General features: G+C 36.8%; 2 protein-coding genes and 1 long non-coding RNA gene across 6 annotated transcripts; 2 read left to right on the forward strand and 1 right to left on the reverse strand.

The window, feature by feature from the left end:
• The first annotated feature begins 3,379 nt into the window (after positions 1-3,379).
• LOC132145484 (hippocalcin-like protein 1) lies at positions 3,380-32,345 on the forward strand. 2 transcript variants are annotated; one of them, XM_059556562.1, is made up of 5 exons: positions 3,380-3,553; positions 24,966-25,113; positions 27,123-27,404; positions 29,910-30,015; positions 30,663-32,345. In XM_059556562.1, exons 2-5 carry the CDS (start codon positions 25,018-25,020, stop codon positions 30,758-30,760), a joined length of 582 nt encoding a protein of 193 aa, XP_059412545.1. In that variant the 5' UTR covers positions 3,380-3,553; positions 24,966-25,017; the 3' UTR covers positions 30,761-32,345. The 2 variants fall into 2 exon arrangements, with proteins under 2 accessions (XP_059412545.1, XP_059412546.1); XM_059556563.1 differs by lacking the exon at positions 3,380-3,553 and adding an exon at positions 6,723-6,857.
• A 2,116-nt stretch (positions 32,346-34,461) lies between these two features.
• On the reverse strand, positions 34,462-45,006 carry LOC132144746 (uncharacterized). The gene is made up of 3 exons (XR_009434396.1): positions 44,897-45,006; positions 44,002-44,195; positions 34,462-34,612 (listed from the first exon to the last, which is right to left on the reverse strand). It is a non-coding gene; the product is annotated as an uncharacterized LOC132144746 (long non-coding RNA).
• Positions 45,007-47,889: 2,883 nt separating this feature from the next.
• On the forward strand, positions 47,890-64,686 carry LOC132145485 (homeobox-containing protein 1-like). 3 transcript variants are annotated; one of them, XM_059556564.1, is made up of 11 exons: positions 47,890-48,113; positions 48,608-48,719; positions 55,989-56,400; positions 57,321-57,406; positions 58,559-58,669; positions 59,473-59,598; positions 60,511-60,661; positions 61,204-61,286; positions 61,439-61,534; positions 63,163-63,284; positions 63,370-64,686. In XM_059556564.1, the coding sequence occupies exons 2-11, from the start codon at positions 48,641-48,643 to the stop codon at positions 63,511-63,513; spliced, it is 1,410 nt and encodes a 469-aa protein (XP_059412547.1). In that variant the 5' UTR covers positions 47,890-48,113; positions 48,608-48,640; the 3' UTR covers positions 63,514-64,686. The 3 variants fall into 3 exon arrangements, with proteins under 3 accessions (XP_059412547.1, XP_059412550.1, XP_059412549.1); XM_059556567.1 differs by lacking the exon at positions 59,473-59,598; XM_059556566.1 differs by lacking the exon at positions 48,608-48,719.
• The last annotated feature ends 261 nt before the right edge of the window (positions 64,687-64,947 follow it).

The following is a 64,947-nucleotide window of genomic DNA, read 5'->3' on the forward strand; positions in this document are numbered from 1 at the left end:
ATTTTCCCCTTAAAATCAGGACAGAACGTGCAAAATATCTAGGTTTTATTCAGGCCCTAAGACTCCTGTGAATGTGCTGTGTTCTTTTGTGGATAGAATGTTGTGATATGCCCTAGGCTTTTGAGTCCAGTGTATTTCAAAGCCAAAAATGAGAGGCAAAAAAGAGGCAATGCATGTAACATTAAGAGTGAGAAAAAGCAAGTCTGTCTCTAGAGCTTGGCTAAGAAAAAGAATAATGCTTGACACAGCTAATAAACCAAGAGGTGCAATCGGATGAGGAGCAATGGAGAAATTCAATCACACAGTTTCTTATTCACAAAGAGAGAGCTATAGAGGAGAGAGGAGGGAGCTGAAGATATAGCAACACTAATGCAATCAACATCAGCTGAGTCAGATCTTTGGCCTGGGATAAGACTCCACACCAACCGTCTCCATCTACCAGTAAAATGGCCACACACACACACACACACACACACACACACACACACACACACACGTCACCAGTGTTGGGGGTAATGCATTACAAGTGAAAGTGACATGACATTCAGCCAAGTATGGTGACCCATACTCAGAATTTGTGCTCTGCGTTTAACCCATCTGAAATGCACACACACAGAGCAGTGAACACACACACACACTGTGAGCACACACCCGGAGCAGTGGGCAGCCATTTATGCTGCGGCGCCCGGGGAGCAGTTGGGGGTTCGATGCCTTGCTCAAGGGCACCTAAGTCGTGGTATTGAAGGTGGAGAGAGAACTGTACATGCACTCCCCCCACCCACAATTCCTGCCGGCCCGGGACTCAAACTCACAACCTTTCAATTGGGAGTCCGACTCTCTAACCATTAGGCCACGACTTCCGTAAGTCCCTAAGTAACCAAGTTATGTAATCAGATTACTTTTTTCAAGTAACTAGTAAAGTAACGCATTACTTTTTAATTTACAAGAAAATATCTGAGTTACTTTTTCAAAAAAGTAACGCCAGTTACTTTGTATTCCCATTTTTTGACTGACTAGCCTCCTGTTCCCATATTGGGAGAAATCGGAAGTATGGAGGCGTTGTGTGTGCTGTGTGAACATGTTACTGTAGTTCTAGACTAAATGTGAATGTGCATTAATTCATCCCGCTCACAAAAAAAACAAAAAACAAAACAGATTTAGTATTCATCAAAATTAAACAAAACAGTGAAATGCAAACTCAGAATATGACGCAAACCTGAGATAACTAAATATATTAAATAACACAAATGTATCTATTCCCATTTTTTTAACAGTGTCTTTGCTGCTGACCTTTAATGATCCAGTTCAACCATACTAATAATTAAAAAATTACTTTAGATAAACTATCCATTGTGCTTCATTGTTTTTTTTTTTATTGCTGAAGAGTGTTGAACCTTCTTCTCCTGTGTTCTACTGTACAGACGTGAATTTACTTTTCCTTCAGCCTGAGGTTTATTCATTACACTTTTTGGTGTGAAAGGGCTTTTACATTTGCTATAAATAGAACTTCTTATATTAAAAACAATCAAGCCCTGCTCATATTTAAAAAGTAACGTGAAAGTAACGCATTACTTTCCATAAAAAGTAACTAAGTAACGTATTTAGTTACTTTTTTAGGGAGTAACGCAATATTGTAAGGCATTACTTTTAAAAGTAACTTTCCCCAACACTGGAAGTCACACACACAAACACCTGCTCTCATAGATCATAACATGATCATCATCAAGATTTATTCCCCCAGGATTTGATTAATGTTATTTCAAGCTCTTTACCCATCTTCCATGAGACACTTGAATCATGATTCTTGAGACTAGACTTAATAATGACCAGCAGCATGATATTTAAAGCAGACCATTCAGCTTCCTATTCATTTCAGTGAACAATGATATTTTAATTTGTTAGAGCTGGAATGTAAAACTTTACTGTTAAAAATTGAGCCCTTGAATTTGTTCTTTAAAATGACATATTTGAACCTAAAGTGTATTAGCCCCAGTGACAGTTTTGTACCTTTTCTCTGAGAGTGTATATGTATGGGTCATTTTGGAATGAAATACAAAATGCATTATTATAGCCTTTTCAGATTTTGTCTAATAATGGGAGATAATAATAATAATATTCAGTATATAAATATATATTCAGTATTATAAAGTCAGTATAATAATATTGACATTCTAAAACTATTATTTTTTTAATTTGTTTGTTTGTTTGTTTGTTTTTTTGCAAAATTCGTCAAGTAGTTTCAAGCTTTATTTTGTCAGAAAAAAAATTCACAATTTTTGTCTCGATGTTTGCCTTCCTGGTGGGTCATCATGCATCTTGGGCAGATCATGCTGGGTCGCTGTTAATTAGCCGGATCTATGTCAAAGCTCTGCCTGCCCGGTAGCGTTTAAGATCATGCATTAAGAGGTTTTAAAGCCACTTAGTCTCACACCAGAGAGATGTCATGGTTTAGATCCACCTCGCTTTCTTGTATTTCATACTCATTTGTTTAGTAAAAGGAAAATGTGTTTTCTACATACTGTAGTGTCTAATGAGACTTTTAGCGCCACAGCTTCACATTATCTTGTCCATATGTAATTATTTTCTCAGTGGGGATACTCCTCATAGCCAGGGCAGGATTACACACCCCAGGGCCCCGGGCTCTCAGGGGCCACATGCAGCGAGATCACATATAAATTGAAGAGAGGCATCCCTGTTAAAAGTAGGACTCAATCCACTCTGCCAAAGCCACCCTTCTGGAATGGCATGGTGGAAACACCCCCTGTTTGTTTCACGTATTTGTAAGGGCCCTATAGACATAGACATTTTTGTAGGTAAAATGTTCATATGTATACATGGAAGTCAACATCTATCTATCTATCTATCTATCTATCTATCTATCTATCTATCTATCTATCTATCTATCTGTCTGTCTGTCTGTCTGTCTGTCTGTCTGTCTATCTATCTATCTATCTATCTATCTATCTATCTATCTATCGCTAATTCATATGAATTTGTAAGATCTCATTTGTTAATTTTTGCATGATCTGCTGAGTAATGTTTAGGAGTAATTTTTCTATCTATCTATCTATCTATCTATCTATCTATCTATCTATCTATCTATCTATCTATCTATCTATCTATCTATCTATCTATCTATCTATCTATCTATCTATCTATCTATCTATCTATCTCAATGTACTATGTACTCATAGACCCCAACATAAATATGGTTCCAGTCAGCTTTCATTCGTGACTCCTATATGGGAATGTTTATTTTTTATTTTTTAGGTGCTGCTGTACCTTCTAAAAGTAGCGGTCCCATTCGGCGTAGTGACATCTTATTAAAGCGGCACCACGTAATCCTCCCAACACCCTCCCCTGCTTTAAATCGGATGGTCCGGTGCGGTTCAGTAGACGCACAGCCTCCTCCTCCAGCAGAGCAGCGCCGCGTCTCGTGTTCCTCCGGTAACATGGTGTGCAGCGCGCGGCAGTAGACAGTATCGCTGGACCGTCTGCTCTCCTTATACAACATATCAACACATCGAGGGAAACTTCGCCTTTCTTGGATACGGTAAGCCCGATATGATGACCAGTCAATGCGCCTTTCTTACTTACTGTAAAATATTCATATTTTTTAATTCTTAATGACGGAACGTTGGCTCTCCTCTTGCAGTGAGTCTGTATTGTTAAATAGCATCCCATCATATGCACGCGGAAAATAACGAGCTGTTTGGGATATGGGAAACGTTTGAAAGTAAAGGCTGCAGTTGCAAAACAAATATAAAAAAAACAAATATAATTATAAAGAAATACATAAATTACGCGGATGTAAAATAACGTAGGCTATGATTCTGCTCCACTGATGGATAGTTCACAACACGGTATTGGGGTCATTGTGCAGCCTCCATGTCGTGTGAACAGTACTTTATGAATGGACTGATAGTTTTGTGATTATGACGGATGTAAGGAATGTTTAGATGGGTGAGGGCTCGCGCTCGACGGATGTGCGCGCTTCCAGTAATTCTATTTGGACAGTCAGGCAATGCTATTGTTCAAACTGCGCTTCTGAAGAGCTCGAGGAAGCGGGACACGGATCCTGCGCAGGCAACCCTCGATTGCTGGGATCAGTCAATAGCTCGAAAGTGGTCAGTGCAAAAATATTCTGAAGCAGCTCTCTACAATGTAAATGGAATTATTATGAAGAGTACCATAGCCCTACTTGTACTGTTCGGCAACGTGCATTACGTTGCAGCAGACTCCAAAAGCAGTATGTTAACAATAATCAACAATAATCTCGAAAAAAGTGACATATGATATTTACCCTTGTGCTGTAGCACAAGTGAGTGAGTGTACGCTGTAGCCTATTTTATGACGCAATTTTACGACGATTTAAAAAATAACCAGCTAATTATTTAATAGAGAACCGTACCGTATACTATATATTATAGGCTAATAATAGCCAGTGTACCATTGGCTACTGTATGATATTTATGAAACAGACAGCATTAAATTTCTTATTGCTTCACAGTTATGAAATGAATTAAAATAAATAAATAAATGAAATATTATTGGATAGTTCTGGTCCAATTTATGTCAATAAAATATCATCTCTCTCTCTCTCTCTCTCTCTCTCTCTCTCTCTCTATATATATATATATATACGATGAAATTTTGTTGACATTTTTATGTGCATATTTTCTGTATGGTTCTAGGGGCCCACAGGCCCATAGGGGTCTCAAATTTTCCTTTCAAAAAAATCATCCTTTTATAAATTTGAGTGACCAAGACTTGCATATGAATGGGTTTTCTCCTTGCCATTGATATTTGTGAAGGCTATGGTTATGTAAGAAGATAAGAGTGGGAAAGGCGGGCTCACAGTCTGTTTGTAATCAGTCTGCTGGTCCCACTGAATCCCTTCAGGACATACTTTAATCAAAGTCGCACACTGATCAATGGAAGGGTTATGACATGAGGTCAGGGTGGGGTCAGGGATTTCTTTTGCGTAAGATGTGCTGATAAGTAGTGAAGATTAATATGTGTATGGGCTCATATGATATATTTGGTTGGGGGTTGAGCTGTCAGAATTTAGTTTAAAATGACACTGAACACAAACTTATGTTTTGTGTGCATTGTGCTGTTATGTTTTTTTTATATATATAAGTAACCAGAGTAGAGGTGTTACACTATTTTTTTTTTTCAAATATAATGAATGTTTATATTGATTAAACGGTGCTTTGAAGACAAAGAACAACATAAATATATTATAAAATTAGTCCAAACAACTTTTGCACTTTATTCCAACTCATATGATGGCTTTGAATGATGAACAGTTTAAATTTGACCACTGTTGCCTGAAGAGCAGCACAATCATTTTTCAAAAATGTTCTAATTTTTATGTTCAGTGGAAAAAGTAAAATCATATGGGTTTGGAACAGTGAGTGAATAATGACATAATTTAGTTTTTGGATGAACCATTTCTTTGAAGAAAGTGTTTTAAAAGTTACTTTGCATACAGTAAGTGTAGGCTGAGAATATAGAAGATGCCAGTGACTCGAGGGCTCTGTATATCTCACATGCCATTAACAGCACCATTTAAAGTAGCCTATGTGATCAGTGCTTGAGACACATGATGCATTGCCTCTTTGAGGCTAGAATCTCCCATCAGGGCTTTTCCTTGGATTTCTCTTAGATATCTCGTGGTCTAATTAGCTGTCTCATTAGTTCTCACTCTGCTGTTTTATTTAGTGGCTCGAAGCACATGGTCGTCTTTGGCATTGGTGAAAGGCTGAATGAAAGGTGGATCTCATCCACTTTGTTCATTTTCAACAATAAGTGATGGCTCTCACTTTAAAGAAGCTGTGGTTTGCTGCACATAAAATGTAACCTTATGACATACGTTATAGTGGAAACACTGGTCCATAAAAAACCACATTACTGGCTTGTGAGTTAATGGACATTAGTGATAATATTAGTCATGGCACTTAATCTGAGATAAAGATGACGTTTATGCTAGTTGTTAGAATAAATTACAGTGCCCTTTGTAATTAAGATATGGAAATAAGATCGGAGGCGCCATTACTTTCAATGCAGCAGGGACACTGCAATCAAAAGAAATCTACAGAAATTTTTAGAATTATTAAAAATATAGAGAATTTCAGATTTCACTTTTTAGCTTTAGTGTGACTCAGCATTATACTGTTCATTTTAATACTGTGAGTAACCAAGCCCTGCGTGCTCCTTTCACCTGACCACTGCGTTCCACTCAGCCCGATTGTGGCTTCGCTGTGGGATGTGATTGTGAGTTGGAGAACCTTTTCAAGGGAGGATGTGGCTTTTGCCCCCCACTGAGAACTTCTTGCTTCCTTTTTCCATAGTATCCCCAGATCTAGCCTTGCCCCGTGCCTTCCATTAGGCTGCTGAAAGGAAGGCCAATTACTCCCAGTAGCCGTGCTGTGGTTGATTCTAAGGAGCTCTCTCAGAAATGCTATGTTGTTCAACAGAAAACGTGTGTGTGGCAGGATGTGTGTTTTTGTGTGCTCAAGTGTTTCTTGGTGAGCCTCTGTCTGTGAGTAAATGCAATCAATGTCATGCTGTTTTTTTAAGCTCACTGGCTGCATAACAACTTAAGAGCACATAAAGTCTGTGGCTAGTGCTAAAAAGCATGAGTGCCCTTCTTAAGTATGGTAACCTCCAGAACTCTGATGTTAAGGGGACCAAAATGTGAAGTTGTCTCAAGTACTTCTGTCTCCTTTTCTGTGAGGTCGTGCTGACTGGCAGTGCTTCTGTATGTCCAGTCTGACGTAGTTTGAGCTCTTTCAGTGGATCTTCCCACTGTTCAGATGGACTGGCTTGTTTTCAGCATGAACCGGGCCTTGGTGAGTCAGTTCCTTTTACTGTCATGTCTTGGACGACCTTTCATTGACACTGGGGAGTTAGGAGGAACTCTTGAACTTGATGAGAGTCATACTTGGTGTTTTGGGATGATTTAGCTGCAGACAGAGATATGAAGAGGAAAAGAAAATACAGAAAAGTCACATAGGGGTTTCCTCATTTGAGAAATTTAGATACCCACACAGAAGTTTACAGAAGAAAATGAGAAAAAGAAAGCAGTGTAGTGGATTTAAGTAGGAATTTCAAATAAAATTAGCATCAACTTAAAACGATTAAAGTCATTAATTTTTTTTTGCCAATGATCAACATGTCTTCATAGTGAAATATTAATGAAGATGTATATTATATTGTATTATACTGACTGAGTCAAAATATTAACTGTTTAACTGTTGCAATGTCATACATCATGCAAAACCTTATATTGTTATGTGTTTTGTCTTCCATGCCACTAGGTGTCAGTATAAAGTTCAAGACTACTGTAATATTAGTTGTTTAGGAAGATGAATGAAAACCAGGGAAGCTTAAAAAAGAGAGAGAGAACTGAAATGCTGATAAAACTTTTTGAACATTACGTGAATATTTTTTCCAATACAGCTGGAAGTTTTTTTATCTCTGAAAAGCTTGAGTATCTGGCAGAGGTGTATTTAATTCAAGCTGGAGATAAACTCTGCAGGACTTTGGCCCTCCAGGAGAAGCATAGGGCACCCCTGTTCTAAAGTAAACCACAAAGACTCTTATAACTTTGAAATCTTTTCAGCCCCCAACTCTCATTATATAATGAACACATATTGTCAGTATTCCCAAAGGATCTTTGTATACTAATATACAAAATGAGAGCAACCGATGAATGTCAATGCACACAATTAGTTTTCACACACTCTTGGTCTTATACACTGCTGGTGAATCATGCCAAGATAGTGTTCTTGTAGACTAGTGAGGTCAACACCGTTTACACGGACTCAACCCATTACAGGATCAAAGTAAACCAACCGTGTGGCACATTTGATCCCAGACATGGGGATTGTGGGGGTTTGCTTCCTGCTTAGAGACTGTGTGCTGTGCTACATGATAGCAGTTGAAGGAGAAATTCGTGCTGAGGGGGCAATTTGCGTTCTGACGAAAGGGGATGTGTATTTTTAGTCTTGGCCTCATCACGACAGGAAATGGGATAGTGGGCTCCATGATGTCTCAAATAACATACTTTTTGAGACATTTCTATTTCCCTTTCTCCTAACCCCTAACACAGTTTCCCAAGCCCTCCCACTAAACAATAGGTGGAACAGTTCGTCCTTTTCTGGGAATACCATGGCAGTGGTTTGAAAACCTCATATAGGCTAGTTTTAGCATATTGGTTTGTTTATTATCAATTCCAGATCTGTCATTGTCTGGCCACTTTGAAGCCTGTTGTGTTCACTGTCAGAGACCTCTGAATAGAGAGATCAGTTCTCCTTGACCTGAATACTATGATGCCCTGGGCAATTAAGGTGTGGTGAGAATAATTGCGATGTGGGATGGAGGATGTCCTCTGAGTCTGGCACATTTCAGTGTGTAGTGTTAAAAATGGGAATGTGCTGTGCTACATTCGGCTACCTTTAATGGAAACTTCCACAAAATCTATTATACATTCTGGTGTGACAAAATAAAAATAAAAAATCACAGAATAAATTGGGACCAGACATCTCCTGAAGAGGCTTTACTTTTTATTTTGCTTGTAATCTACTAATATAGGTTATTTAATGTTTGATTGTAGGATATTAGTGGTTGTCTGCGTTTTTGTCCAACACCAGTATCTCTGATATACGTAAGTAATTTGGATAAATGATAGCATTTAAATGCAATATTACATATTTTAGTAACACTTTAGTATAGGGACCAATTCTCACTATTAACTGTTGGTTAGCATGACTATTATTAACATATTGGCTGTTTCTTAGTATTTATAAAGCACATATTCTGCATAACCATAATCTATATCCATAATCCCAATACATAAATTTAACAACTACCTTACTAACTATTAATAAACAGCAAATGAGTAGTCTATTGAGGCAAAAGTCATAGATCATGGTTTGTTAATTACACCTTAGAATAAAAAAGAATTACAGTTTAAATAAAAAAGTGTGACCCATATTTCCAATTATAAATAACTATAAATATTTGAAAATTCACTATACTATAAAAGCTGTCAATTGATCATTCTTGGTCCAGTAATCTCAAATCATCCAGGCCCTTATATAATATAAATAATAAACAAAACAGTTAAATGATAACAAAAAAAAAAGAAATTTCACACAACAATTTAACCCGAAAAAAATTATTTCTTGTTAAAAATGTTTATTATCTGTTGTCAAGGCTGTTTGTAGATTTGTATGAAGCCCCTAAAGGACATAGTGATATTAAAAAATGAGATGGGTGGAAAAATTATATTTCATTGCATTCTCCTGAGAAACTTTGTGTTTGATCACAAAACCTTTGGAAATAATATGAGGAGGATAACAATATTTCAGTGCTTTTTTGCAAGCAAATACAAAGATTCTTAGGGGAATGCAATAGTTTTGAGAGAGAATGTAAAGTTTCCCAGGTGGATTTAACACAAGTGGATATTTAGAAAATCTGTTAAAATATACAAATATTGTCTGCTCAATTGGTTTGAAAGATGATATTAATATATCACTAATTTCTATCAAAATATTCTTCACATTATATTCTTGTTCAACAGGACCACAACCTTTTCTTTTGTGTTGGTTTTATTGTTAAGTAATGAAAGTAAGACAGAGGCAAGAAAAAAAACTTACGAGCTAGCATTGTTTACACTCTTTCATCATCTTGAGTTGAAGTTAATGCAGTATGACACTTGATTAAGGGCCTTTATAAATTCTATCCAAAAGGAACATCCTCAAAACCAAGCTAAATAAAGCTATATAAAGATCACCCACAAGCTTTTTGAGGTTGTTTGCATTCATTTAAACACGTCAGCTTGAGGATGTGGACTCCTCAGCTGAGTCTTGGTTCCTCCCAAGGTTTCTAACGAGTCTTACTAAACATCTTAGGGAGATTTTCCTTGCTACTGTTGATGCCGTGGAAGTTCTCCTGGGTAATTCAAAGCACTATTCTATGTACATATGCTTTGGAATGATTTGTATTGTCAGATTGGTTCAAATCTGGTTCAATTTGAATTGAAAGAATGGCATACAATCCCTGATGTGATTTAACTGTAGTCACAGAGACTACAGCTGGTGCTCTTCTGCTAATGCTCTCTCCACGGTTCGCTTTCTCATTCCTCATTAGTGGATTTTGAAATGTTGGTAATGGAGGCTTAGGGAACATGTCCGTAGTCTGGCTCAATATGGCAATTGGAACAAGCATCTGTCACAACGGAAGAACAGATGTGATTTTGTATGTCTAGCAGTTGTTAAGTGCCTGAAGACCACCAGAAGCCAGGTTAGCAGAATTCAAAAACTCAGACAAGTGACTGCAGGCTGAGCCTTATAGCGCAGAGATGTTCCAATCAATCATGGTGTTTTTATACCACTGTCAGCAGGATAACCTGCTTTTCTTGCCTTAAGGAAACCTCACCAACTTCTGGCCTTACTAAAGCAGTGCAAGAATGAGATCAAAAATTATTATTTGAAACTGTAATAATAACTGTAATAAATCCCTAACTGTAATAAAAACTTTATTGTTGATCAAATAATTGCAGCCTTGGTGACAATAAGAGACTCTTCAAAACTTTCAAATTGTAATTATTCCAGACTTATGACCAGTGGTGTATGTGGCTCTTAGAATTATATTTTGAGACAAACTTATTCGTTATTCCTTTGTTAAAGGGATAGTTCACCCATATATTTCTGTTCAATATTACCTTTTTTTTATTAAATCTTAGAGCTTTCTGACCCAGACAGCAATGTAACTACCATGTTCAAAGCCCAGAAAAGTAGTTAAGGACATTAATAAAATAGTCCATGTGACATCAGTGGTTCAATCATAATTTTATGAAGCTTCAAGAATACTTCTTGTGTGCAATGAAAACAAAAATAACAACTCTATTATACAGATTCTTCTCTTCCGTGTCAGTCAGCAATTAATGACAGAATTTTAATTCTTGGGTGAACTATCCCTTAAAGGTGATCAGCACTACTGCAGTGGATTTTATTATTTTTTTATGACAGCGCTCTCAAGTACTTAATGCTGATTGCTCAATCTATTTATAAATATTTTTTGTGTAACGGCTGCTTAACTCTTAGACATGTAAATAACTTGATTATAATTTTATCTTCAGTGTGTCATTCGATATTGCATTTAAAGTTTATATATTCTATATGTACTAATTTACAATTTTGGCATTTCAAAAGTCAGTACATTTGGCTGCACACTTTAACCATGTTTCAAAAACAACTGAAGTATTTATAAAATGACATAAAAATATGTACTTAAGTATTACTAATGTGTAATACTAAAGCACTCTAAAGTTCATATAATTGCATATATATTTAAACTTTAGTACATTTTCATTTAATTGTACTTAACATGCAATTAAGTGTCCGAAAACATTACATTCAGTTCACACTTGTGTGTTTGTATCATTCTTAACATCGTTTGTAGGAGATTTGACTTGTCCTCTGATATTGACAGGATGATGTCTTTGAAAACTGAATTGCTCACAACCTTGTTCACCTCCTTCACTAATAAGATCAGACTCTCTGCGAAAAGCTCTTTGTGTTCCTCGAGCTAGTACACTGAGAGCTGATGCCCAAATCCCAGTCAGTGGGATTTACAGCTACAGAAGGACTCACGCAACAGGTAACTCCAGAGGGATGAATGATACGCTGCCTTCACTTCACTCCACTGCATTGCATGTCCCAGAGGAAAAATGGGAATCCAAAGCAGAAGTTACATTCTAATTATGTCTCCTCCATAATTCAGGTTCTCCAGATCTAATATGCAGACCGCGGTGCAGGGAATTTCCATAAACCAAACCCTTAAAAATGGGGCTACTGAAACCATGCCCTGTCTGTTGCCCTTCAGGCCCAGTTTGAGGAGATACAGTAGATCTCAGGAATGGGCAGCAGCAGGCATCTCCATAGCCCTGCGAATTGATTTATGTGTTTGTGTCTTCTCGCGGCTGAACAGTCAGCCAGTGTGAGACTGGTTGGCAGGAGACTGCCACCAAATCTGGCAGCAGGAACTCACAAACTGATCCCTCAGCAACTTCAAGCAGGTGGACGTTTGAGGAAGAAATTAATGGATTTGTTAAACATCAGTTGTTTTGGAGAGGTTTTGAAAAAAATGCTTTGGGGTGAATCCAAATCATGCTAATTGCAATATTTTGAAAAGCACTGCCGTACAGTATATTTTTAATCCATCACCCATCACAGAATAGCAGACCTTCTGTGTGCATTTGTGTCAGCAGGCTGTGCAGCGTTAGGTGTTATCTGAATTAATCTGTGCTTAAAGCTGGGAGTTTCCCTGGAGTTTCATATTAATATTAGGTGCAACATGCAAAACCAGACATGAACAAATTATTCTTATGAGCAAGTTATTTTAATTAATTATTCAAAAAGACGTACAAACTTATGAGTTCAGTCTGATTAATCCTTCTCTGAATTAACTTATAGATACAGATCTCTAACTGATTCAACATCTAAATTGTAATGCCAAGGAGGATAACTATAACTATGAATGATAACTATAACTAGAACTAGAGGTGTGCGATATACCAGTAGACACGGTTGACCAGTAGAAATTTGTCACTTTTATGTGTCAGAATACCATCTTTGAAAGTAACCTCATAAACACAGTAATTTAGTTCTTAAGTGAAAGCAAACAGCTGAGAAAGGAAACGTGTGTGCCAGTATATTGGATCTGGGGTAGCTCTTAAAGTGACAGCAGTGTAATATTCCTGCTGTCTATCATTTATTCATGTTAATCAAACAACACAAGAGGGTAAATCTCTCTATGCTCTTGACTTTTTTAACTTTAATAAGAATAAGTATAATTTACACTGAAGAATATGCAGTGTTTTTATACACTTTTATATATTGATAACTTTATACAGTACAATGTACAGTATATAGCTTTTTCTTATTTGTTCTACTCTAGTTTTGTTGTCCTATTGCTTGTAATTGCTTCTTATACTTATTCAATAATAAACTATTTTTTTAGGCTACTAGTATTACTTTATTGTGATATTGAAACTGATGACAAGAATTATGAAATTTCTGCGGTATTTAAATTTTTTATATCATAAAGATGTTATTTAAAGCAAAAATAACTGTGAATTAAAATTACTGTTATTGTGATTTAAGATTTCGCTTTCCCTAACTATAACCATAAAATATATAGTTATAAAGTCACTATGATATAACAATATCATCACTTTCACAATGTTTTTTTTCAGCTGATGAATGATAAAACATTGTCAGCCAATTAAATCCACCCTATCTTTATAGTCTCTTTATCGTTATTGGTTAGAGTTATTACTCTTACTGATGTCCGTTTTTAAATGAAACACATTTCAGTACATGTGCATCAAAAGACGTATCAGTCTTTTTCATTGCAGTATTTATCCTTTCACACTGCCTGTAACATCTCTGTAGCTTAAATAAGTCCTTAGGTTTCTTTCAGTGCCTGTTTCTGTATCATTCATTTTATCATCATTTCATCTTTTCCATCTTTATTTGACCCTCTAACTTTAACACTCACTATTCTAATTCTATTCTTTAAAAAAATCTACCTTTCTAATCTTTTTATATTATATTTTCTTTTCATTAATTATGCAATTGTATGTGTGTGTGTGTATGTGTAAAGACCTCTAACACTAGCTTGCTCTATTCTTTTTTTATTCTATCTGTTTTCTTTATATTATATTATTTAAAATCCCATGCTCGGTGTACTGTGTTAACCTAACTGAGACTTGTTATAGCACTTATATATCATTGCTCTTTTTGTTGTTTTTGATTGCTTCCACTGTCCTCATCTGTAAGTCGCTTTGGATAAAAGCGTCTGCTAAATGAATAAATGTAAATGTAAATTCATTTGTTGCTTTTGGGTACTCTTTACCACTTTATACCCTTTGGGAAAAACAATGGCACGAAACCTAATACATACTCATTCAATTTAAGCTACTGCCTGAGGGGTCATTAGACAAATACTAAACCTTTTTGTTGCTTCCCACTCCCTTGCACACTATTTCAACATTGGGAAGATCCTGAGGGGCTGAGAGTCAAACTCATAGTCCAGCTGCTCTATAGGTGTGTTTCTCTCGCAGCTCCAGTGGCTTTTGTCAAAGAGCATGTCTTGCAGTTGAACGTGATCAATGTTTATTTCCAGCAGAGAGCTAATGAACATCTTATCTGAATTTTAATACACATTTAGAGAGATTCAGGTCAAGGGGTTGCTCATCTGTGAAGTATTTCAGAACAGTGTTTCAGCCGAAGTAGATAAGCTGACTTTTATGAGTCCCATTGTAGTGTTGCAGTATTTGTTTGTGCATTCACTATCTTTACAGACTGCACGAGAAAGTTTGGGAGCAGACATAACGAGATGAATTATGTTTTGGCCTGAGTATGATGCAGATGAATAGAGGATTGGATTGGCACTTGCAGGCTCCATATAAAGTGCTATATAAAGTCCATATAAAAGCTCCTGCCAAAAACGCATCAATAAGGTGATAGCTAATAAATCTACAGACTTAGGTCAACAAGCTGTTAAGAGGTCCTATTGTTATCTATTGAATTCCACATCTATAAAGAGCAACTCTAAAGAGGCGAACCTCGATTAGTCCCTGAGAATTACTGTTTCATGAATGTGAACATCCCAGTGCTCTTGAATTCTTTGAAACGGAATGCTGTACACAGCCTTTAAACACTGCTTTTCCATCTGGGCTATTCCATTTGGTTGCAGCATAAAAGGTATTTCAGAGACTCTTAAAAAAGGTTGATGTCTGTTTTGAGATATGTTTTATTTTTAGTTTACATTTAGAGAGGAACTGATATAAAAATTCTGGCCGATAAAGATACTGTAAGTCCATAATAACTCTAATGATAACTTTTGCTTTTGTTTTTATTTAATTATTTTAACTTTTAAAGTTTAAGGATCTATAATTATGCAATTTCTATCTAAATTTTGTATTTAATTTAAATAAATTAAATTACACACAGATGCTAAACTGAATTTATGCATCACATCATAATTTATGATAAAAATCAATATTAATTTTGCGATTTGCTTAAGAAACAATTATGTAATGTTGAATGATTGAAAATACAATACTGAACAGTATCAGTATTAAAAAATCAAATATCGACTGATAATTGATATCGTACCATAGTTCAAATCTATTAACATATTTACTGAAATATTGCTCGAGACTGAAATAAAAATGACAATTAAACTTAATTTGGAGTACTACTTGTGCACAATGCACATTTCTTAATATTAAGCCTAAAATGTGTTTTAATGTCACTATCGATGGGGATTGTATGATCTTTGAATAATATCGGCCTTTAAATGTGAGATATTTGTACCTAAAGTATACTTGCAATAGTTCAACTTTAGCACAATCAAATAGTTCAGTAAATCATTAGTTGGACTTTAGACTCTGTACAATTAAAGAACACGAAGCACAAAATTAGTTATTCCTATTTAGCAGACTTTAAATATACCAGTTTAGTATAAGTACAATTGCAGGGTATATTTATTAGCATGAAATAAATGTATTTCAAATACATTTTAGTATATTTATTTTTCACTTTCATTTCCCTGAAGTGTATGCCGTTTGATGCCAGTACCAGTGTAATAAATTAGACTGTAGTGAGCATAAGTGCACGGCTCAATATAAACAGCATTTCATTCCAATAGGTGGCTGTCTATTTTCTTTCAACATCATGATCTGTTCCTGGTGTGTGAAATGCTTGTTTTATAAGATCTTGATTTCATCTGTCAGCTCTCAGTTACATTGGTATGTTATGCTGCTAACTATATTCAAAGAAGCACTTAGCTCATTCAGAGTGGAGTGTGCAATAGTTTTGCATGCTTTTGTGTGTGTGTCCTTCTCTTATGTCTCTATTCTTTCCTCTTGTGCTCTGATGCTGTGCCAATGTGGATGAAGGCCGTTGGTCTCTTTCTGTGTGACCCACATAATCATAAGTGCTTCTAAAAGCCTGATTTCCTCTAAGGAGATGTGCTCAGGGTTGACCTCGATGTACAACTTTTTTCAAACACTCATCTCTTTGTCATCTGACTCCGGCCAGTGACTTGATAACTGTAGGTGTTTACAACTGTGAGGGGTTTTTCTTCATGGTTTAGCAATGCTTACTAATGCAAGCATCACTATTACTCCTATTTAGATATTATTTTTTTCCATATACTGTAGGCCTAAATGAGAGTTCTGTCATCATTTACTCATCTTCATGTCATTCTAAACTTTCATAGATCTTCATCATAGATACTCTTTTAACTTGGACCTGTAACAAATCACATAGCAAACACACCAAACAGACTTGGAATAACCTATTAGGATTGTATGATTAATCAGAATAAAACCAAATTTGCTATATGGCTTTGTGTAAATTATTATATTTGTAAAGAGAAGTACTTAGAAACTGACTGCATTAGACTGCATTTTCCACTAAAATAAAAGCTTGATGGTTTAACGATTGTAGAATAAAGAAATTAAGACAGGCATGTTTTTATTTTTTTATTTTACAATATTACAAAAAAAAGATTATTATTTTTATTTTTATTTTTTTTAAACATTTCAAGTGAAATATTACACTTTACTAATATAACATATTTCAATAATATTATTTACATATTATTTTACAGTAATATTGATTGTAATACCAATTATTATAATATTTTATATAAATACTAATTTATACATTTTAATTTACGGAAACATATTAATAAAATAATTTTGCATAATAATAATAATAAAGATGATGATGATTATTATGAATCTATTTTTATATATATATAACTGTAAAATAAAATAAAAATATTTGGAAAAATATAATAATAATTGTTATTACAATCAATATGACTCTAAATGAATATACATTTTATTATGTAAAATAATATTAATAATAATAATTATTATTATGAATATCATTTTATACATATTTAGCTATAAAATAAAAAAATATATTTAGGACACATATTATAATAATTGATCTTATAATCAGTATGACTATGAAATTATGTTAATTTTATATTGTAAATTAATAATAATAATAATAATTATATTATTATAATAATTATGTCAAATTGATATGTAATAAAAAAATTTGACCAAATTGTGCACCCCTACTAACAGCACTTTCTAAAATCACATTTTAAATTGCATTTGCAATTTTAATCAGAAAAAAAATCATAATTTCTATTCTTTTCCCCCAAATCAGACAGGACCACCTCCTATCACACAAAATACCTTAGAAACCGCATAGAAATGTGCTAAAAAACTTAAGCGTGGTGGTGGGCATTTTTGCGCTGACAGCCTAGTTTGTATTCACTTTTCTTGAAATTGAGATGCTTGTATTCTACAGCACCATAGTCATATACAGCTTACTCATTGAGTCACTGCAAGAAACCATTTAATTAAAGGCTAGTCTATATTGTCTTTTGTTGAACAGAATAACCCTCCATCATTGCATGTAATGGACTGCATTTCTTCTGCAGCCACAGTGAAACCAAATTATTGTTCCTGAAACAATAAACGACAGATGAGCATTTATACTCTTTCAGCACCATCTGCAACTCTATCCAGCTTATGATGCGAGTTGCAACACACACACATACTGTATATATGCACGTGTGGACACACACACATGCGCTCACGCACGGGTCACAGAGGTCATCACGTCTCCAGTGATTATCAGGCTTACACGCTCAGAGCGGGTCCTGTTCGCTTTTGTTTATTATGATCAAGCGATCTGCCTACAGTACGCTGGCAGGGATGCCAGGAATTTCTCTATGCATCTCTCGGGAGGGTGGAGGAGGGATGGTGTAATAACGGCACACTACAGCCGACGTGTCAGAAAGCTTGTTAATGGTGGTGTAGGTCATACGCTAGGGGAGAAAACGCATGTGTCCATCTTTCTGCTTATGCCATATTTTTCCTGCATATATTCTTCTCTCTCTCTCTCTCTCACACACACACACACACACAATAATAATATCTCCAATGCTCATTTTTTCTTTCTCTTCAATTTGCTACATTTAATGCTAAGTTTAAAAGAAGTTAGATAAAATCGAATCGAAAAAATAGTCAGAATACATTACCTTAAATGAGTAACCTAGACCTAGATTATTTCATCTTGTAATCTGTAATCAATAATGGACTACAATTTGTTAATAATCCACCCAGCACTGAGAAAACAGATATTAAACCAAAAATGTATTGATATGTAACTTTTTTGAAGTAAATTTATTAAATGCTATCCTTCTGTTAAAAATTTCCTGACATATCTCCTCGTAAACAATACATTTTACTGAAATACTAATTTCAAAGTTGGGTGAAGTGGTCATAGCAGTGGTTTATTGTGAATAAAATAGTATATATATATATATATATATATATATATATATATATATATATATATATATATATATATATATATATATATATTCTTTCAGTCAGTGGAATCTTCCACTCAGTGAGGCTGGGGTTATGACAGACTTGGATATGGTATTTGCATCATTTCCCAATGCCACTCTCCCCTCTTCTCCTCATCATTTCCTGTCCTCTCTATTGTCCCATCAGTAAAAATGGTAAAAAGGCCAAACACCTCTCCATACATACCCAGTCAGTGCTCTTCCATCTCTCGGATGGGCAGCCCTGCAACGTCTATAATGTGAGCTGACTGAAGGGACCTCACTCACCGAGGACACGGCCTCATTCTTATTTTTACCTCCTTCATTAGCATCCTTTCTCCATCTTCCTCTCATTTTTTCTCAGTCTATTCTCGTTATTATGTCCTCTAGCCCCTCCCTCTCTCTTGAGTAATGTGAAGCAGATTCATTGATTCAGGTCAGGGCTCGACCCCTGCTGTCTTTATTAAAAGCCATACCTGACAGCTGGATGAAACAAATCCTGCTGTGTAATGCTACGCTCAAATGTTAAACCAAATCTAGAAACATCTAGAAATGGCTTTAGAGTCTTTTCAGACACTGAAGTCATGTCAGGAACGTTTAGCAGCTAAACCGTGATTTGAAATCTGCATTTAGAGTTACTGTGTTGTACTACACTTGTGGAATGAGATTGGCAGGCAGCCTTTAGCCTCTGTAAGCTCCGAAATTTGATGGATTGGGGATTTCAGTGAGTTTTTTTTTTTTAAAGAGAAGGTCTGTCCTTTGGCTCATGGGAGATGTTCTTGTATATTGTCAAAATGTCAGTGCAAGGATTCATTTTGTGAAGTGTGTGTGTGTGTGTGTGTGTGTGTGTGTGTGTGTGTGAGTGTGAAAAAACAGGTTGTAATTTCTTCCCTCACTACCACACAGAAGGGGAAAAAGCATTCCAAACCATAGTGAACATCTGTTCAAAAACATGGTGAGCTGCCTTATTGTGTCTGCCTACATTTTAAAATATAATTTTATATAATTATAAAAATATAATTCCTATTTTAAATGCTTTTTTTTTACTTTTTAGAATAAAATATATTTATAATATACATTTCTCTCAATTCATCTGTCAGTTTATTTTCTTTGTCTGTTATTTAACATATTATTTAGTGTGATTGTTTATATCGAAGTCCCCTTCAAACATAGTGACAAACTAAGGGCTATATTTACTAAACAGGGCAAATGAACGTTAGTGCGCAGTTCCGTAAAAGCACTGATGTGAGAGGAAAATCTGCAGGTGATTTACTAACAGTGCACACATTAAAAACACAGACGCAGCCAGATCATTTCCATAACGACCAGAAAAATCTACCATGAGCAGCGCAAATTATTGCCTGCTTTAAATAATGCTGCAAGTACCAGTAATTTGAAGGGTGCAAACGTTAGTAAATTGCATTGCGCCTGAAAGGGAAACTTCTATAAATGCATATTCAACAATGTCAGGTGCAAAATTAACTGTCTACGTCTTTTTAAATCTAGCCCTAAATTGTAAAATGGAGTAATGTGCAATGAAATGAAAATAAAATAAATAATAATATAATAAACTTCTAAAGCTACTTTATAATATCTATTCATCGATTTGATCCATCTTTATAATGTATTGTCTATTGATCACTATAAGGGGTTTTCTTTAATTTGATTAAAACTGTTAATCAGTTGACGGCCTTGAATATTTTTAAAGCATTATGGGATTGCCTTCTCCACAAGGGATACATCCTGAAATGGTGGTGTATTAACAGCTGGTGTAATTATGCTATCTTCTTTTTGGAACGGCTGGCTTAAAATGCTGCCTACAGAGATAACTCAATAGGTTTTGGAACAGGACATTTGGGAAAAAAAGAGAGAAGAGAATTTAAAAAGGGAGATGGTTCATGCAAAGGTTGCGCAATTATAATTAAACTTTAGAGGAATTAAAAGGGTCTTAAGCAAATATAATGAAGGAAGGGATAGAGCTGGCGGATTATAAAGGAAGAGGCAGAGAAAGAGATGGCGGCTGATTTAGAAAGATCAGAAGTCGCTTGTCGGGTCAGATTGATTCTCTGATTGCCTCTGTTTCTCATAAATGGATGAGAGATAGAAACACAGGAGCGGGGAGTGAAATCAATTCTGGCATCCTCTTTCCTCTGCCTTTTTATAGATGCAGGAATAAGATACTCTTGTTGTGAGATTCATCTTTTGGCTCTTTCTCCCCTCCTCTGATGCACTCTAACTCCCTCCTTTCATTTCTCTGTTCTCCTCTCGGCCTTGCACTTTTATTTCACTGGTGTGCAGTGGCTCATTCACTCTCCGCTCTCTTGCTGGCAGGGATTTTAATGAGGCTCTTGTGTTTCAGATATACAGCCTCCTCAGTCCTCAGGCTTTCCCACACAACAAAAACAACTCGGGGGTGAATTCACTGGACAGTTGCGGCACTTTTTAACTTCGGTACACTAAGTGTTCGCAATCCTGCACTAAATGCGCTGATTATTTTAAATGAAGCGTTTTTGCCAAGGCAAACATGGCTACTTATAGCTGTGCTTGAAGATTTTTTTGTTTATGTTGTGCTGACCGATACTTCAGGTGTCACTATACTGTTACCTGATGGCGCAGATGCAGCATAGAGCAGACGTAAAGCAAACAGTGGAGTCATTGTGAATCTACACCTCTGTCTTTTTCCCAGAGAGCACAGCATTCCTCTCCTTTTCATCCATCCCTCCACAGTTGGATTAGCAGTCCAGATGTTGCTGACCCACATAGAGTAGAGGAACAGCTGTCTACAGGATGGGATGGGAAGGCTGTCCTGGATTTTAACAGTCAGAACAACCACTGACACATGTGGGATACTGTGGAGAGACAGAGGATTACCCCTTAAGCCCAAACATCCAGAGGGAGGAACAAGAGAAACTGCAAAGAACAAGAAAAGGAGAAATTCTGTTTGAGATTGCGAGGGGGTGTGTGTGCCGGCGTGCTTCAGCATAGCCGACTCTCTTGTATCTGCTGTCATCAGGGGTTTTCAAGAGCACTTGTCCCACTTCTATGTCATAAATAAGCTCCGTTTGTAATTTGTTTTTTTTGTGTACTTTTGTGTTTGCAGGCTTTTCCAGATGAAGATTTTATTGCTCAGAGGTTGCTTGTTCATAACACAGGAGGCTTAAAGTCAACATGAAATCAGTTATGATCCTATTTACTTTTTTCATGCTCTTGCCTGGTAATACAGTGAATTAATTATTAGTGTAATAATTAGGTAAAAACTTATATAATATATATTTTTTCTACATTAATAAATGCTGTCTTTTGAAAGGATTAATCAAAGAAACCTGAAAAAAGTATCAGAATTTCCATAAAAATGTTAAGCAGCACAACATTGATAGTAATAAGAAATGTTTCTTGAGCAGCAAATCAGCACATCAGAATGATTTATGTAGGATCATTTGACACTGATTGCCATGGGAGACTTTGCAAAAACAGGGATTAATTCAATTGTAAAACATATAAATGGATTATTTAGAAAAACGATAAATTGATTTGAACAGATATGTTGAACTTCACAATATTGATGTTTTTACTGTAGTTTTGAGCAAATAAATGCAGCCTTGGTGACTATAAGAGACTTCTAAAAACATAGCAAAATCTTACCGACCCCAAACCTTTAAATGGTAATAATTGAATTGAGAATAGCATAAAAGACAGTTCTTGCTAAAACCTCTGACTTCTGAGAGCAGACTTGCTAAGTGCGATCTTGGCTAATCTAAGCGTAGTTTGAGAGCTTGCTGGAAACCCAAGGGAAGACTATTAGGGTGTTTTTTGCAAGAGAAAATGATAAGAAGCAGGATATTTGATCTCCTTTCTAATGAGAAACACAATATTTAAAAGATCTCACTGGTGATTTTCCCTTTGGGATTGGCCAAGGGACAGTTATGTGAGAAAATGTGAGTGGATGAAGTCATTTCATTCTTTAAACATTGCCCTCATCTTCCTCCAGATGTTTTTTGTTCCAGTCTTCTTGGCTGGAGCTAAGGGACATTTTTAAAGGCAGGCTCGGTTCAGCCTTCTTTTATAAAGTCTAATGAGTGTAGAGTGCTAGAACTAGTGAGACATGTCCCAGTGTGAGTGATGACATTCAAGCCCTGGGGAAAGGCACTCCTTTCAGTATATCAGCAAGGTATCTGCTATGCAGAGAGAGAGAGAAATGTCGCTTGACATTGCACTGATAGCCAGTTGGAATTTTTCAGGCACAGATGCAGACACAGTTACTTCGTGTAGTTTCAGTTTTATATCACCTCTCCATTTTCTGGTTCCTGTAGAAGGTAACATAGAACAGAATTGCTATAGATATCCAGCAATTATCCAAAGGGCTGGTTAAGACACAAAATTAGACGGCATAATGGAAACAACATGCACAGAGCCATTTGCGTGTCTGCTGGCCAGTCCAACACCAACACTTGGCAGTGATGCTCTTTCATCACCACTGGGCCCGCTGCCAGTGTAAGCTGCTCCTGCTCTGCATTCTTGCCATTGTTGTTATTTTTTCTTTCCCATCAGCCCTCCCCACACACACTCCCTCGTTGGCCTCGTTGTGATCCCTGTGCTAAATCATTTGCTGTAGCTTCAACCCTAAATGGCTAAGTCTGTAGATCAGCCTCAAGCTATGAGTATAAAGTGTTTGGGACATATAATCACAGGACTCAGCTGAGGTTAAAGACTTTGAACCTTGGAGCATGATGAAGTGGGGACAAAACCAATGACAGTATTCGGAAAATATCCTGTGGTGGCTTTTTGATTTTGCAAATAAAAGCATGCATGAACTTGTAAATGTAGGATCACTATAAGTGCAATTAAGGCCATGCAACTCTGGGAAAATGTTTTGATTTTTCAGATAAAATTGCAATGGCAATTTCTTTCAAACACTGAACATAAACCTTTTTGGTGGAAAACTGCAGGGAGCCATTATAGCTTCTCTTTTGTCGACAACAGCCGGTTTGTAAGTGCTTCTCATTACAAGTTTGGAAAGATAAATAGTGCATGTTGCATTCCCAAATGCATGTAATAGGAATCCCAAATACAGAGCAGATGGAGTTTGTGTGGAACAGCATTTACTGTGACTTGAGCTGCTTCGAGAAACTGAAGACACTCATTAGCTGCTCACGTGTAAATGAACACAGTGCTATGCTTCACTCTAAAATAAATTTAATTATATTTCAGTCTTTGCGTCATATTGTCATTTCAGATTTATTGTGATTAATTGTGCAGCACTCATCTCAATGCAAAATAGTTAAGTTTAATACATTTAGACTGATCTACAGGGATAATTCTTTTATCAAAATTCACATGCCGTTTCCAACCTGCTGACTTTCTTCTGTGAAACGTAATACAAGATATTTTGAAGAACTGCTTTTTGGGGCTTTTTTTATTGCAGACCTACTTCTAAATACAACCCTGAACTGAAATATAAACTTTATCACTGTTGTTTCACAAAACAATGACTTCTCCCTCAGATCATGCATCTGGAGAGCAAAAAAATTGTTTTAAATTAGGTTTTCCTCATCTGATCCCTCTCCGCTGGGGTTTATTTCTCCCTAAAGACTACATGCACTCAGCATGGGGTAGGAAAATGAAATCAGACAAGACTGCTATCATCCGTAATCGTGCAAAAATTAGCGTCCCTGAAAGTGATACAGTTTGGAGGATATTCTTTTTCTCAATGCTTATGTAAGGTTATTTAGCTTAAGCTGAAACCAGGCTTTTGCCTCTGTCACATACTTTCAGATAATCTTTCTTCATTGAGCTCATACTGCTCCCTGTGCATTTGAGATAAATGTGCCTAATGCTCAGAGCTGGATGCTTTCATATATCTTGGAGAGTCTTGTTTGTGTGTACTGATCCTCCTCCAGTGTTTTTACCACGGTGCACTGAGCGGTCTCGGATCACTGCCCATCTTGCAGTTGTTGTGGGCGGCTCTGTTATTAATTAGCGCAGGTAGCTAACTGTGTTCTCAAAACATCATCAGAGAACGGCTGTTTTTCTGCCTCACATTTGGACCAATTAATTTGTACATTTCCTTTTGCAGCGTTACAGACGTTTATGTATTTTTATCAGAGCACTTTTTGTGCCCAGAAAGTGAGAATGAGTCAGCTCAGAAGGGTACTAATTCACTAATGGACATGTTCATACGCACACATATACGAGCACACGTTCGCACACAAACACACTGTCTCTAATTATCCATGTAATGTCAGGGGAGATATTAGAGTTCACTGAGCCCTGATGGGTGTCACACCAGAACAAGAGAGTTCAAACACATGTTGTTATGATTTGGAAAATGCCTGTGGTTTATAATTATCTGAAATTTCATGTTCATGATGCCGTGACGGCGTCTAATCACTTGACCCCTGGCCTCATAACTAAAACTCCTTCTTACCACTTGAACTTATACACTAGTCAAAAATGTTTTCAGGTCTCACCTCATTGGGCCTTGTATAATTTTTTGCCGACAGGTCTGATCCAGGGGCCTCGGTGTTGTCACTGCGCACATAGATACGTATCATCATGGGAAAACAGAACAGCAAACTCAGGCCCGAGATGCTACAGGACCTGAGGGAGAACACGGAGTTCACTGACCACGAGCTGCAGGAGTGGTACAAGGTGGGAACATCTTGAGACACAAGTGCCCCTACAAAGTATCTGGGTACTTAAGCCACACAAAATGTATTAATTTCATTGCATTAGCAAACAAAATATCAAACCAAGCATCAACAAATTATGCTAGATTTTTTTCTCAGAGCTAATTATACTAGTGAGACAGTAGTATTTACTTTTGCATTTACTTTTTTGGTTTTCATTGTGAACATTTAAAGGTATTTTATGTATTTATTTATTTATGCTTGAAAATCTGCACTTGGTTTAATAGTGTGTTATCTAATGCAGTGACATTCATACATTTTAAAGTACCCATATACTAATCTTCCAATAAAAATATCTAAATTTAACAACTGACAAAGATGTTAGGTCTTGTTTTCTGAAAAACATATCAAAATTAATTGCGTTTCTAGATAAAACAAGAAAAAAACATTTGCCAGTGTGGTAAGAATATTAAACTGATCTTTTTTTTTATTTTTTTACCCCACTGGCACATATTATTTCTTGTTTTACTCATAATCTCACTTAATTTTCTTACATTTTTTCTGATATTTCATATATCCCAAGTCATTTTGCTTTACAAGTATATTATAAGCGTCTTAATTAAAGGATATTTAGCTATAAACTGGAAGCAATACAAAAATACTAATTAGGAAAACCATATTTGCCTCTGGTCCAAACACTTCTTGGGGACCCTTACATGGAGGGTAAATTATTTGACTTTTAAAGCTACAGAATAAAGATACATTCATGCCCTCCTCAATACTTTCACAAAAATTTTAATTTTAGGTGGAAAAAACAGTTTGTCACTGGGACAGTAGCCTTAAAGGGGCAACTTTGAACCTTCTACCCCCAAAAATGTGCATATTGACACATTTGAGTGGTATTATGTACCCTAAAGGTACTACAAAAAACATTTCATAGGTACATAAGATGCAAAGTTGTCCCTTTATGGGTACTTTAAGGGTATTGTCCTGGTGACAAACTACAGTATGTATCGGTAGCACTTTATTTTACTGTCCTGTTACTCATGTACAGTTTATACTATGTACCTATTATAGTAATTACAATAACTAGTTAATAACTAGGTACTAATCCCTAAACCTAGTTACCTTATATTACCAGTACTTTCTTAGGTAGGTATAAGTACACTGTAAGTGCATGTTCACATACTGTAAAATAAAGTACAACTATTGTTTCTCTAAGATACCATTTTGTGCACTCTTTTTTTTGAGAATATAGGGCTATGTGTGATTATACATAGACTATATGCATATTTGAACACAAACTCCCCCTCCCAAACATATGGTAAAATATAGCATTTCATGAATGTCTCTATAAGTGGTGGTCATGGGAAATGACTTACTTATCCTACCCTGGAGGGTGCCTCAGAGGAGACTTGAATGCCACTTGTACAAGAAGGTTAAGGGCCAATGTACAGTATGTCTGTATTCATATAAATGGAAATATGTATGTAAAAACCACAGTGGCCCTGGGACTGAAAAGAGCAAATCATAATATGCATTTAAGTGCTGTTGGAAATGACTGTAACATTTAGTTTGCATACACTTTATGTACTGTTGATGTAGAATTTATGAGCTGACCAAATCACTTTCTATAACAGCACAAGAATGATAAAGTGCACAAACTATGTAATTACATTAGTGCTGAAAACAGCTCCTGTCTTTATTGGGAAGCAAAAAAGAAACAAATATGAAATTGTCTGGTGAGTCCATTTTAGTATTAAGAAATCAATTTAAAACACATAATGTTGTAATTTCTGCAAGCAGGAACTTCCCCAGGACATAAAGGCAGCAATAGACCTTCAAACAAACACTTGGCTAATCGTGAAAGTTGAAGACTTAAGTAGAAATTACAGCATCATCATGAGAAATTATTAAGTATGGGGGTTTTGGGATGTTTTGTATCTTACCTGAGATGTCATATTCTAATAAAGAAGCCTCTTAAAACATCCCACTGATGGCAATATACAGTATGTTGTTCACTCTTAACAGGGCTTCCTGAAAGACTGCCCCAGTGGGCATTTGAACGTTGAGGAATTTAAGAAGATCTATGCCAACTTCTTCCCATACGGCGATGCCTCTAAGTTTGCTGAGCACGTCTTTCGTACGTTTGACACCAACAACGATGGGACCATTGACTTCAGGGAGTTCATCATTGCTCTGAGTGTGACATCGCGAGGAAAACTGGAGCAGAAGCTGAAGTGGGCCTTCAGCATGTATGATCTGGATGGTAACGGTTACATCAGCCGCGATGAAATGCTGGAGATCGTGCAGGTCAGTGGCATTCTGGGATGCTTGTGCTAAAGTCTGCAGCTTAAATCCATTTATAACATAAAACAAATGTATGTATATTGCATCCATACACTAATTTTCTTACTGCTATGATGATTTTGATAAACAAATATGATTTTTTGGACTTGTTGTTAGATGCTAAGGTTAGTGTGCTCAATAATCTTCAATGTTTGGTTAGATTGTCTACCAGCTTTGTCAAACTGATGTTTAGCTGGTTGGCCAGTTGGTCTCCCAGTCTGGCCAGTTGACAAGCACCCAAACTACCAAAACAGACCAGCTTAACCAGATTGGGCAGGCTGGGAGACCAGCTAACAGCCTTAGGCTTTTTCTGTAGGGTGACCATTGAAACACTCCACAAATACACTGCGAAAAAGCCTGATCAGTATAGCCTGCTGGTTACCAGAGCAGACGTTTAGTGATTATTTTCTACTATAACAGGACCTGAACAGTGTGCAGGATTGATTTGCACAGTTTCAACATCTCTGAAGCTTCTGGCAGATGTTCTGATAGACAGCAGTCCACTGGAGACTATTTAAATGTTGCATGAGCCTAATTAGGCATAGTAAAGATAAAAACTAAAAACCTAAGATAACATTTAAAAAGTGAAAACATATGTAACTACTGTATACAGCACAGTGTGTGAAAATGAATGTAATTATTAAATACAATTAGAAAATGTAAAAAAAAAAAAAAAACTATATTTAGCAATGATATTTGGAAATTACAACAGTTAAAAAAACTATAAAAATGTACTGTCCCCATTTAAAAGAAATCACAGATATACAGTGGTGGCCAAAATTAATAGAACACTAGTATTTACATTTTTAGTTTTTACTGTAGCTTTGCAGGTAAGTTTCTTGAAGCGTCTTGGAGACGATGCCACAGTTCTTCTGGATTTATTGTCTCAGTTTATTCTGTTTCTTCTTCACATCATTTCAGACAGACTGAATCAGATCTCTATGTGGAGCACTGGCTGTTGTGCAAAAAAAAACTCACTGGATTATTACAATTAAAGGCAAAATGAATGTTTGGAAATGTAAACTGATAGAAATGACTGATTTAAAACCATTTTTTAGCTGCTGAAAATACTAGTGTTCTAATAATTTTGGCCACCACTGTAAAAACATGACATTTCACAGATATTTCCACCACTGAACTAGAATATGTCCCTGGTTTCCATTTCAGAAATCTGCTCACCTTTTCTTTCAAGTTTTCATCAAGGATTTGTGATTTTAAAAAGTCCATGCTTGCTGAGCATACTAGTCTTATGGTGATCAATCTTGACTCAAAACATCCTCCTGTTCGCTGACTTCTGTACTGACTTTGTGTCCTTATAATGTCAAATTAAAGAAAAACACTTGCTTTTATCTTAAAAGAAATAAAAGAATCAAAATACTTGAAGGAAACAGATGTGATTTTTAATTTATGTTGAGCATTTCTTTTTACCCACCCAATATTTTACTTATTAACAGTGCAAGCATAGTCTTTTTTTATGCTCCTCTTATTCAGCCTGCCTCAATATTTTTCTACTTTGATGTGATGTGATCAGAATTAAGAGACAAGTTTTATATATTTTAACCATTTCTTAGGTATATAATATGTATACTGTGCATATGCTACAACGTCTGATTCCAAAAAAGTAGCATTGTATTTTCACTAAATTACATTATATTACAAGGCAGCATGCTGTGTAGTATTTAGAAAGCAGTGAGCTTCAGTTCTGCACACAGGCAGGCATTCTCCTTCTACACCAGCAGTCACTTCTAGTGTAGGTACAGGAAAAGTCTGCATAATTTGCAGAAAGCACAGTGTTGAGCAGCCTGACCCCTGGTGGAGAGATCAAACACGCTGTCCCAGATGATCACTCCCCTGTCATCCTGTGCTGTGGGAGTACAGGAGCTATTAGCATGTGCTTAGCATGCTCAGTTGGTACCAGTCTCCCTCAGCTAGGTTTGGCAAAGCTCCGTTCTGCACAATGCCCCTTGACTAGAAAAGCCTGTGGGGAAGATCGCAGTTGGGAGAGGGCCGGAGCATCCATGTTGGCTCTCTTCTCTGTTGGATTAATGAGTTAAATATAACCGGGGTTTATCCCTGTGTGTGCAGAACGAGGAGATTATCCACAAGCTCATGGAGGTTACATTTGGCTGGCACTCAGAGATTGCAGCGTGTTGCATATTTTATCACGGCGGCTGCTTTTAAAAGGTGGAGGGCTAAGCCAAGCAACAGCAGTCTGCCCAACTGTGAATCTCATTATCCCTCAAAAACATTACATAATTGATTGACTTCTCTGATTTAGTGGGTATGGCAGGTAAATGAGCTGAGACGTTTCCCTGCTTGAGTTTGTTTTCTGCTTCATGGCTCGTGGTGAACCTCAGTGCAGGATGAAATACTAATGGAACAGAATATTGGATAAGCCGAACCTGTGAAGCCCAGATAAAGGTGGTCCACTGATACTTTAACCTGGTTCATTATTCATATCTTTAACAGGCCATTTATAAGATGGTGTCATCGGTGATGAAAATGCCTGAGGATGAATCCACACCAGAGAAGAGGACAGATAAGATATTCAGACAAATGGACCTGAACAATGATGGTAAGATGTGGACCAGTTCTTGGCTGTTTGATTTCATTTGGAATTGAAACCACGAAATGGACTGGTGTGATTATTAAATAGCAAAAGTATGTGATTTCATTAAATAAATGTATTCTGCAGACATCAAGAGCATTTGTAGGCCTCATGAAAGGCAGTCTCAAGTAAATAAATCATATATATCAAGTAACCTATGTTAATCATAAACAGCTATCTATATAAATAAAAATAATATAAATACAGGTGTTAAAAGGCTTTTTTGTAAGAAATATACATGGTGTGTGACACTGTTGTACAAAATACAAAATAAAAATAAAGGAAATTTATTCAGGAAGTATGCATTCAATTTATCAGTTAAGTGACAGCAAAGACATTTATAAACATTTATAAACATGTTCCTTTGAACTAAATATTCATGAAAGAAAACAAATGTATCACCTTTTCCAAAAAACAATAAAAAAAAAAATCTATCTATATCTCTATCTAACAATACATTGACTGCTGCATGCTAAAATGTTGACCAAAAAGTCACTTTCAAGTTGAACTTGTATCATATTTCAGTATATATATATAAAAACAAAAAGTCAGGTCTTGCAGTGTCCTTTCTCTCAACTTTTGTTCTCCCCACCTTTTCTGTCTTCCCATTCTAGGCAAGCTGTCTTTGGAAGAGTTCATAAAAGGTGCCAAAAGTGATCCCTCCATTGTGCGGCTACTGCAGTGTGACCCCAGCAGTGCTTCGCAGTTTTGAGTCGCTCCAGACAAGCGGCACTCATTGCATGAAAGCTCTTATATCTCATTCTACTTTGTGTTCCAGACAGAAGAGTTTTAAGAGAAAAAAAAACGTGCAACAATTTTACTTTCCGTTTTTCCCAGAAAGGACATGCGTACATCTGAAGAACAAAGACAACACCTGCCAGGACGTTCTCTGTCTGCTGCGTGTCATCTGTCCTTGTCTCTGCAGAAGCTGATGGAGTTCTCGACTCCAAAAATATATTAAAAAGCGGCTGATTGTGTACCAGGGTCCAGATTTTGGAAAGGAATGTTCCTTTTTAGGAATCGTGCATGCACTCTTGATCTTCACCACCCTTCTTGTGTTAAATATGCGTGTTGTTTTGTTTCTCTTTCCTGCTGTTTTGTGAGGGCACAGTTCCCCATCTACTTTTTATATTGACATTTAAGTGTATATACAGTATAAATGCATATAGAAACATGTTAGGACTACAAAGAAGAGCAGTTATAGATGTCTTTTTACTCACATGCATTTTACGGCAGTATTATGTAGCTTCAGGCAGTGTCCAAAACTTCGCCTCCAATTGACCCAGTGGACTGAATGTTGGGATTTTTCTGCTCTGGCACTCATGATCTTTATTTTACAAAGAGAAGGCTGAGGATCCCATTCTTGAATTCTGTTCATTTAATTTTGTTGTTGTTGTAAATATGTGGTTTGCTTCCATATTTCCTTATTTATTTTTTTGCATTTTAATGGTGTTTATTTTACCAAGGGTGATTTTATTACTGTCGAACCGAAAATTGGTGATGTATTATGCCGTTTGGAGTAAGTTGTTAGTCATTCAAGGCTTTTCAATGCATTGTGGGAAATTTTTGCATCAGGGGACACATTCCGGTGAATGGAAGACACTGGTAGCACATATTATTTGAAGCATTTCATCTGTGTGCGTGCGGTTATGCGCGTTTGTATGTACGCAAGAGTGACTGTTTGCATGTTTTGGTCTATATGGATCTGTGCTAAATTTATAGTATTACTTTGTGTAGTTCAATACAATATCTTTGTATGCAAGTAAGTTTTTGAACCCCGATTTGAAGCAGCAAACTCGTGATACCTTTATCATGCATCATATGGTACTCAAAATCACAATCTTAGGTTTCCATCAACAACATAGACTGGAATGTACAATGCTATAAGTTATAATCATGACTCACCTTTAGATAAAGAGCTTGAATCCTAAAAGCGATCACTAAGGGCTTATTTCCACTCTTGAATGAACAGGTTGTAAGGAGAAGGCCATTGCTTTGGTTTTTCTTTTCATTTTATGCAACGACGACTGACATTCCATGACCTGAATTCTCCAGATGCTCCTGCTTTTTGTAACATACAGTATTAGCTTGTGAACTCCATACATGACCACTCTCAAAACGTGTAGCTCTCTCACATTGCTGGCATCCATGCTACTTCCATATTTGTACCGAGACCGTATTTGATGCTGCACCCTCTATGGCAACTTTCCTCTATTATGTTGCATGAAAACCTCATGCGAGGACAGAATGATTGTCCCCTTTTACTGACGTTGAAAAATATACTTCTGTGTTTAGAATGTCGCCTGAGATTGATTCTTGTGCAACACTGTCCTGTACATACTGTTGACTTAATGTGGTGTCAGTAACTTATTGATCAACCTGGTCATTTGATCACAGTGTTCTACATTCAAAGTTGAATTAAGAAAGCCTTGAAAATTCATGTGTTTGGATTGAAGGTAGATGTATGTATATATATTACAAATAGACATGACAATTAAAAGAACAGATTATACAAAAACAAGTTTAAACAAGTAAGTTTTCAGCTGCTTTTTAAAAATGTCCACAGATTTCAGAGGAAGAGCATTCCACAGCTTGGGAGCAACTACTTCAAAGGCACAGTCTCCTTATGTCTTCAATCTAGAACGTGGAACAACTAGCAGGATCTGATTTGAGGATCTCAGATTCCTACTAGAGTTATAAGGTTTCAACATCTCTTATATACACAGGGCCTGACCATGTGATACTCTAAACACCATAACAAGAATTTTTAAATGAATTCTAAATTTGACTGGGAGCCAATGTAAAGAAATTAAAATTGGGGTTATGTGAGATCCATTTGATGAATTGGTTAAAAGCTTAGCAGCAGCATTTTGAACCACTTGTAAAAGTTTCAGGGATGAATTATTAAAATTATTAAAAGTAAAAAGAGAGTTACAATAATCACATTCCATCTGTGGACACAACTGGCCTCAATTTTGCAATGTTTCTCAACTGATAAAAACAATTACCAACCAAATAACTTACATGTTGATCAAGACTGAAGGCCCATATGAACACCTAAATTACGAAGGGTAGATTAGACAGAATGTGATAAAGGACCAAGACTTTCCATCACTTTTGGGAGAGCACCAGCAGGAACCGAGATAAGTACTTCTGTTTCAGGATTTAACTGTAAGTAATTATTTGTCATCCAGATGTTAATAGAGTTTATACAATTTAAAAGAGTAGACAATTTTTTAATTACATGAGGCTTAAAATAAATATATAGTTGAATTTCTCCTGCATAGCAATGATAGCTAATGCCTTCAAAATTACATATCAGTTGCCCCAGAGGCAGCAAATACAAAGCAAAAAACAGTGGGGCCAAAACGGAGCCCTGGGGAACACCACAGGACACAGGTGCTGTTGATGAGGTATAATTTTGAACTCTTACTGAAAACGACCTGTCTGATAAGTAGATGTAAACCAACTCAATGCTGTTCCAGAGATGCCAACCTGCTGTCTAAGCCTCTCAACTGATACACAGTGATCAACTGTCTCAAAAGCAGCAGTAAGTACAGTATGATAATATATTATATTTTTTATTAATATTTCGAAATCAATATTTTGAAATTAGTTAATTTTTTAATGTTGTCATTTTTATTAGTTTTTTATATTATTTATGTTTAATTTATGTTTATCTCAGTTTTATTTTCTGTTCAGTTTTTATTTTTTTTAGATTTATTTAAATAAACAAAAACATTTGAAGTTTTAGTTAATGATAATAACGTGGTAAATAGATAGACAGAAAAACAGACAGACAGATATTCAATCATATTTAATAAATTATTTTTGTAGTTCAGACTAAAAAAATCATTTAATTTCCCAGAATGCAACCGAGATCGAGCGTACCTTCTAAATTGAAGGTAACAACCAGGATATGAATATAAAGAAATTAAAATGCTTATTAAAATTAAGTGAAATTCGTAGAAATTCATATTAACTCATTTTAAAGTAGAAAGGCAATGTTGGCTTCACATTGTTTGAAAGTCTTGAAGTTGATAGATTTATAGTGTTTTATAGTAAGCTACGATATTTGCTAATGATACGGTTTAATAAACATACATTATTAGCCTAAATTGTTTTCAGATTTTGTGGAAATTTTGCAGCCAATGTATTTAAAACCTGACACAAGCACACTTTCTCTAGACAGTATAAAAGTTTATAAATAGGCTGTTTATTGTAATAACACAAAGTGACGGCTACATGAGTGACAAAACAGATCCAACCTGTCCAAGCACAAATGCAACATTTCTTCAAAAGGGTTTAAAATGGGCTTGATCCATGAATGATGCCAGAGCCACCGTCCGGTTCATAATCAGATCTAGATACTGGACCTTTCCAGCACTGCGCCGTTGAATGCGGATGCAGAGGGGTGCTGGTGGTATTGACAGGAGGACACGGAGCAGAGCGGTGGCCTGTGCCGCTCTGTGGGTCTAATAATGGACAGCTTCCGTTCCTCATCTCCTTGGCAACGACGGGACTGGGGTGAGTAGCGGGGCTCGGCTGATCTCGGGGTTTTCATCTGAAATGGAACGCAATGATGCAGCTTTAGAGTACAGTATGACTGCAGTATGAGTCACCGAACACACCCTCTCTCACACACACAGGGCACCGTGAGTCAGTCCACACGTGTTAGTTAGTACTCTCTCAAGCATCTATTAGGAAGGCCGCATGAGTTGTCAGATGTACAACTGAAGACTCACAGGATGAGTCCACCTACGCCAAAGCGCTGATTATTTTTATCAGTGCAAATCTTAGCTGCTTTGTGTGTCTTGAGCCATCCAGGACATACCGATCTGCTCTCATCTCGTAAATGTTGTTTGCGAAGACACCAGGGAAGACCGAGGTAGGAGATGGAGAAGGAGACCTTAAATAAGCAGCATGAGAACAACATCTCCACTGCACTCATTAGTATCAGAGGGACCCACAGGACTATCGTGGTGCTCTGAGAAAGAGAGAGAGAGAGAGAGAAATATAGAGAGCCTTCATTTATTGCATTTACTGAGTACTGTAGGTACTGCATACTGTAGGTGATCGTGACCAGTGCACTTTTTTGCTGTTTACAGTTTGTTCCAGAAACAATTTTGCTTCTCAACCTTGCTGTGGCCTTCATTATACCTTTTTGTTTTGTTTCGTAGAAGAGTATAACCAAATATGCCAGGGGTATATATGAAAAAAGGTATAGAAATACATTGTAGCCTAGGCCTACATCCTGGTAACACTACAAAAAGGTTCCTAACTACATTGGTTTACATAAACTAACAATGAAAAATACATCAGAAGCATTTCTTAATCCTAGTTAATGTTAACTTAGTAATATACATTTCCTGGGTTCTCAGAAGCTGAAGTCATCATTAATTGATATAGGTAAGCAGAAATTATAACTACTGTGTTTTATTATAATTTATTTTTATTTTGTATTATTTAGTTGTATTTTTATGAACTAATGTTAAAAAAGAACAAATGAATAACAGATGTATTACTCATTGCTAGTAATGTTAATGTAATGCATTAACGAATGTACTAATAACAGTAATGTTACCTTATTGTAAAGTGTTACATCTTGAACTATTGTATTGTACTTTTAGATATTGTTTCCAGATACATTTTTATTGTCATTTTTTAATATTTAAAACATTTTGACATAATGAGCAAACATAAAAATTATATATATAAGTACTAGATTTTTATCACCATCCAGTGCTACACTATAGCATTACATCAGCATTTACAAAATTAACAACAATCTGTACAACAACAATACTGAACATTATACTCACCTATCTACACATCATAACGTATTTTATTTTATTTATGTTTCACTAGTTCACGCTTACATATAATTAGCTGAGGTATGTTATGCATATTTGGCGTTCTGTCCGGGGAAGGGCTCCGAGCTCGGGAATGGCCCGACCCTAGCGTACCCCCCAAAAAGCAAATTTACAAGAGGACAGCCGCCAGTTTAAAGAACGCCCCCCAACCCCCCCAAATAGCATAGAGTACTGGCGGGGGCTGATTTTGATTTTCTGAGAAGTCGTCTCGTTGGCAGACCGGAAGGGCCTACGTACTCTGGTGGGAGCGACTTAGGTGTTGGAAGAGTAGGCCCTACCAGCTGTAGGTATTGAACTACGTGGTTGTTGGCGCCCGGTCGGCCGATGAGGAGGAGCAGCATGGTTGTGGTGCCCGACCGGGAGGACCAGAGTTGCCTCGACCGGAATAGGTCATGTGTCGGCAGAGGTGGGTAGAGTACCCAAAAACTGTACTCAAGTAAAAGTAAAAGTACTTCTAGAAATATTTACTCAAGTAAAAGTAAAAGTACTAGTCTTGAATAGTTACTTGAGTAAGAGTAAAAGAGTATCGGATAAAAAATCTATTCAAGTAGTTAGTTACTAGTTACTTTTGGTCATATATACTGAGCCTATTTTTATTTAGATATATAGATAAAATGTATATATTTCATCAGCCTTTACTCCAATTTATGTAATTTATTATAAAACCCTGTCTGTTTACTTAAGTAACAGATATAGGTATCATGCCATAACATATTTTTAATACGACTGACTTTATATTAAATGTGAATTTAACATTGAAAGTTAATGTGATATAAATATTGCTACTAATCTTTCATTGTTCAGAAAGAGAGCAAATAACATTTACATTATTAAAGATCATTTTCACTGACAGTCTAGATTTCAATCACTCTCAGAAACTCACTGAGATTTAATTGAACCCATTAAATCACTGAAACTGTTAACACTGTGAAATCAATATCTTATTTACAGATTCGTACACACATCTGCACTTTCACCAGAATTCGCCAGAAAGAGGTATTCAGTCAGCGAGCGAGTGAAGGAAGCACCGGCATTCTAGCGATGACTCATCTGAACACCTCTGATTGGCCAATGCTTTAATAAGCTCAAAATAATCATGTGTGATTTGTTATAATGTGCAGCGCTGTATAAACGCATCTATCTCTGGCTCAGCGCCAGCAAGCAATCACAGATCTGAATTTAGCAGCTGATGATATGTATTAAAATTAATAAAATCTTAATCGGCTATGTTTTGTCTTTTGGAAGCTGCATTCAACTTGACTCCCCTCTGTTATAAGCCACACACGTACAACAAACTAATGTCACAGTGGTATCGTGTACTGTAATCGAATGTAGCCCAAGTTATTACCTGTTAAACAGTAGACAGCACACGCGGTGTTCATCTAATAAGGATCTCCATCGCTAGCAAATAATAGCCTTTGCAGATTTGCTTTCATTTCAGTGCAGTTCCATAGCCACGTTTTCAACGCTGTTGATGATCTTAAACGTTACAACTCTGAGTGAACCGCTTCAGATGCTCAGCGCGTGCGGCAGGGAACTGAACGACTCATTCAAACTGATTCCTGAACCAATTCACTCGTTTGCCAATTGGTTTGATCAAGCCTTTGAACAGAATTGACTCAAAAGAATGAATCGTTCACGAATGGGCATCGCTCATTGCCCAGAGAAAAGTAGACGGCGCGTTTGGAATAAACTGAAGCATTCATAACATTTATTGCATTAAGATAAAGTAACGAGAGGAGCGTCGCCCATAGTAACGAAGTAAAAGTACAGATTTTTCCCCAAAAAATTACTCAAGTAAGAGTATCCATCTTTAAATATACTCCGAAAAGTATTAGTTACCCCAAAAAATTACTCAAGTAAATGTAACGAAGTAAATGTAACTCGTTACTACCCACCTCTGCGTGTCGGCGTACTGGCCCTACTGGCTGATAGCCCCTGCTATTCAGTGGGCGAAGGGCCTAATGCTGACCGAGAGGGCCCATGAAGCCTCCAACAGGAGATTGAGACATCTGGGTCCTCTCGGTTTGGCAGATAAAAAGCTTTGGGCTGGCCGACAAGGAGGACTCTGGCGACATCTGAAGAGAGATCCCGACTCAAGGCATCGGATGGATGAGACTTGCTTGCGGCCAGCAAGCATAGACCCGACCGGGAGAACTCTAACCAGACGTCTGAAGGGAGCGCACGCATCAGACGGGTAAGCCTCGTCGGACGGGGAAAGTGGAAAGGAAAACCCGACTGGGAGGACTCTCGCGGCATCCGATGGGGTATTAAACTCAAAACATCGAACGGGTAAGCCTCGCCAGGCAGGGTTAAAAGATGTGAGGATAGCTGAGGGTTTTTTTTTATTTTGCAGGATTTGACGAGAGGTCGAGACTCGTAGCGTCGGACGGTTAAGCCTCGCCTACCGTCAAATGGAAAGGTAAGTTGTGTGGCCGAGAGACTCTTACCAACGTCCGAAGGGAGCACACGCATCGAGCGGGTTAAGTCTCGCCGACCGTATAGTGGAAAGGTAAAGGTTGTCTGTCCAGGAGGCTCTCGCCGGCGTCCGAAGGGAGCACACGCATCGAACGGGTAAGCCTCGCTGAGCATAAGAAAGGAAAAGGTATGGTTGTCTAACCGGGAGGTTTTTGCCAGTGTCCGAAGGGAGAACACGCATCGAACGGGTAAGCCTATCCAGATGTGAGACAGAAAAGGTAACATTAAGTGGCCAGGAGGCTCTTGCCAACATTCAACGGGGACTTCCTGTTCCCGGAAACAACTGGGTAAGCCTCGCAGGCCGTAGGATGGAAAAGGTGAGTTTGTGGGGTTGTGAGGCTCTTGTCGACGTCTTATGGGAGTTTGTTACTCACGGCATGAGACGGGTAAGCCTTGTCGACCATAGGAAGGAAGGATGGTTTATTGTCTGTTTGCGGCATCGGACGGCTTGCTTATTGGGTTTTGCGACCTAGACCACGTGGAATGGTAGTGGTTGTCTGGCCAGGAGGCTCTCGCCAGCGTCCGATGGGAGCACTCGCATTGAACGGGTAAGCCTTGCTGGCCAAAGGATGGAAAAGGTCAGGTTGTCTAGCTGGGAGGCTCTCGTCAGCATACGATGGGAACTCGAGCTCCTGGCATAGAAGAGAGAAGCCTCGCCGGCCATAGGATAGAAAAGGTAAGGTTATCTGGCCGGGAGGCTATGGCCGGCATCCGGTGTTTTTTTTTTTTTTTTTTTTTTGCGACACCGGATGGGTAGTCTCTCCGGCCATCAGACGGAAAATTGAGATTGTTTTATCTGCGAAGCACCCGTTGGTGTTCGGCAAAAGCTTAATTTGCGGTATTGGATGGGTACGTCTTGCCATCAGAGGGAAAATTTGTTTTAGCTGCAATGTATAGATTTCGTGACAGCGCCACCTACCGTACTGCACGATATAGCGATGGCTGCAGTTTCAGGGCCGCAGTTCTAGTACCCTGTTGGTTTAGTTTGCGGTCACGATATTTTGTATATAGCATCAATCTATTAATCTCAGTAGTATTTGTTTTGAAACGTGATTTTTGATTCAAAATGCAACAGAGGTTAATTAAAAAGTCCTTGCAGCATGTGGTGCATCTCTTCAATTCGGGCAGGGATCTCCCTTTTTGGATTGTTATATGTATCTTGAAAAAGAGAGCCTACTTGTTAGAATATTTTGAGATCATGAAAATATCCATAGTGCCTTTTTTAATCATCTGTCTTACAATGAGCCTAACCAAATCCATAAAATCACTTCATATTGGCCATGCAGAACATGACAGAAACTAACACATGATATCAATGGACTGTATGTGGATTAGGCCAAATTGTAACAAGCTATTAAAATTGCCAAACAACAGGTTAACACATACAGCAACTAGGCAGTCAGTGCTGTTTAATTATGAAAGATATTTTATACATAAATATGGTAAAACAACGACTATTAAGCCAGTATTCACACTAATACATTAAGCTGCAGGTAAATTTTACAAACCTTACATCAACCATGCTCTTGTCATCTGATAAGTTTAATTAATGTGCAGGCTAGATTCACTTATAATACTTCGTCATTAAAACTCAATAAGGATTTATGAAATCATGGCCATAAATTAACGTCGTAGTAATTAATAAAACTAGCTCACAAATTCTTAATTTGGTGGGAATTAATTATTAATTCATAGTTAGCAGTTCTCACTATGTAAACTTTGCACCGTTTAATCGTTATAAAATAAAACTTAATTAAATATCGGTACTCACCATCTGATTGCGGTCCACGTTGACCATCTTTAATTAGTGTTGATACAGTATGGTAGGTGGCACTGTCAAAAAAAACTAGGGTCCTAAAGCTGCGGTCCAAGAGTTGCGGTCCTGAAACTGCAGCCTCCGGTTGTGCAGGAATACCCTTCTCCCGCATATGGCTCATACCCACTTTTTGCGCCATTGGATAAATCCCCGGTTTAGCTCTCTTCGTTGGTAGGAAAATTGGGTCTGTGATAAGGTGACAGACGAAGCGAACCAGCATGCTGATAAACCATCAATGGATAGAGGTAAGTCAGCGATATTTATACTATGGGATTGATTACTTGATTATTGTCCACCTGTGTTGATTAGGCTAAGTATCTGACGCGCTCCTCCCGAATCTTGTTAATAAAAACATCATTTATCACATTGATATCTGGTGTGGATTCAGCATCATCCAAAAGCAAAAGCTTACAGTGCCACTGAAATGGGTTTATTTACAGTTTTCCATAATTACTTCCATAATTTACATAATGTCATAATAGTGGGGTAACTGATTCAATGTGCTCTTTGAACAGCTTGAATAAAAACCGGGATTATGACAGAAGAAAATTTTATTTTATACAAATGTGCCCATTTTTTATTTTAAGTTAATGAGCACAATATGATGAAATCTAGTGGAAGAATATTGCATCAGAAAAGCTCCAGTTTAATACTGACAGCTCTGGCAATTCCAATAAACCCCAATTTAGCCATTAAAAATGTTAATATTGAAGTTTCGATATTTAGTCACAGTTTATAATCACACTCTCATACCAAACCACAGCGCATTAAATTAAGGGTCTTGAACCTTTTTTTAGGCTGACAACACCTTATTACACTAATATAACACTAACACTGATATAGACCTTATTCAGGGTATAGTGCCATATTTAATTTTTGACAAGAATCAAACAACGCTATGGGGGGGCAGAAGTAGTGCGTTTAATGGATTTTTTTTACAATAATTTACCAACATAGCAATTGTTCAACTGACAAAATAACTTTCCAAAGAAACTTTCAGTAGGCAAAAACCCCATAAAATAATCATCACAGTTAAAAGAACTAAAGACTTTCATTTTTTCAACTATTTCAGTCTGTGTGCACTGAATTTATTTCATACACGAGTTTCACAATTTGAGTTGAATTACTGAAATAAATGAACTTTTCCACGACATTCTAATTTATTGAGAATCACCTGCACATTGAAAAAAACTTTTTTTTGATGATAAATTCAACCTATAAATTTCCTTGACTAAGGTCTTTTGCTACATATTGGTGAAAAATTTATGTTTTTAAGCCCTCATTTAAATATAGCGATAAATAGTGTGTGAAATAACATATCAATTTATTTGCATACACTTTTATGATGTTTACATGGCAGTTTGCACAGCTTTGAAAATGTTTATTATTTATTCACATTGTTGCTTAATACATTTTAATGTGATAGGAACAATTAGACATTTAGCTGAACTTTAGCTTTTGTTTGAAGTTTGTATTATTGTATTTTTGTTTAATATAAGCTTGACTGAGGTTAATTAGTTCTACTGCAGACCCCTTGTTAAAGATTCCTGCATTAAATCATTTATAAACAATTACCAGTGAACCAGAAGCTTATTTGAAATATAGCCTGCATATATATATATAATTTTTTTTTCAATAGTCATACAGTATTTTATTCAATAGTCTATTATTTTATTCTATAGCCGCATTAAGTGAGTAGTCTCTTGTCTCCAAGAATGATGGTCTTTACCAAGGACACCATCAGTCCAATGACTGAAGCTGCAGCCACTTGAACAGCAACAACACTTGACACAAACAGTGACCAGGTCTACAATAAAAGAGAATTGTTTTAGCAATATTAGCAAAGAACAATCAACTCAAGTGCCAGGCGAAGGATTTGTCCTCGCAGGCTTCTCTGTATCACAGGGGTTTTGTCAATCCTGAGCTGCGAAGCCACTTGCAAGCTCTCTGACAAGCCAGTGATCAAACGCTAGTGAGCTCGACACAAGTTCTGATGGATGAGAGAGGAAGCAGGTGTGTGCCACTGAGGCAGAAAGACGCAAGAGAGAGAAAAAACGTACGGAGAAAACTGACAGAAAACGCACAAACACATAAATCAATGACAGCACTTTCATGGGCTTGTTCTCTTTGATTCTTGAAAGAAACCTTTTGAAGTTCCTCAGGTATTGGAGCAACCAAGGTGGACCAGCATATAAGATGAAATTTGCATTTAATACAAATCCAGCTTTTATCTAAAGCACAGGTGTGTGCTATTAGAACATGATGTTTATGAAAAAAGGGCTGAATTTCATGAAATACAAAATTATTTTCAGAGCATTTTCCCCTCAAATTTTCTACTGTAAATCATAATTTGTCCAGAGTTATATTGAAACTCTCATTACTTTTAAAACATTTAATAATAAAAACATATAATAGTAGTAGTAGCTGTATAGTATTAAAAGATTTTGGACAGAACAATAGTCAATATCCCAATAATGACACCCCATGGATAAACATAACAGTACTTTTTTTTCAGGTTTATTCTTGGCCCAAAAATATTTGAATGCACATGTTAATAAAATAGCATTAATTTGTAAATGTTCATTTCAAAATGGATTAATGCCATTGCTAAAAAAACAAAAACAAAAACACACACACACACACACACACACACACACACACACACAAAAACATGAAATAAAAATGAAAACTGAAATTCTTAAAGAACAATATTTCAAGTAATATTTCACACAAAAAAAGTAATAGTCATGAAAAACTGTTAACTGTGAGTTCCTGTACTATACATGGTGAAAAACTGTAATTGATATTCAATGTAATTTTATGGTAAAATATATTTTTTGGAAGTGGAAAAATAATGTATAATTAACAGTGAAAAAAACTTAAATTGACATTCCCAGAATTTCCGAGGTTACATTTCACATTTGATGTTTTTTTTTCTTCTTCTTACTTTTTTCTTACATTATTGGTTGTATGTTACATCTAATGTTGTTAAATAAATGTTTATTGCATTATTTCAGTATCCTGTGTTCTGTCATGATGCTGTTTAGTATTTGACTGAATGACACTGTGAACCTTTCTGTATGTTAGTATTTTCTTTCTCAGCTTGTGGAAAAACTGTTTGTGATGAGCTTTGGCTCATCATGTGACTTTCTCATCCTCGCCTGCTTTTGGTGGTTATCGATGTATTACAAAGGTATTAAACATATTTCAGTATTTCAATAGGCTGGTATTTTAACATTACATTAGTTATTGAAATATGGTTTGTAAATGTAAATTTATGTTAAATCTGCTTCCATATTTTTTCACAGTTAAAATCTGGCAACCACAGCTGCCCATTTTGGGTGGGGTTTTTTTGTTGTTGTTTGTTTGTTTTGTTTTTACCGTAAATTTTACAGATTATTTTTTACAGTGAGGGTTTTAAATGATAAAAAGCATTTGGACACCTTCTGGTTGTCAAACATTAGTAGAAAATGTTCAATGTAGACGAACTACAGCTGTGGTTACTCTGTTATGTAAAATAAATCTTGCAGTATGCATAAGACAAAATGAAGAGTTCAGAAGCAAAATCCTAAGTGCCATTTGAAATTTTCACTTTATTGGCAATGAAAAGAACCTATTCCTCGCCATATATGTCAAATTACTGAAAACACATAGGAGCCGGATAAAAATGCTCATTTTAGAAGAAAATTTAAAACAGCACTTAGAGGCTTTTACATCTGAACTCTTCAAATATTCCTCGGGTTGATCAGCTAATTGCCCACTTTACATGAATATGTTGTGCCTCACCCCTAGGCCTGTTGCCAGGGTGATGACGTTCAAAATAGTGCTTTCCATGGCCGGTCCCCGCTGGAGGCTGAAGGGTCTCAGCACCACACCATGGACCAAAGCACCCAGCAGGAAGTTCACATGCCCTACTAACACCATACTAAGAACCATCTTCATCAGCCCCTTCTGCTCCTCCAGATTGCCACAACACACCCCTGAGGATGGAGAGAGAGAGAGCTGATGGGATACCAAATGGAGCCAAGAACTCTGTGCTAAATTTACTGTCAGTCTATGAATTTACAGCCTCTCAGCAACATAAACACTGAGTTAAGACTTGGTGAGAAGACAAGGGTCGTATTTTGACACGGCTGTGCTGACAAATGTTACAGATATTTTGCTGCTGTGCTCTGGAGAGGGCTGTGAAAGCTGAAGGAAAGATTAGAAGTGGTGCAGAGCGGTGTGGGTGGACATCATTTCACAGCAAACACAAAGGCTTTCGCTGATCCACTGAGGACAGGGTTTGGGCTGCAGGAGAGATGTCACCTCAGTTAATCATTACACACTCGGCACAGCAAACTCAACAGATAATGGTTAGACTTTTGGGAAAAGAAAAAAGTATTTGACAGTGCTGATGTGGGCGAAGCTACAGTGATCATCAATTTAAAATATGATGTTCTATGTAATATGTCTTGCAGCCTGTTGTTTGTTTGGTACAACCATAAACAGACCTTCTATAAACCACACGCTTTATGACATATGAATCAGACTGTGTATGTATTTAAGAGACAAATGCATATTGAGTACAACTATTAATTATGGCTTTGTCAGTATTGCAAACAGAACAAAAATTACCTGTCATTCTCAACACAGATTTAAATTCATTATAAGATTTATTATGGTTGTCTCAGTAACTCACCTGAATTCCCAATTTGAACAATTAATTTCCAGTCTAAGTCCTCAGTTATGTCATGGTACTTCTGAATATATTCCAGAAGATAGGAGCTCCGCCTCCTGTCACTACTGTCCTGATCACACATGTGTTTGTGTACAGACTGAAGGAATGTGCCCCGGATATTCCCTCAGAGGCTTGGCAGTCTTTAGGGCTGCTGAGTTTATACATAATTTGTCAATGATTAGTTTACCTGCTTTCATATTCTGAATAATATTCAAACAATTGGATTTGGTTTGTCTTAATGCAAATCATATTTGCACAGCATAATAAATTATGTATACTCTCTCCAAAAGAGGGACACAAACACAAAAAGGATAGAAAAAATGCTTGGAGAACAAAATGTTTAAAATGAACTACTATATAGTTCATATATATATATATATATATATATATATATATATATATATATAGCCTGTTGTTTGTATATACTATATATAAAGTATATAAAAAATATGAATGCCTATTTTATTTCCAGCAATTGTTTATTCCTTATTACATTATTCCCTATTAAAAAAAAAAATTCATCCTCAAGACATCCTATGTGTATATGACTTTCTTCTTTCAGAAAAATACAATCAGAGTAATAAAAAAAATGTTCTGGCTCTTTCAAGCTTTATAATGGCAGAGAATGGGGGTCATTAGAGGGGTTTTGACCACATATTTAGTTGGTCAGGCTGGTCTTAGCTGCTCAGCTGGGGAGAGCAGCTGAATAACCAGCTAAGGCCATCTTAACACAGCTTGGTCAGTCTGGGAGACCACCGTGATCAGCTTAAACCAGCTCTGAATATGATGGAAGAACAGCTAAAACCAGACAACCATTTTAAGATTTCAGCAGGGTTTTTACAACACACTCAAAGCATGAAGAAGAGTGTAAAAGTAACAACTTTTAGAAACAGTTGAAATCATTGTATACTGTTAAGTGTAACAAAAATTATTTCTTCATTTGTAAAGAACATGATGACACATAAAATGGCAATGTTTTGAATAATTAGAATTTTATTTTGAAGGCGGGCCATGTATAAGGTATGTTAACTATATCACAGGCATACGAAGCAGGTAAAGAAAGAGCACCTCAACCCCCGTTTTGTAAAAGAATGAGTAGATACCATAGACTAGATACACATTTTACAGATCTCTCTGTCTGTCCTGTGTCGTAGAGTGTAGCGCCCCCTCTGTGTTAGAGGCGGTACCGCGGCTCTCTGTCCCAAGTATAGGTCTCTGCAGGAAAGTAATGGGAGTTACCAGATCACGGCGCCTCTGTCCACAAGGCACAAGCTTTATTACCATATACACCAATGTATTAATCGCATCATATCAGAATGTCTACAAATATTTTTTTTTCTAGAATTTTTATTATTATTAAAAATATAAATATTGCTATTATTGGTTATTTAATATTTTGATGAATTTAGCATGTGCATAATTCAAAACTGTTACTGACTGATATTCATCATGAATTTACAGTACAGTACAATCTGCAGTGTTATACGTCACATCTGAAACAGTACAATAAACATCTTGTGGTGTACTTTTGGCATTTACACTAATATATGATACTGTGAACACTGTTTTAGATAAAATAACACAACATTGTAGTCACAAAGTGAGTTTTGATCAGGTTTTGTCTTTGGATCATACACAATAAAAATTAATCTCAAACAAAGCATATTAATTTAAGGAAGGGAGGAAGTCCAGTTCAGTTCAAGAGATAGCCAGCAGCACTAATAAACTCAGAGGGAGGATGGTCAGCAGACTATAATAATATTGTCTCCTCCTGGATATTATCTAGATTTTCTTTGCATGTCAGAGTTGCTAGATGGATCATCTGTTTACGTCTGTACGAGCTGGCACACTCATATCAGCCTTTCGTAATGAGATACAGCATCTCACAGAGGGGCAGCCGCAGCAGGATGTGCACCATGCTGGTGATCACCACGAATACTGTTAAGATGGGTTTCTTTGTAGGCCGGGTCTCCAGACAGGACTTCTCATTCAGACATTGAAAACTAAAGGTGACCTGACCCTCCAGAAAAGTATCTCATTTTTTGAGAACCAAGAACTCTGTTGTGGATTATTGTGAATGAAAGTTCTTTTTAAACATGTTTAATCATTGGTCAGAAATGATTAAACTTGGGCACTTATTATAACTTGATTATTACTACTGTATATGTAAATGCATTGTCATTTTTATTAGATGGGATTAAATCTTTTAGAATAAAACAAAACAAGTAATACCAACATAACATCATTTGTTACAACATTTGTATAATTGTTATTATAACTTGATTATTAATATAATATAGCTAAAGAAAGCTATTGCTTTGTACTTGTGTGTGTGTCTTAGTTCTGTATTTTTTATAAGGCAGGATTGATCTGTCTTAGAGTGAATCAAAACTGATAGAGAAAAAACTACGTTAGTTAATGAAGGAAAATGTATGTAAAATTTTAGTATTAAAACATCTTTCATTTTAGAAGAATAGCATTTACGTGTGTATTATTTTATCCAATACAATTAAGTACCTTACATAGTAAAATATATAGTAAGGAATATTTTATTGTTTAGTCTATGTCATGATTAATGTTTTTGTTTTTTCAGACCTCAGATTGCAACCAATTGCAATAATTAAATGATATATTATTAATATAACAACGATTTATCTGTGGTCAGCAGTTTAAACATCATATTCTCAGTGCAAGTGACTCATTGCTGATGCATTGTAAACATTCCTATTGCTATTGTATGAAAAAAAAGAAGGAAAACATAAATCCGTACAGAATAGCAGTCCCTGCGAAATCAGACAAACGTAAACAGACTTGACAAAAAGTAAATACACATTTCATATTTCATAACTACTCCCAACAATTTCCTCAGAAGGACTTTCAAAATCTTTTTACATGTCATTAAAGATAGTAAACGAATGGAAGTGTTTCTGGCATCCACTTCCTGCATCCACATGGGACTGTCGCTGCGGGTTAGAGGTCGATTGTTGACTTCCATATATCCAGTAATATTACGCTGCGGCATCCCAGGACAATGTGACCCTCCTCGGATCACCTTCATTAGCTAGTTGGAGCGCCTCGGAGTGCAAGTGAGCGCACGGGAGGACCGGGATATAACCCAGGGTGTGCACCGACCACACCATCTCCAACTCCGGCGGCAGTTTGACGGTAGCGCGGGGAGGTAAGGCGGATAACTGCGTGTGTAGGGCATATAGCTTTTCATGCTAGCGGCAATACAGTTACTCTAGCGCTCTGTGCATCAAAGCTGTGCTACTATGAAGGCATCTCACACCCGCAGTCATAACAAGTGACAAAGCGAGACGCGAATCAGTTTCACAAACTGGAGCAGTGAGTTTTTTATTGTACTGCGTGACTTTCCGCGTTGTCTGCCAAAAGTAAAAGCCGCCCCCAAGTCACTGGGTTCAGCTGCAAGTGTGAAAACAAAGGCGAAGGTAAAGCATTCTTGCATGCAGTTGCACAGCAGCGCGTGCCCGCTGGGGCTAGCCAGCTAGCGCGAGCCTGACACAAAATAAAGAAAGTCATGATTACAGACGTGCGTTAGCTGCTATTTGAAGTGGTTATTAAAGCACACCGTAGTTGTTTGTATCGTTACTCTAGCATGACTAACTGACACGTGCTTACTGGCTGTTAGTAGTTATTGTAATGTTTTGACAGCCCCCCTTGTCCCCTGCGGGTGACTCCTCGACCATGCGACAGTGGTGCCTTCCTGCTGTGGCTCCACGCGCAGAACCGCTCCCAACGGGCCGATTATCACCTCAAATCTCAGGTAGGACAACAAATATGATGTGCAGACATGTTATATGAAGTTACTGTATACTACTAGATTTGCATTCCCTGAAGGAATGGCTGTGTTTGCAAAGTAACAAAATAATTGATTTGTGATGTAAAGGGATAGAAAATAAAAATGAAATGAGATTGAGCATATGAAATATAAGAAAACAAATGGTCGTGTCCAGTTCAATAGCAGTAATAATACAATTAAAAACTGGTATTATTTGCTCTCTCTCATGTTGTTCCAAACCTGTATGACTTCATTTATTGTGTGGAACATAAAAGGTGAATTTTTGAAGAACATCCTGCTCACTTTTTTCCTTATTAAAGAGTGAGCCTCAGAGGGACTGAGTTAATCATGACTTAATTATCTCATGATCGCTACATAACAAAAGTTGTTTTCCCGTCATCACGACTTAATTATCTTGTGATCTCGACATAACGAAAGTTTTATATCATCACGACTTATTACCTCGTGATCACTACATAACAAAAGTTGTTTTCTCGTCATCATGACTTAATTATCTTGTGATCTTGACATAACGAAAGTTGTTTTCTCGTCATCACGACTTAATTATATGGTGATCTCGACATAACTAAAGTTATTTTCTCGTCATCACTAGGCCTGTCGCGATAGTCGATAAATCAATTAATCGCACAAAAAAAAATTGATAATTTTGGTAAAAATTTTATTTAATAAATGTAACATGTCATGATGTGAGGTTAGTCTGGAGTGCAGTCTGTGGACAGCCCGCGGCAGACACACCCTCTCCGATGGCACAGATGTCCCAGGAATAAAGAAATAACGTCTGGCTAGAGTGGCCAGCTTTGGGAAGCGCCTTTCATTTGCTTGAGGATGTTTGCGTCGCAAGTGATATTGCATTGTATTTTGCAAGTAACTTCGTTACCCTTTCTGTCGAAATGTGCTTACTTTTCGCGCGCGTTTCACTTTCTCCTTCTTTTCAAAGCGCTCTGGCAGTTGTGCTCCAGAGGCGTCTGTCATTGCTAAGCATCCATCAGCTGCGATCTCCGTTACAACAAGGACATTTCAGTAATGGATTTCCACCACCGAAAAACCCTTGCTGTAACTCTGCTACAAGATTTATGTACGAAGAAAAGTAAAAAATGCCACAGTGTTTTGGTGCACCCCATTTTTTCAAAAACAATGGGGAATTTCACCTTGAAGGAAGCTGATTGAGTTGGACCTGGTGCGTTTGCGTCATTCTGAACAGCTGAGATGTTTTTAACTATGTGTGGTGCGGACACGCCTGAAAAAAAAACTAGCGCGTCACTTCCATTATGAGCGCACATACATCATTGAAATAACGAACTTGAGCTCCCAAAAGACGCGATATGTGAACGGCCCCTTCATCGGTCAAAATGTTTACTTTCGGTTAGTGGTTAAACGGTCAATATGAGCATCCCTAACTGGCATATAAACATAATATAACATACAAAATGTGTTAATTTTAAGCCACACAAAGTCAACATGTTGGTATTTCTTGCTCTGAATCTGCCATGAAATAAAATAAATGTTTATTGATCTTTGAAAAGGTGTACCTGCATTATTATGCCATTATTATTATATTAGTTGAAACTGGTCTTAGAATGACAATATTATTGTTTATCGCGATAATTTCTTGGACAATTTATCGTCTAGCAAAATTTGATAGCGTGACAGGCCTAGTCATCACATCTTAATTACCTTGTTATCTCGAATAACGAAAGTTGTTTTCTCGTCATCACGACTTAATTATCTTGTGATCTTGACATAACGAAAGTTGTTTTCTAGTCATCACGACTTAATTATCTCATGATCGCTACATAACGAAAGTTGTTTTCTCATCATCACGACTTAATTATCTTATGATCTTGACATAACGAAAGTTGTTTTCTCATCATCACGACTTAATTATCTCGTGATCGCTACATAACTAAAGTTGTTTTCTCATCATCACGACTTAATTATCTCGTGATCGCTACATAACTAAAGTTGTTTTCTCATCATCACGACTTAATTATCTCGTGATCGCTACATAACTAAAGTTGTTTTCTCGTCATCACGACTTAATTATCTTGTGATCTCAACATAACAAAAGTTGTTCTCTTAGTTACACAACTGCACCAACAGGTGGCAGTAAAGAGCTGAATTTAACTGATGGGGTGTTGTATACTGTATATCCACTACTGGACACATATGGAGAATGATCGCTATAATTTGTGCAGTATTGTTCATAACTGACATTTAATTCATAAAGCAACACCGCAAACACAGGCGAAGCACCTTCAGAAGGTTTCAGATAAATATTCTAATTTTTTTCTAGAGCTGCTTGGATTCAACTCACTTTATTTTTCTTTTATTTGAAATAAAATTACATATAATTAGTAAATTTTGTAGTTATGTAGGATATTCTGTGACTGATGTCATGTGCGTTAAGCTTGGGATGCTGTTTGAAAAGAGTTTATGTGTGTGTGTGGTTTCAACAAAGAAATACAAAAGATTACAACACTGTAGAACATCGCTTAATTAAATTAGCATATGGGCTACACTTTACATAAAACACATTACTTATCAATATACATTGAATGATTAACAATAAAGATAAGTTAAAGATAAATTAAAAATAAGGAAATATCAACATTACAAATATGTTGTCGAAGTGCATCCTAGATAAACACAACATACCTGTTTATTAACTAACAATCATGTAGGCCTACTTTAACGATGCACAAATAAAGATATAGGTGCAAACAGAATACAGTGACATCAACACTGTTTTTAATAAGCAGTTAGTTTATCACACGGAGTGCTATGCAGTGGCGAAACTGTGATGAGTCTCGCATCTAACAACTTAACGATAGAAAAAATAATCATGGCCCGGTTCCCCGATAACGTTCACTCTTAGCGCGCTAAGAAGACCTCGAAAGATATATCTTACCAAAGTTGTTGATGTTTCTAAGTGTGTTCCCCGAAGTGTCCCTTAGGAAGCTTCTTAGCACGCTGCCTCTTACGTCCGACGTTACAAGAGCGCTGTCCAAAGTGAGGGTGCTGAATTAGTTGGCATCGATTGCTCATGAATCGATTTTCCACTTCACGCGAAGGTGCATTACAGCTTTAAGAAAGACAACACGTTCTATGCAAATGAAACATTCCTCAAATTATTACAGTAACATTTATTTTAACGTAGTTTAAGTTATCAGTAAAATATAGACTATAAATTAAATTATCAAATGGTCAGTAATATGTTCACACGATATGTTGTGACAGTTAGAAGAACCGGGTATCCCTCGCTAATCATCCACCCTCCTTATCCCGTTGTGCCACTTGTGCCGCTTCTTGACATGGGTTTAACGACTTATAAAAATTATATAATACACTTTTATGTTAATGCTAAGGTACTTTACAATCAGAATTGATTGGCAAGCAGCTGCAGTTACTTCTGTTTAATGCGGTATTGATTGCAATTGGTTTATGTTTTTAATAAAAAGCAACCTATCTACAATGAACAGAGAGAGAGAGAGAGAGAGTTAGATACAGAATATGCTGGGGAAGCAACGTAAAAAAAGGGCACAAAGCCTCTCGTCAGAGGAACTGGACGCACCTCCACACCGTGGTCTTGATTAGGCCGTAGCCCTCTCCCACGACCTCGACGAATCTCTCTGTAGCAAAAAAACAAAAAAAAGTAGCGCTGGGCTTCAGGGCTTAAAGCAAAATTCCGCTGCTTTAGCCTGGCCAGCGCAGGTCTGGGAAGGTCCAGCAGCTCCATAATGAGCTGTCTTCGGAGGCGAATTTTTTTTAATATAGCCACGTCAGGCAAAATGTCAAAAGGGCTTAAGTTTTGCTGAATAAAAAAAATTGACATGGGCTAAACGGCTCCGCGTCCGGCTCCGCGTCCGGCTCCGCGTCCGGCTCCGTCTTTGATTCAATACAAGGACACGTTGGATCGCTGCTATAGTTGGTCGCTTACTGGAAACCACCATGATTACCCATTTATAGATCTTAGCCATTTAGAGCCATATTGTTTGCCAGATTTTAATTATCAAAAAATTGATTGTCAATTCGCTTTCATTACATTACGAAAAAGCCTAGGCTAATTACCACCATATTAGTTCTGATACCACATAAAGTCAACTTCATAAATAGGCCTGTATCCATTGCGAACATAATTTATTATGAGTCTTAAAAAATAACAGAAAATCATTGTTGAGCCACAAAATTGTCAACGTACCATAGTTTGACTTGTACTTCGCTGCGCTGGTTTCTAAAGACTGCTGTACAGTAGCGTCATGAGTTTAAATAACACTAAGAGAGAGCTACGAATGGTCCAGACCAACCTTACGAAAGTGTGACTTACAGAAGATATACTTAGCGTACGAACGTGTCGGGAACCGTGCCATAAGGTTAAGAGAGAGGTTAAGGAATAGGTTAAGAACTACTTAGCGATAAGAAAGTTTTGGGGAACCGGGCCCATATTGATTCAAGCATTTAACATTTATGAATTAATTAAATGATAGTGATGAACAATACTGCACAAATTACAGTGATCACAAAGAAGGTCCTTATTCGTATAGAGTTATATTCATCTCTATACTGCCACTTGTTGGTGCAGTTATGTAATTTAGCGAACAACTTTAGTTATGTTGATATCACAAGAAAAATTAAGTCGTGATAACAAGAAAACAACTTTCGTTATGTTAAGATAATGAGAAAATTAAGTCTTAATAACGAGAATCTATACAACTATACAACCTATACAACTTTTGTTATGTCGAGATCATGAGATAATGAAGTTATCATGAGAAAACAACTTTCGTTATGTCGAGATCACAAGATAATTGTCGTTAATTATCATTAAAATTTAAATACATTAAATAGTCGTTAAAAATGTATAATCCATGGCCTCTAAGGACTTCCGTAGCTTTGTATAATCAAGTTCAATTCACACATTAATTTGTATATTGTTTCAAAGCGTGAGGAACGGACAGAATGTTTTTTTATTACATATTTTTCTCCGTTCATAGTATTCAGGTTTTTTTTTTTTTAACCAATGGGATGAGTTGGGTGTGGAACTGTTTTACTGTTTTACTTTTCAATAGATTGCAACAGTGCCTACACACTTTTTAAACAGTTTTGGTTCCGAAAGTATTTATTTATTTATTTTTTCATTTTTCTCATTGGGTTTAAAAAAAAATGTTGTACCAGCTATGAATGAGGTGAATCACAACATTGTAAACTTTTGAATCAAATTTTGAAGGCACATGAATGTTTACTTTAATGGGAGAAATAACTACAGTCTCATGAAGCATTGCAAATAACAAAATAAAAACAATGTAGAAACATAAAACAAGTAATATTAAGATGCTTTATATTATATTTATATATTATATATATATATATATATATATATATATATATATATATATACAACCCGAATTCCGGAAAAGTTGGGACGTTTTTTAAATTTTAATAAAATGAAAACTAAAAGACTTTCAAATCACATGAGCCAATATTTTATTCACAATAGAACATAGATAACATAGCAAATGTTTAAACTGAGAAAGTTTACAATTTTATGCACAAAATGAGCTCATTTCAATTTTGATTTCTGCTACAGGTCTCAAAATAGTTGGGACGGGGCATGTTTACCATGGTGTAGCATCTCCTTTTCTTTTCAAAACAGTTTGAAGACGTCTGGGCATTGAGGCTATGAGTTGCTGGAGTTTTGCTGTTGGAATTTGGTCCCATTCTTGCCTCATATAGATTTCCAGCTGCTGAAGAGTTCGTGGTCGTCTTTGACGTATTTTTCGTTTAATGATGCGCCAAATGTTCTCTATAGGTGAAAGATCTGGACTGCAGGCAGGCCAGGTTAGCACCCGGACTCTTCTACGACGAAGCCATGCTGTTGTTATAGCTGCAGTATGTGGTTTTGCATTGTCCTGCTGAAATAAACAAGGCCTTCCCTGAAATAGACGTTGTTTGGAGGGAAGCATATGTTGCTCTAAAACCTTTATATACCTTTCAGCATTCACAGAGCCTTCCAAAACATGCAAGCTGCCCATACTGTATGCACTTATGCACCCCCATACCATCAGAGATGCTGGCTCTTGAACTGAACGCTGATAACATGCTGGAAGGTCTCCCTCCTCTTTAGCCCGGAGGACACGGCGTCTGTGATTTCCAACAAGAATGTCAAATTTGGACTCGTCTGACCATAAAACACTATTCCACTTTGAAACAGTCCATTTTAAATGAGCCTTGGCCCACAGGACACGACGGCACTTCTGGACCATGTTCACATATGGCTTCCTTTTTGCATGATAGAGCTTTAGTTGGCATCTGCTGATGGCACGGCGGATTGTGTTTACCGACAGTGGTTTCTGAAAGTATTCCTGGGCCCATTTAGTAATGTCATTGACACAATCATGCCGATGAGTAATGCAGTGTCGTCTGAGAGCCCGAAGACCACGGGCATTCAATAAAGGTCTCCGGCCTTGTCCCTTACGCACAGAGATTTCTCAAGTTTCTCTGAATCTTTTGATGATGTTATGCACTGTAGATGATGAGATTTGCAAAGCCTTTGCAATTTGACGTTGAGGAACATTGTTTTTAAAGTTTTCCACAAATTTTTTACGCAGTCTTTCACAGATTGGAGAGCCTCTGCCCATCTTTACTTCTGAGAGACTCTGCTTCTCTAAGACAAAGCTTTTATAGCTAATCATGTTACAGACCTGATATCAATTAACTTAATTAATCACTAGATGTTCTCCCAGCTGAATCTTTTCAAAACTGCTTGCTTTTTTAGCCATTTGTTGCCCCCGTGCCAACTTTTTTGAGACCTGTAGCAGGCATTAAATTTTAAATGAGCTAATTAAGTGGATAAAAGTGTAAAATTTCTCAGTTTAAACATTTGCTACGTTATCTATGTTCTATTGTGAATAAAATATTGGCTCATGTGATTTGAAATTCCTTTAGTTTTCATTTTATTAAAATTTAAAAAACGTCCCAACTTTTCCGGAATTCGGGTTGTATATATAAAGTTAAAATTTTAGTTAAAAATCAATTCTCCAATGGAAAAAATTAATAGATTTTTATTTTTTACTTCCATAGAATGGAATCATTCTACAGTCTGCTATTTTTGCTGTTCTTTGTGGTGACACTAGTGATGCAGAAATGACACGCTTCTCATATAAAGAAGTGAAGGTTAATATAATTATCAACACAAAATATAATCTGCTTTATTTTTTACCCTGTCTTGTCCCGTAGATGTCAGGATGGAGTGCTGTGATGTGGAGCCACGCTATACCATTGAACAGATTGACCTGCTCCAGCGTTTAAGGCTGTCAGGGATGACAAAACCTCAGATCATTCAAGCCCTTGAGTCTTTAGAGAGGCTCGATCCAGACCATCGGACCCCATGCTGCAACAATCACTCGGCCCCACCCAGCGCCCCTACCTCTGCAGCCCCTGCTGCTCCCTCTTCCTCCTCCTCTTCCTCCTCCTCTCTTACTTCAGCCACCACACAAACCCCTGTTATGGATGCTGCATTATCACCTAGCCACAGCTATGATGCCTCGCCACCACCCATGTACCCACCCAGTGGAGTTCAGAGGTCGTTTAGTTACGACTTGGCAGAAGAGGACTGGGATCTGGAGGAGAAGGTGGAGGAATACATGAGGTATCTTTTATGAGCTGCTTCTGTGGGCTTCTCTTCTCAGGTCTACTGAGAGGTAGAGATTAATATAACAGCTGATAATGACAGTGAATGTCCCTGAGCAACAGTGTAATTTTCAGAGAACAAGAGCCCTTTCTGAATCAGGTCAGGTGGACATTTGGTTCAAATGGATACTTTTTGTAGCTTGTTCTGTTCATTCTTTGGCTTTGGAGAATGGCACATAAAACAGTGTGTTCCGCATTTAAGGCAAGACAAACAGGTGAATAGGGGAATAATTAACAAAAATATATCACCAATACTTCCCCAGCAGATTGATTACAATAAGAATTGCTAACTTTTTTGTAATATAAATTTTATGAAATGTTATGCTTGTCTACACAAAAGAAGCATTACCTAATAAATTACACTAATTTCCTGAACAGAAATCTGAACATTATAAAAAGCCAGGTTCAACATTTTTGTTTTAATTTATTGAAATATTAAATTCTAAAGTTTTTACAATCAACAGCCAAAAAAAAAAAATCACCATATTTTAGGAATAAAAGCTAGATGTGAAAATCTTGGATGTAATTCATGAATAGTTGAAAGGTTGGTCTCTTTTAAAAGAATACAATCAGCAGATTATTGAAATGAAACATTTCAATTAATGAAAGTGTAAAAAGTTTAATGTAAAAAAAAATATTTTCTAAAATTCTTTGTAATCTAAAATTGCTGTAAAATTAAAGTTATGTCTAACTAATTAATGTTCCGAATTTGAAGTTGATATCACAAAAATTGAGGTTCCTGTGAGATTTTGTTAAGGTGCTACATCAAAACTCCACTGAATTTTTTTTAATGCATATTTCTGTCACAAACTTATAAATTTCTATCACTTTATTACCTCTACCACAAAATACAAATTCTTGTCTTTGTTTGTACTGTAGGAGGGACAGCAACCTTGTAAAAGAAGAGATAAAGGCTTTTCTCAATAACAGAAGGATCTCGCAGGCGATTGTGGGACAAGTGACAGGTACTCTGAATGCTTTCTGTCTTGCAGTAGTAAAAGTGTAGCCAACAGAGATAGTTTTCTTATCATGCAAACCATTGGAAAATGGGGTACTTAAAGTATTAATTATTTCCTGTGCTGAACAGGTGAAATATATTATACATATTTTTATTTTCCTACATGTCAAGGCTGCCCCAAATTTTTGCTGATCAAGACTGTCAAACGGAGAAAATCTAGGTCAACCACAACTTTGATAACCCAAACAATGACATGAAGGAGCAAACTACATGCATGTGAAACTAGTGCATGTGTGACAAGTGCACTGAGAAATTCAGACAGATATCAAAAATGTCTGCACAGCAAAATCACTGGAAACAAACTGTGATTACAAGTTTAGTTTACATTTCCTTGCATTTACTTTATTTATTATACAGATTATTTTTTATACAGTGAAATTTCAGTGCTAGATCTCATTAAATACACAAAATACAGATTGGGTAAAGATGTCCTTGTAGTATCAAATTCAGTGTATTTCAAGAACGTTCACTTTTCTAAACCTAATTGTGTGAGTCAAAAAAAGTAAGATGCTTGTGCTGATATTTGAGTTTGTTGTGAGTCAATATTACATTGATCACATGCTGAAATATTATTTAACAATTTTATTTAAACAATATTTTAGAAATGGTTCCACTTTGGATATCAGTGTAAAATCACACCAAATTAACAAAGCAATCAATCTTATTTTAGTATTACTTATACTATTAGTATTTTGAATTAGATAATATTTTCTATTATTTACAGTATTTTAGTTATTTTATGTTCTTTGGTATTGCACATTACTATTTTGTTTTTCATTGTTACTTCAGTTTAATTTTTTCTTTATTTTCTAGTTAGTAATTTTAGTGCTAAAACTTAATTATTTAAATTAATTAAATTAAATTAAAGGGCAACATTTCAATTTTTTTTTTAGTTTTCCAGTTTTTCATCTAACGCTTCTATTTTATTTTATTTAAAAAATGTATTTAAATTAATAAAAACGTTTTTAATAGTTTCAGTTACCAATAATAACGCTGGCATGGCATTTCCAGAATATTTTGTTTTATATCGATGTGTTCTACTTGTCCTGCCATTTCTTTCACTGGTTATTTTCATTGTTATGACTGTGATATTCTGCAGGTATCAGCCAGAGCTACATCTCTCAGTGGCTTCTGCAGCAGGGGCTGGAGATGAGTGACTCCAAACGCAGGGCATTCTATCGCTGGTACCTCCTGGAGCGCAACAGCCCAGGTGAGTTGTGGTTCCTCTGCAGGGAGATGATTTGCCAAAACTAAGGAAGTGGCCTGAATTTTGGGCTTGGGGCTGGCTTAAACTGGAATGGTTTTATGTGTAGTTTTTATTTATTTTTTATGTTCTTCATTTGCTATTCTGCCTTATCTTGCCTATATAGTTTGCATGGTCCTTGAGGGCTTTACATTAAAGAAATTGGGACAGTGTATTGGAAGGACATGCTTTGTTGCCGCAATGAATTGAGATTCAATCAACTGGTGTCATTTCCCATCAATTATGCGCTTAGGTTAATGCTGTTCTTGGCACATTCAAGAAGTGTAGGTTGTGTGAGTCGTAAATGAGCCTTAAACCCTTTTAGGCTGTAACACCGCCAACACCCGCATCATCTCGCATTTATAATATAAAGAACGTGTTGATGCGTAAAGGAGCTAATTAAGTAATGTGAAGCCCTCCAGGACCACTCCTGCTCTCCATCTCCCAGGTTAGACCTTCTTCTGTAGCTCTCAGTCCTGATCCTGGGTTTGTCAAATGCTGGTTTTCATGCCCTCTCTGCACTGAGGTGCAATTAACACCTGACCCTACTAACAGAGCCCTGAGCATGACGCTTTTACATTCTCTACAGCGCTAGAGAATCGAGCATGGCTCCAAGAACCTAATCACTTTGAATGTCTATTAACCCTGTTATCTACAATAAAGTTTTCTCGAAGGATTTTCATTGAGCACTATGTAAATATTTCTTAACGGACATCACTATTAACATTACGTAGTTAACACAGTTTTCTGATTGCCCACATGGGTTAAAGGAATCAGATGGAGTGAAAGCCAGCATGCTCAGGTCCCCAGGAGCAGGACTGACACTCCCTTGAATAGGCAGAGAGAACTGCTGATGCACCTCCTCCCCTGGTACTCTGCTCACCAGTCCCAGTCAGGTAATGTCCATGCAGCAGGGAAACACAGCTTCAGTTCAGTACATCTGGTTTGGGAAGTGAATATTTGTTCTCTTTAGTCTTAAGCCACCTTTTCACAATCTTCAAAAACAATAGACCAGAAGCCATTCATTTCCAGTGGAGAGTAGTACGGCAGCTGCGTGGAGTTTTGATCGTATGCATAAGTGAAATTTCAGATCTGATTTCAGTTTCGGATGACTTGAAATATTTGAACTTTTACAGCTAGACAATATGCAATTCTAATAAGATATCCAAAAATAAATAAATAATAATAATTGTGAGATTAGAATTAACAATATTCTTGCACTAATACATTATTCTTTAAATACTATTTTTGTAAAACCGGCAGTTATAAAAAACAATCTGAAATACTAATTACAGTTGATTAGCTCTAGAAAACCCATTAGGCTTTTCATTCAAGCGTATAGTGCTTATTTGTTTAGTGTGGAAATCATAGACCATATTACAACAGGTGTAAATACACGTCTGTATCAACCAGTTACGACTGCCACTAAGTGGCGAAATGCGACAAACGGCTGGAACTAGTGGAAAGGTGGTTTTAGAATCTTAGATTTCTTCTAAAATTACACTCTCATGGTGTTCTAAACCTGTATGACTTTCTTTCTGGCATTAAACACAAATGAAATGGAAGTGGATGGGGACCAGGGACCATTTTATGGAAAAGAGCAGCAGACGATCTGCTTTGAGTATATCCTTTTGTGTTTCATGGAAGACAGTCATGCTGTTTTGAAACAACAACAAAATGCTATTTTTGGTGAATTATCCATTTATTTGTGTTTAACTACATGTGTGGTGAATTCATATTTGCTTGTCTTTTGGTTTTTATGCGTTTTAAGTTCTATATTCTACATTTTTGGATAATGTTCATAACAGGTGCCACATTGTCCATGCGTTCACTGGTTAAAGAGGAGCCTGACTGGAGGTTGGCTGGAAGCCCTGCAGACAGGGCAGCAGTTGGGCCTTTTAGACTGCGCAGAGGTAGTCGCTTCACCTGGAGAAAGGAGTGCCAGTCAATCATGGAAAGGTAAATCACAGAGCATTACTGTATTTGGCACTATTCAGACAGTAATTATTTCTCAGGGTAACATCTGTAAAAAAAAACATTTGCCTGAGATAAAACGCTCTAAAATGCAAACATGCTGCAGTTAAATACAAGTCTCGTTCTTTTAAGTTATCCGTTTCTGTACATATAGGAAATTATTTATGAGAGTGATAAGCACATAATACAATGGAATTCACTCCTATATGTGTATTTATAACATATTACCATTTTTTCTTTTAAACAATATCCATCCAGTGGTTAATTCACCATAAGAATTCTGAATTTTAATGGCACAGACTTCATATTTCTGTAGTGAGGTATGGTGACAGTGTACTCATAAATTTGGAATATTTTCTTTATTCACAAGCATTTTTACACAAAGTCATTATGACATAAACATTAACTAGCCTGTTTTATTAATCTGCAGTGTTACACAGTGTTCTAAGGCCTTTCCTGTTTCTTGTTGGTTGAACAATGATCATAATATCCTAAGTCATGTTCTGAGTTGCTCTGTTTGTTCTCAGTTTCTTTATAGAGAATCAGTATCCTGATGAGGCCAAAAGAGAGGAAATTGCCAATGCTTGTAATGCTGTCATTCAAAAACCTGGTAAGTGATTGCAATCAGTATCTGAACTGCCTCAGACCCAGACTAGTTGTAGCATTGCCATCTTTGTTGTAAATGTTCCCCTGCCTCACTGAATGTATAATTGCTTTTATGTATTGTTTTATGAGTAATTTCTTATATAAATATTGTTTCAGGATGCAAACTTTCAGAATTTGAACGAGTCACTGCACTCAAAGTGTACAACTGGTTTGCCAATCGGAGGAAGGAGATGAAGAGACGTGCCAACATTGGTGAGATGGCAAGAATGATGGTCTGACAGGTTGTCATTCATTTTAAGTGACTCAAGCATTAAACGAATATCTAGGAAGCCTGAAGTTTTCTTTTCTTTTCTCTAGTACTATATCTGGAAAACAGTTTTATTTTAAGAACAAAATCAAGAACTTTCTATCTGGTCTATGTAAGATTTTTTAAATGATTTTGAGTCTCTTGTGCCCACCAAGGCTGCATGTATTTGCTCAAAAATACAGTAAGAACATAAATACTGTGGAATATTATTCCATTTAAAACAACTGGTTTCTATTTGAATACATTTTAAAATGTTAAATATTCCTGTAATGGCGAAGCTGTTTTTTCAGCATCATTGCTTCAGTCTTCAGTGTCACATGATCCTTCAGAAATCATTCTTATATGCTAACTTGCTGCTCAAGAAATATTTCTTATTATTTTCAGTGTTGAAAACAGCGACTTAATGTTTGTGTAAACTGTGATTTTTTTTTTTTTTTTTTAGGGTTCTTTGATGAATAGAAAATTAAGAACAGCATGTATTTGTAATAAAATTTTTATAATTCTATTATTAATTAATTAATTTATTTATTTGTAAGTCGCTTAGGATAAAAGCGTCTGCTAAATGACTAAATGTAAGTGTGCTTTCACACTTGGTTCACTTGCCTGGTCCGAACCCGAGTTCGGTTGATCCCCCCTCCCCCTGCCCCTGCTGGACTGTGTTCATATTATAATATTTGAGTCCGAACCGCGGTTCGCTTGCATCATCAAGCCAGCAGCTGTTTACCCCGTTGCTTGGTAACGACAGCGCAGGAGAAGGCGGCAAATGCATAACATTACTCTCTGCACTTTTATGTATTACGTTTTTGAACTGTTCATTTTGTTTATAAAGCTTCGGTACATAATGGCACTTGTGTCTGTCTTACGAATGTACTGAAAATGCTCTAAAGAAAGTTGAAGGCGAACATAAATGAGATGTACAGCTCTCTGCTTGCAGCGCATCAGTCACGCTCATCAGGAAAGTGAGTGAAACACACACACAAACACACATTTTCATCAAATAATTTGTCATTAAAAGCGGTTCACTTCCGCGATTTGGTACGATTGCGTTCACATAAGCAGCGAACTGTACCAGAGTTCACATGAAGCGTACCCCAGACCGTTTTTAAGCGGACTCGGGTACGGTTCGCGGGTGCGCATCCGAGTACAGAAGACAGCGTTCACATCATCCAAACGAACCGAACTCTGACATCAATCGAACCCGGGTGCGCACCAAAAGTGCTAGTGTGAAAGCACCTTAAATGTAATGTACAGTAAATGTATCATAAATGTCTTTACTGTCACTTCTGATCAATTTAATAATTATTGCTGAATAAAAGCATTCATTTATTTTAAAAAGTCTTACCGACCCCAAAACTTTGAACTGTGTATTATCATTATATTAGTGTATAATCATGTGACTTGTCTACAGTTGTCTACAATTAGATGTTATTTTGTGGAAGCACTAATCAGTTTGACTTTTTTTTTATTTTTCTTTGGCCCTTTGACATTAGCCTTTGCAGTGTGACTACTACATATGAACTTTTGAACTGTCATTGTTAACATCGCTAATACACTTTCTGTCTCCTTTGCTCAGAGGCTGCCATACTGGAAAGCCACGGGATCGAGGTGCCCAGCCCCAGCTGCCACTCCAACAGCGAAGAGGTCGAGACTCAGGAGTTTGGAGATCAAGTCATGAGTCAGCGGTTCTCTGAGCAGGTTAGAGGTTGTTGTTATTAATGCACTACTGGGAATGCTTTTGTGGTCAGGATTGTTCACTTGAACGTGATGTGTTTGTGTCCAGGAGGAGCTCTCTCAGAGAAAAGACATTGAGCCAGAAGGTGCCATGCTACCTCCTGTGGAAGTGGTGTCTCCTCCAAGCCCATCCTCTCAACTCATGGAGAGGAAATTGAATGAATCGAAAAGAGAGGCTACTGATGACGATTAACCAATGAGCCGAGTCATATTTTTGTTCCAAAGTGGCTTGACGTGGTTGTTCTCAGCCAAGCCTGACACTCTAAATTCTCTGGTGCCTCTAGTGGTAGGGAGGCCACTCTTATGTATCTACAGTAATCACGCTTGTAGTAACGGCAATATTTACTCTATACAGTATATCGTGCATTCCAAGACAGTCTTAACGCCTCCCGCAAGAGGGAAAGATGCGTAAGGTGCAAACTAGTAACTTTCTAATTCTGCTAAAGCTGTTTGCTTTCATTTCTCAGTGTTCTCATATACAACAGTTTCACCTGTTATTATCTCAAGCGAGCAGTCCAGAGAAACCTGCAGGACAGGTGTTTAATTTGACAGAACGGGCGCACTGAACCCAGTTTAGAGTCGGTGTGAATTTTAAGAGCTTAACAGACTCTTAATTGTCATATGCAATAGATAAAGAATGAGATTGGATAGATACGGCCCTAATAGATATGCCAACTCAGGTAGAACTAAACTTGGCAATTAAATGAGTTTTCACCATCATAGAAATCAGTGGTTCTCACAATAATGGTTCATTGGGTAGAAATGTGACCTGTCTCAAGCATACAGGATTGTGTGCATATTGTTTTTCACTTTTATTTTCAGATGTGATCTGGAAATAATATTCAGATAATCATGGCTCTTTTTTTGTATACACAACGATCGTAAGCTCTTTGTATCCAGCTACTTAAGCTATACTGACCCTGACTAGTGTGAGGGGTATAAATGCTTAGAAAGTTTCCTCCCTAAAGTATTATTTGCTATAAGCATCATTTACTTACCTCTTTAATAAGGTAATGCAGTATGTAAAACTACAAGTATAATATTAGCATTTAATGCAACAAGCTGCTTTTCAGTGGATTGATATCCACGGTTTGTTTTTCTGTGTTTTAATGAAAGCCAAAGCTAGGCTAAGTTGTAAAAGAATGCTTTTTACATGAACAGTGTCAAATAGATTTGACGATTGCTTAAGGCACATCATAACATCTCCTGAGAAACGCCTTGAGCGTGCAAAGGCTATAAGCTGCACAGTCTGATTATTCTGGCCTATCAGCTCTGTACACAAACAGGATTCAATGCTGCAGGCTTTCAAGGCCTCCTACTCTGTGCTTTTTACTAATCATATAAAGCAATAAAATGAATAAACAAACTGAGTTTGAATTTGTTTGGAAAGGATTTGAAGATTTTTGCATGCTAATTTTACCCTTTAGTTAAAACAGGTAACATAACTGAGCTCAAGTTTGGGGTTGGTAAGAGATATATATATATATATATATATATATATATGATTTAAAAGAGTTGTCTTATACTCACCAAGGCTGTATTGATTTAATTAAAAATACAGTAAAAACTGTAATATTGTGAAATTACAAATATAATTTAAGTATTTGAAAGTATTTAAAATGTTGTT

The sequence above is a fragment of the Carassius carassius genome, chromosome 8 (assembly GCF_963082965.1).
Source record: "Carassius carassius chromosome 8, fCarCar2.1, whole genome shotgun sequence".
In the NCBI taxonomy this organism is placed as follows: domain Eukaryota; kingdom Metazoa; phylum Chordata; class Actinopteri; order Cypriniformes; family Cyprinidae; genus Carassius; species Carassius carassius.

Coding starts and splice junctions, on each gene's coding strand:
- LOC132145485 (XM_059556564.1), top strand. CDS start 48,641: ATGCGACAGTGGTGCCTTCCTGCTGTGGCTCCACGCGCAGAACCGCTC. Junction 57,407..58,558: donor GATTGTGGGACAAGTGACAG/GTACTCTGAATG, acceptor GATATTCTGCAG/GTATCAGCCAGAGCTACATC. Junction 58,670..59,472: donor CCTGGAGCGCAACAGCCCAG/GTGAGTTGTGGT, acceptor CATGGGTTAAAG/GAATCAGATGGAGTGAAAGC.
- LOC132145484 (XM_059556562.1), top strand. CDS start 25,018: ATGGGAAAACAGAACAGCAAACTCAGGCCCGAGATGCTACAGGACCTG. Junction 27,405..29,909: donor AAATGCTGGAGATCGTGCAG/GTCAGTGGCATT, acceptor TATCTTTAACAG/GCCATTTATAAGATGGTGTC. Junction 30,016..30,662: donor AATGGACCTGAACAATGATG/GTAAGATGTGGA, acceptor TTCCCATTCTAG/GCAAGCTGTCTTTGGAAGAG.